The following is a 72089-nucleotide window of genomic DNA, read 5'->3' as shown; positions in this document are numbered from 1 at the left end:
CTGTATTTAGCATCGAAAATGAGGTTGCCCTCGTATATCCAGTGCGGTGTACATCTGTACACAAGTCGTCAGTCTGCTACAAAACTCTGCCAGCTTTTTTGGGCTTTCGGTAAAATCTGAGCCTTGTCAAATACGTTAGACTTATAGTGGAAACGCTAAAAGGCTCTCGCTGCGGGCAAAAAAAAGTTTGGCAGTGTCATAGATGGCACAATGTTTTAGTGGTACTATTCGAGTTGACGTAACTATCTGCGTTGCTATGCCTATAACTTTGCATACCTGATGTTTCATTTAGATAGCCGAGTACTAAGCTTTTTTTTGTTAAGGTCGACCGAGGGAAATGTTGTTTTCCGCTGCGTTTGTTTACATATAGCAAGCACAGAATGACACTGATTTGGGTGAGGTGATGACGAGCAATCTCAGTAGTGCACTTCCACTTAAAGCACGTCAGCGATAAAAAAAAATAAAAATATTACGAGGATACTACCACGTTATCCATATTCGACGTTAAATAACTAGGGCACCTTTCGAATGTGTTTGCCCCTGCCGGTCTCCATTTGTTCCACGTGAATAGTGAATATCGAGTGCGAACGAGAGGAATCGGCGTTCATCAGAGTCGCGCCTACCGTACGATTCTTCCAACCCTGTTCCATGACTGCCTCGCATTCGGTCACGCTGTTGACCGTATGAAGTGACAAGCCTACATTCGAATCCCATATCCCAAACGTGTACCATACGTTAATTAGATATGATACAATACTGTGTTAATTTAGAATTGTGTCGCCCCATGCTAAAAATTCTCTAGGTCAGTCGAATTTAATAAACAGCTATCTAGTATACCGCTGTTGTTGGAAAAGTCTTTTTGATAAAAAGAAGCCAGATTATGAAAACTAAGCCGGTACAAATTGTTCGAACACATGACTAAATAGTTCTAACTTACCTGGAATATAAACACCGGTCTCAGGATTCTCTTTTATGTCGTACTTCTTCTTTGAGTCAGAAGCTAACAGATCTCTTATTTCCTCGTTGTATATCTCGAGGTAGGACGCATTCACAAGGTACTTCGTATCGGTAGCAGCAGCAGTTGCCTAAAAGAGATAGTACAAAACAGGAGACGCCGCATGCAAAAACGTTGCGGTTCACATTATTACAATACGTACACTTGACGTTAATTTTTTTACTGTTTGATATCACCAGCTATAGGCATGCCTAGTGATACAACAGGTTTTTGAAAATAACAAATGGCATCATGTAATCGAACCGGTCGTACAGATCACTCGTTCTACAGTGTGCGAGTGTGTGTGTGTGTGTACGTTACTTCGAAGATATGTTCAAAAGAACGAGGAATGATGCCCCTCTGTGAAGTGGGGTTGGAGACGCCTTGCATCGAGAACGACTTGCCACAGCCGGTTTGTCCGTAAGCAAATACTGTCCCATTATAGCCTTCGGTGACGGACTGAAATGTAATTAGATTGACAGAGATTACACCAATGTTTTGTTCTAATATTGAAGTCGACACCTATCTGATTACTTGTGACAAGCTGAGTAGAAAGGTCTTGTTCTACTAAATAAACATGCGGTCATGATCGTAGTTTCGATGGAACAGCGATAACGTCTTGTCTGATAGCACACTATCGAAAGATAGTTATGATCCTACCTCAACAATAGAGAAGACAATGTCATTGTAAATCTGTTCCGTTGAGGAATTATCGCCGTAGGCCCCATCAAATGTGAAGCATTTCGGGGGAGCGTTAGGCTCTGCGGGATTGATCAGTGTGCAATGCGCGTTGGCACAGTCAATACAAACGATTTCCTAGAAAAATAGACGACGCAGCCAGCACACACACAGGAGGCCAATAGGAACAACACAAATTCAAATGTCCATTAACTTCTCCCACGCACACGACGCTAACATTAACAATAATATGAATTACATCATAGTAACAATATGCATGCCTACGTAACTATCGTCGTTCAAAAATAACTACGTAACAACAAAACATCTGACAAATTTAGAGGAAACAGATCACTCTTGCGTTCTCAGGTCACAACGTATCGCGGCGATACCTTACAACACACACACTCGTGACGAAATTAAATGTCATTTACTGAGTTATTGGGATCTAGAAATAATGATGAGATCTATAATATGATCTTATACATAGTGGTATAATATGATTTTATATATATGACAGTATATGACATGCTGGTTTGCTAAACCTAGACGCAGCTGGTGGTCTAGATTTGAGTCCGGGCGTAAACAGACTGCCTCATTTTGTAGCCAGCCGTCTGAAATTACTTACTTGATTACTACTTAATTAGGATCCATAAAATGCAAAAAAACGTCTATAATATTGTATGCAATGGACACATCTTAGCCATATCTGATTTTTTCGAATAACTTCTATTGCGGAGCGTGGAACTAAATCGCAGCAGTCAACTCTAGCAATTTAACGGTTTTTAACTGAGGTATCGGTGCTGAGATGTTTCAATAATGTTAAATAGACAAAATCTCCATTTGTCTTTTCATATCTATTGATGATGTTTTCACTCACACTTTTTATTATTTTCACTCGATAGGTTAACTTCAGGCCCTATGCTTGTTCACTTCGAAGAATTCATAATACCGGACAGCTCTTGTTGGTTACCGGATATCCGATGAACGCTGCCTCGTTGCTGAGACTGTTATATAGGACTTGTATTTACAAATGAGTAACGTTTGTGTCTCAACGTCTTACGCAATTCGGGCATTGAACCACTACATAGTTTAAGTTAAAACCACTTGTTTTCATCCGGCCTCGGCCCGATCGGGGCGGCGTCATGTTCACTATTCATTTGTATTTACATATGTTACATGACATTTGTGTGGAAGGGTCTGTGTCGGTCGAGCTCAGGAACGATTCACCTTTACGGGCAGGGGTTGCACACCTCCGATTCGATGTCAACGTATTCGTACGGGCCGCCGGTCCACGTAAATAGAATTTCGTAGTGTTCATGTTGAAGATGACTGGCCAATAGTTATTAGTGATAAAAGCGTGCTAGCAATAACAACGAAGCACAAAGTCAATAACCATTGTCATAATCATGATCATAGGTTTGGTATACCCCAGACTGCTGCCGCTTACGCCATCGACTTCGCGCTTGCATATTTTGCCAACGTTGTCTCTGCTGAAGGCATTCGTATTCATAAAGTTGGGCTTGTTGTCGTTGTTACTGAAGTTGTTGTTAGAAGGAGCTAGAGCTTTATTTGACAACATGGCGCAAGTTCTCAAGGTCACCGACACCTGTGAGGAGCTGACAAAATATACCACGATGTGTTGGCGGGCCGGGAGAAAACTATAATACTAAGTTTTATTCAACTGCTATAGTCTTGATCTACACAGCACATGCTGTACAACTATACAAACGCTGTCTAGACAAGGCGAACACACAGTTTGAAACGTCATCTTGAAGATGCGTAAAGATATACATTGTCCAATTATAGGGAAAGGGAACAATAACTTTCGCATGGTGAGGCGCGATTTTTGAAATTACTCAGGAGGAATATATTTGAAATGGGGCAGATATTAACATGAAATGCTTGGAGTACTGCCAAATATTGCATCCTGTCAGGCTTTATATGTAGTACTATAGCCGATGCAGGTCTCGTATAGTTGCATTCGCGTTATTTCTTAGCCAAAGACAATAGATAACGACTTGATTTTAGCCAAAGACCCATAAATATTGCATTAGTCTCAGCTCAGTCTATCATTATGTATGCACTTCAACGATAAGCACACAACATCTATTATAGAAACATGAAATAATATTATGTGTAATAAAACTATTGTGCAACATACATGTTTATAAGCATTAAATGCGTCTGTATACGGGCTTTCGCATTATACGGCTAGTCCTTATAGATTTGCCAGTGAGGTACCTAGAGGGTTTTGTATCCATATCTCTTATGCGTAATGAGGCAACGAACTCCTATGGTAACGGAGAGTTTACATAGCGCGTAGAAAAAAAAGTCTCGAGATTGGTGTGGAAGATCTGTACCGCTGCATCTTGTGTATTGGACAGTTGTGAAGCGCCTTTGTTTACTTGCTGCTGCAGCTACATATGGCTATATCGAGATCGTACTCAAAAAGAGAGATGGCCGATGAGTAAAGAAACTACATTTAAGGTACGCAATATATTTATAGAGGTCAAGCGATGTAGCTAACATTCATTACCAGACAATCCGTCTGGACGATATAGTAGTGCATAAGGGTTCTACATAAAAAATTAAAATTATACGAAAATATGCAATACAGGGTGAGTTTGATTATCTGGTCAAAAAAAAAGCAATTCAGTAGCAGGTTATCAGCGCGATAGCTTGAACAGCTAAATATCAAGCGATCTAGCACGTCGGCAAATTTAAATGAATCGTAAACTTTGTTCTGGACCATAACTTTACCGCGTTGGTATCGCGATTTGAATTTTGAGTCGTTTTCCTCGTCTTGTTTACAGTTTCCCTTGTGATACACACTGTGGTCGTATATTCTATTATACAGAGAGGCCTAACGCAAAAAGGACCTACCATCAAAGCGACTTTGAACGCTAGGTGCCATTCAAAGTTGTTTTGTACTGTGGAGTCTTCGACTCTGAATTGCGCCGTTTCAGTCCTTTATAAACAGCAATCAATTTTAATATTCTAAGAAAACCATACACGTCTCATATATCTTCCGATGGAAAACTTTGGACAGTTTACAAGCTTCTTTGAAAGATATTATCGACTCATAGAAGCATCATAGATTTAGGGTCGATACATCACTTTAGCCAAAATAATCTAATGAAGCTGCTTCATTTTTTTTTACATACCTCATTTAAGCAATTGGCAATTATATATGCAAGAAAAGTCGTTGGATTTCGATGGCCAAACGGAATCATTTAATTGCAAAAAATACTAGCAATATTCACCCTCGGCAAACGCATATCTGTTTCCTTTTTCCCCCACTTCCGCTATATGAAAAAAGATTCAAGTTTTTAGAAAAATTAGGCCCTTTTTACATTCATATGACCTTTAAGGCTAAATTGAAAAATCAGCATGAGAGGTACTCAGATATTGTAAAGGACGATACAGCATACAGAACTGATAAAAGCGGAATACGAAAAATGTGTATAATCCGATCGTTACTTACTCGGCATTTCAACGTCTTTTCGCGTTGGTTCATCGGACGGCACCTAACCATCACTTTTACACTCTCCATTGGAAACTTTCTGCAATTGAATTAAATTACACATGTTAAAATTTTTGTCCTGAAAGAAGAGCACCTGTTGTTCTTGGCACAATTGACACATTGAATGAAAGGGTGTTTGGCGTAAACAAGCGTTATGGAACATATAGAACGGTTTCTAATCAATGTGTTCACTGTCAAACAGCACGATATAAAAATAGACCGATGTCGCACACCAGTCGCGCTGATTTAAAGCTTCCGAGTTCTGTTCGTTTAAATTATTAAACGTTTCGTCACAGTTTGAGCACAAATCATTTGGTGAAGGCTTCTATCGGGGCATTGGTGCCGGAGTCGTTGCAATATACCCTTCTGCCAAGGTGCAGGTATTATGCGAATTAGATTTTAACGTTGAATGATTGATTAAATGATATAGTTTCTTTTTTTTTTTTTCATTTTACTATCACTACATTTAAACTCCCCTTTATATTTTTGCTCGGTTTGGAGTGGTTCATTCATTCACGGTGCGCTACTACGAGAGGTGTGAAGTGCCCGTTCGGCCTCGTGCTTCTCAACCAGACAGCTAACTAAGGTGGGCTGCGGGAAGTAAATCACGTCACAGCCAGCCAGAAGTTTTTGAAAACTTATATAATTCTATTGGACGCGATGTTAAATGTAAACACGAAGACGACAAACAACTATTTGTCAATTTGCATTTTCACAAGTATTACATTGGTAGAAAATTTCACTCGATTGGAACTTGATAAATATACCAGAGAACTTTCGTCGAATCGGGAAAATTGTCAGAGAAGATGCACGGCACACATTAGATTCAGAGTCAGCTGGCACCACCCAAGCCCAATATGGACATGCATCAAGGGTATCTTTCGTTTCCCTGGAAAAACTGACCTATTGTTCAGTAGTATTGCAATGACAACTTTACAGGTCGGAAGCCTCGAAACGATCATGGTGAAGGATGCAGAGAGATATTACTTCGAGCGGTCAATTTTTGTCGACACATTGTTCAGCAGTAAATTAGCAAATCGAAATTCCCTATAGGTCCCTATAGGGAAGGGGCTTCTACCCCTTCTCTAGTTCCTCCCTGGAGTACTTCTGTTTTTTCCATCGATCTCTCAGGTTCACTAATAAATCGCTATTAAAGTATAGCGGTCATAGTGTCACGTACGTCATACGCTGACTGACACTTTGATAGTCTCCATCATAGAGCAGTATTATAGGTTAGGGCGACAGCTGAAATTGAACCGTTTTTTGAAATTGAAAAACGATCGTCTCTCATGACAATTTATAGATAAGGGATACAGTTATATTAAATGAAAAACGCATTTCTCTACGGATATCGCAATTTTTTTCATTTTATGCACACACCGGCACACCATTTCGTTTTCTAAGCTTTTCTTAAACCATTAGCACCTCAGATGCTTGTAATCGATGCATCAGTTACAGAATACATACCAACTGGTCTGCGATCTCAATCGATTTCATTGTTTAACGAATCTTCAACAACAGTTATGACTGATCATTATATTATTACGGTTCTGCTAAATTTAAGTGCTCGTTGCGGTGTAGGTTCGAATCCCAATGTAGACATACTTCGTTTTATCCTAAGTAGTCACGATACAGGTTGTCTTCCTGCTAATACTGTGAGGTTCCCTAAATAAGGCTGTTCGATGACGTAGTCGCGATCATAGTTAAAAATCTTCTTTAGTGCATTGTGATTACATATAGATTCACGTGTATACGATTCACGCATCAACGTGAATACTCCTTGTCCAACTGAACACCTATCCACCTACCTTTTCGTGGTAGAGTCAACTTAGACTAACAAACTTCACTCCCTAAGTATTAGACCCCACAAGAACAAATGTGATACCTGTTATTGTTGTGATATTGTGTAAATGAATGAAAAGAGTCGTTAGGGCTATGTTGTGTCCGGCAATGCGTTTAAGCAAAGCGACATATATTCTGAAATTTTGTTAAAGAGAACTCATAAATTATTTCGAAGCGACAACTCTTTATTGTTCGGCTAATTAGGGAAACTGAACTATTCGCGGGCCAAATCATCTCCATCTCAGCCCCAGTTCTTGGCTTCATTAAGATCGATTGCAGGACAAGTTTACATAATTTGAAACCAAAAATTTCAAAAACCTTTTTCTCCCTTCAGCTGAAGAATGACAGTTCAATCTAGTTTACAATACTGACGCGTGTTCTGCACGTAGTAAAATCCCTTCGATTGCTGCTTACGCCAGATCTAGTTGTCTACAACAATAACCCCCCACTGAGAGAGACTACGTAAGACAGCCGTAGGCGTAGATGATTGAGTGTGCCCCACAACCTTGAAATTCGTGCCTTTTTGGGTCCGTTTGTGTTTAGGGACAGGCTTTGGCCACTGAACCCGATATATCCCGTGCTGGGCAGGCCAGTAGACTCAACGCCGTGGGCGTATTTGCAGACAGCAACAGCGACTTCCACAGTCATCGCCAGGCCTCTAGTTAGGTTTGATCCCCAAGTCGATCCATAACGCAGGCGTCGTCTGCGATAGCGGCGAGCTGCAGTTCGATAATAACTCTCTCAGGCCACAGTAACTTTTGTCCCAAAGACTGAGAACTAACTGGTAATTACTTGACGATGGCGTGAGACGAACAGAAAAGTAAAAATATGTGTGTCATATGAAAATGTGTGTCTATAAGGAACATTGCACTACAACCGCGTAGATTTGTGGTCGTGCCAAACTTCGTTGACAGCGGAAACGTTTCACTAGGCCAAGGCCATGGTTTTTTGCATTGATTTGAATGCCTAGCAAGCCACAGGGTTCTAGACGGCCGGCCACCTTGTATGCGGTTTCCAGTTACTTGCAGCCATGAACTTTGCGTTGTTGCTTAATTGAAGCTACCACGAACCTTGCACGGTCGCTCTTTATTAAGAACCATGGAAGACTTGATATTTAAGGCATAGGTAAAATACGTTAATCATAATTCGCTGTTGCTAATTAATCGCCACTAACCGAACAGTAGCGTATAGGTATTGCAAGGAATATGTTACTTGGCTTAGGACTATGGATTCTATCCGTAGCCACAAAGATTTAGGTACAGTTTATGCACAGCCAATGCATTTTGACCTGAACACGTCATTACATTGTCACGCTGCTCCTATATTCACGTATATCCCCTCTTCTCGTAACTTCTTAAAGTACGAAAGGCCGTCATCGTCATACATACGCCATCTTGAATGAGGGTGTTCCGTTGCAGACGATTGAGCCAATGGACGAGAAAGTCTGATGACCTCTAACAACAACATAAACCGTAACGACAGCAGTATGCAAGGAGAGGCAGCGATAAAACTTATCCAAGGGAATGGCATAGGGGTAGCTATGCATTAAGTCTTCCTCCACGAACAGCTCTGACTGGCAAGGAGGGCCGCGGGATGTCAGTTGGGTATGGGTTCAACGACGCAGGAGGCTAGTTTGCAGCAAACATGGAATCGGCGTGCGGCTAAATGACGGTAGGGCGAGCATAGAGATGGATGTAGGGGGCAGATCGATCTGTTTTCAAGGTCGCCACCGACTGCCATGTCCGTTGCTGTTATTTAGATCTCGCACCAAAGCTATACCTCACTGAAAGCATGCTGAACTTCGATGCTGCTGAGGTTTTCGGCGACGAAAAGTAAACCGATGGAGTAATTGAATTCATCACACAGAAAAAAAATAGCAGTTCTTTTATTTTGTATTGATCAAATGGGTGCGTCGATCGGTAGGGCACTATACGTTAACAAACTTCAACAAGATATCGAGGCGAACGAAAGGTCAATCTATACTTGTGAAATTCATAGCCGAAAACGTCATCAGATAAAATATAATTATTCTATAAATATTATTAATCAACAGGTATTGAGAATCGGGTTCGCGTTACACAAGTAAACACATAACAAAATTAATGTTTTTAATCACTAGAGGATTTTTTAAGCAAAATATAGTTTAAAAAAGGATGGATTCGCTATAAAGAAAATTTAGAAGAAGACAGCCCGTATATGCGATCGAGGCAAACTCATGTATATTTGTGTACAATAAATACATGTACAATAAATGTTTGAATTTTGTGAAATGGCTGCCGATCAAGAGAAGACATAGGTAGCTGTCTCATTTCCAAGATTGTTAATAACATAGCCGTTGGCCTTCGGAGTAAGTGTTTTCTATTATCCTATAAAGCTGGAATCTAAACCTATAAATCTGACGCTTGCATAATACACCGTATGCATAATACGTACTTAATTAACAGCCTCTCGGTTTAGGCGCTAATCAGGTCAGTCATACTTTGAATGCTTCTGTTTTTAGTCGCTGTCATTAAATCTATAAATGAGTGTCTACTATACATCACCTTGTAGTTCCTCACTATCGTTTCGCCACCATCAAACACAAAGGCTCACACAGATCGGAAGAAGCGAAGCCTCTGTTTAGAAAAACTTTAACTGTTTTACCACTTTGAGTCCAAATCGACCACTTAGACATGGGCCTTCTCTGAACTGACAAAAAATGAACTACGCTTCACATATGAGGAATTCAGTTGCCTAATTTTCTCCGAACTTTTTAACTTGACCTTTTTTTTTTTGAATAGCTGTGTAATATTGTGTACCTTTTAGTTGCTTGTACTCATTATAGACGATCACTATTTCTTAGCACCGAGGTCATGTGAGAATTTTATTCAGAATGACATCTATTTTTATAAAGAAAAAAAAATGCGACTAAATATCAAATGTTACTCTGACGGCCGTGCCTCTGACTCTATCGATTGGATAAAATATTAAGCGATCCTAATATTAGTGAAGCAACATTGAAATAATTAGCGATACGTGCGTTCGGGCAGGGATCTAATAAAACTGATATGTGCTCTAATATTGACCGTAAATTAAAATGTTTGCTATTGTTATCAGGCGTAGTAAAATTTTGGCCTCAAGTGCAGAAAGCATTCCGCTCACTTAAAAATTCTGCCCGACAAACAATGATAAACGAATTCGAGGCTGAACTTTAGGGATTTATGTCTTAGACATAATTTCTTCAAGGGCGTAATATCTTAGGCAACTGTCCGACACTGAAGGACGCACATAGTACGATCAACAGGAATCGATCACGGGGCTAGAGACACTGGTCGGCCTACCCGACTATCACCTCTCTCAGCCTCATACAAAGGCGCTATTGGAAATACTAAAAATTAAATCGATATTCAACCGTAGGAAAAGCTTGACTTTTCAATTTAGTCTTGGCACACATGAAATTTCATCTAGGGATTCAGTGTCGAATTGGAAGAGAATTTTCACTTTAATTTCCTTGAGTTTCTTTTCAGTCGCCGCAGTACGACGGCATAATGGACGCCTATTGTTTCCCCACTCAAAGTTGCGCTTATTATGGAAAATAACGCTTACAAACGTTCGAGTTATCCTCTTGTTCAATTCGGTGGAGTCCGGTGGCCTTTGTAGTCGTTTATGGAAATCGCATATTTTTAACTTCATCATAAACCTAACATGCAAATCATGCGTACGCCCATAATCCAAAACCTATTTGACTTGGCTCGTATAGAAATTGTTGAATAAAAGTATATAACGTCTAAGTCTCTGCACTTTCCTTAACATTTATCTGCTTATATACAAGGACTATATTTATTTTGTAAACTTTGATAATGACAGTCATTCCTCACTGTTCTGGAAACGGTTCCATCCTCTATACAAGTAGGATCTTATAGTTGATCAAATTCAAACAGACACGGCTGGTGATAACGTAATACGTTTTTCTCTACTGACCTTTTGAAACTCAGGAATTTGTTTGACGATAAATTAGTCAGTGTTTCAGATTAACATTTCCGTTTGAAGTATCCTAAAGACGACCTTTTTGTTAACAAACGGGAGCCACCATCAATAGTATTTCGAACATACCATTCCAGTTATCTAAGGCCAAGACCTGAGTGCTGCTTAGTATGCTCGACCTTTCATCGTCTGTTAAACGGTGGCGACCTCTAGCATCTTGACCCTATATCATCCTATATGTTCCTTGACCCTATATGTAAAATGAGTGACGATCGCCTACACACGCATATCAATGAAGTAAAATTATTATACTTTTTTTGGATAGGTTAAAACATATATTTAAATCCTTATTCTCAAAGGGACCTCTGAAGGTGAAAATCAGTATGGTTATACTTAAACTTTGCACCAAAAAGGCTTACCTCTGTTATGAGTTGTCAGATATTTGTATTTCAATGTAACATTGGCAAAGAACGTGTTAAAAAAAAAGCGAGCGCCAAGAAATAGCTAAGTGTTATTCGTATTCAGATAAAACATAAAAAAATGGGCTATGCCCTATGTATATCTGTCTCCTTAAGGGAATCTGAACTTCAGCCTGGAAGGGCATGTCCCATCTTCTCACGACACCTTGCTTCGGCGTTTTCTTGTAAATTCCCGTAGTTGAGATCTAAAAGCGTGGAACATCTTCCCTTCTAGTTCAGTGTTACTCACGCTCGTACTTTTTACAAGCGGTGAGTGGGCAAATAATTCATCGAAATGTCTCGCGCGACCACTCTCGCGCAGCTTAGCCCCCAAGTGTGTGAGGTCTTTTTGTACGTATTTCTCATATTTGTAGGCTGATTTACAATTTTCAGACGATCCGTACATTCGCAATCATAAATGTAATCTGAATAATCAACTACGTGATACGCCCTCATGCTTTCTAGTAGATAAATTTAGTTTAAACTATTTTACAAATGTAAACATTTATGTGAGAACAAACATCTGCAAAACACTTCAGGACCCAAATTGTTGTGCTTACTGTTCCTTTTGCAGACTCTAGCTAATATACTTCGAACATCAACATTAACAATCATAGATTTAGACAGAATAATAAGGTAAGAACATTACATAGACTAAAACATTATTAGCTGATAGTTGAGGGTCAATGGCTAACTTACGTTACTCCTTATGTGACAATTCTGCATTTCAAATGCTTTGCTTTTTTCACCTATATACCTAATTCTGCCTGACAAAGATGTAGCCAAAAGACCCGTATGTCTAAAGGTTTTTCAAGTTGAAAAGACTACACCTGCTTAGCTATGCAGAACTACCTTTGATTAATGTCAATTGGCTTTGAGAAATGCTACACACGTGACACCTAGGTTGCTCCTTTTAGGTGCAGAACAATTGAATCACATCGACAGGATCTGTGTCTTAAGTAAATGAAATTGGCATTAGAGAGAGAGAGAGAGAGAGAGAGAGAGAGAGAGAGAATTACTCTTACTCTATCGCTTTTTGTACACTGTACGTGTGCATATGTATTTAATACAGAAATACTCTTAACTCACCGCTTTTATGCACGTATATCCGCAAAATTCAAACTGTATTAAGAGATTTATATGGCGTTTATAAAACGCCAAGTAATCATTATCGCGTTAAAAATCCAATTAACAACGATTTGTTTGTATTTATTGTCGAAGCTGTGTCATACTTCACATCAACCTCACAACTGGATGAGTTCAACTAACTCCTGTTGCCACCCGGCATCTATGTTCCATAGAACTGTAGCGCCTCACCGCCTTCATATGCAAACTTCCCTCACCCGGCTTGAGTCTGCTCTTGCCCATTGAGGGGTAGAACTATGGAACCTGGAGGATCCTCTAGACGTACTTACATACGCCCGCTCTTACACACACACTTGTATAATACCTGATATATGGAGTCGGCGTAGTAATGAGAGGCAAAAACGTTTCCATAGTAACGCCAAAGCTATTTTTAAACAAAATAAGATGTCTGTTGAGCTTGCTTTAAAATTTCAAAAAATTTGAATTGCTACTCTCTGAATTTCTCGTTATACCAGAGTGTGAATTCTTTGTCAAAAAAGATTTTTTAAGGACTATAAGAGGATTTTATTTTTTTCATCAAAGTATGCATCAGCCTTAAGTTTGCCATAAAATAAAAATAAAATAGAGCCAGTTAGCAATTTATAACCTGAATTTTAGCGGGAAAAAAATAGTCTGCCTAGTTTTTTCCGCCGGGTTAGCGTATATACAGAGGACCTCTATTGCCTACTTTGTTTTTTGCCCTTCTTCTCTTGCAAACAAACGTTAGCCAGCTATTGGCTCCATTGGTTCCTGTATCAAAGGCAAGCCTTCGTTTGTTGTATGGTAGTTGTAAAGTAGTTGACTTTAAACCGTCTGTTTTTAGCCCGATATTTTTCTTACTGTTATTCATATATGTATCGATATTATTAACATCATTATTACTATGAACATCGCTTTCGTTTAGTTAATTGTGACTTATGTGACTTATGACCACTGCTTAAAGCTTCTGCAACACCCTAATGTAAATACTACTTGATTTTGGCAGACAGGAGGGAGAGGGCACAAAAGGAGAGAGAGAGTCATATATGCATCATCGGATAATGACCGATTATGTACTGAAAGGAACAATTCAATGACATCGGCTTCGTTTCAGTTGTTTGTAACAAAATGGGAGTTCGATGACAAAATAATAGCTTCGATGGCCTTTGGCCCCCTGATGACAGCGCACAATTAGTAGCTTAACGGGCAGCTCAACCGCGAGATCGAACAATACTAAGTGAATTTAGAATATGCTTTATTAGTAAGTTGAATTTTAGTTAGTTTAGCCGTTAAAGCGTGAAGCTTTGATTAGATAATTGTAAGGCTGTATATACATTTGTTCGTCGCGGGTTTTTCGAAAAAGGTTTCCTCGAAACGAACATCTCCCTTAGCAATTCTTGTTTAATGGGACTATGATATCATAGTGGATTTCAATAGTATGTTTTGATACATTCATGCACGTAATAGCAGCGTGCACAATGTAAGCAAATCTGTCTAGCAGAACACCTGATCTGACGCCATGGCACGCCATGTCAGTTGTCACCGATTGTTCTATCCGCTAGATTGGTGTGCAATTCCCCAGAATTCTCTGATGAGTGGAGGTATGTATTGATGGAGGCGTGCAATTATGGAGAATATCTATTGCGAATGTTACTGATACGAGATGTGCGTACCTCGATTGAGGCTATGACTTAAAAATCTATTGACGTACTCAATGATGATCAGTAGAGGACAATGGCAGCAGGACATGAAATTGCCTTTACAGCAAAACTTTACTTTTTTAAAAATTTCTATATTGGTATGGTGAGAAATTTTTGTCCCGAAAGGAGTAGTGCTATCGAGCGCCATTGTAGATCATAGATGAAATAACGGCGATTTATACAGCAATATATATATTTAAATAAATACGCCGCTCGCTATTTATTCACCCTGATTGTGTAAAAACACTATACCCTAAATGAGACAGACGGACTTTTGTATCTTGTTTTACAGTTGAGTGCATCTTACTTTATAGATGATTATCTATCATCTAATGGCACCAATAAATAGCAGTTAATTATCTTAGTGGACCAAAAATTTATAAGTAGTGAAAGGTTTGACGTTTTCAGTCAAGTGCGAACATCTTATCTATACGTTCCTGCGCTGTTGACAGAATCAAAGTAAAAATAGTAAAGTGCTTGGAAGGTCACGTACCTCTAACTCGTGAACGATACATAATACTAAGCGTTGAAAACTGAATACAATCGTTATTAAATACCTTTTTTTCCTTTAAAATTTTTTTCATCTCTAATTTTATACTTCTTATTATAAGAGTGTTATTAATTATAAGAGTGTTATTAAAGTTTTCAATCATACTGCATGAGAGTTTCAGATAGAAACTTTACAAAAATAAGAGTTTATTTGATAATATAAGATTGTGTAATGCTGGACTCGGTATGCGATTTAAGACCCATATTAAACATCTACATCTTTTAGCCTTTGCTCAGCTCTTGGTTTCATACGTTAGTAGCTATTTCAAAGGAAGCTGGTTCAGTGCCGTAGTCAGCAATCGTTAGACATAAAAATCGATTAGGCCATTTTAGAATTACCATTCTAAATCTGGACGGTCTTTCCGATCTATGGTAGTCGTATTGGAGTGGTATATAAATATAGGCGCAAACGTTTAGGTCCGTATCACACATTACGTAATTTCTATCACGCCTTTAATACATTCAATTTAACCCTACAGGTTTTACCGAAACGTCCTCATAATTCTTAAGTATGGCAACTATACTTCAATGTAATTAATATTGTAACAGCATTAATTTTGTAAATTCTTTCCAGATCAGACTTTTTAAAAGAGACATTCCATGACAGAATATTAAGTGAGATAGGATTCTCCTCAAATCTATATTAAAACGTTTTATGATAAAATGAGATACGTCTTTAAATAGTCCAAAGGTTCGAAATGTTTTGGCAGTCTTTTAGATCACTAGAAATATTAAGGATATATAGGGCAAATATATAAATCATTTTACTGGAGATCTCCAGAGAGCTTCAATGGTAGCCTAATCCTAGATGAGGCTCGATATTTGCCCTTGTCACCTGAGCTTTTTTCAGAAGACTAATCTAGTTTTAGCTTTCAACCACATTAGGTAATTATGTAGATTGATATAATCGAAGTGTGTCTTACAATTTAACGACTGAAGCGTATTTTTTGAAGTTTTTTTTTTAAAAAAACTAATAAGATCTTTGGTTAGATTGAATATATACTAGTAAGAGTGATTTTTACTTGGGTAACATGGCAATACAGATCCCCTAATTTTTTGGACGATGAATAAAGCACTAAGAAACGAAATTCGGAAAATTAAAATATATAGCGAGTTATTTCCTATTTCGAATGTATTATATATGACGTTCCTTCCGCCCTTTGGCGATATCAACATGATAGTACTTCGCTGTGCTCGATGTATTTATGCTTTGCGGAGCTGTCCGAAACTGTCTTAATTAATTAAGTAACGCTCTACGATTCCCAACAAAGATCTCAGCCATTTAAAACAGATTCTTAAACAGGGAAAAGGCTCACCTTTCTATTGTTGTTATTTTCCGACTAAAAATCGATGTGGTTCAATATTTACTCAGAAAAGTGGGCCATTCTGTAAAGGCCATATTAAGCACTTATTTCCTGTTGATTATCGTTGCATCGCTGCCGTCTGTATACCTCTCCCGCCATCGTTCGATTGCACTTTTGTCACGTCTCTAATCATAAGGCAACTGCAGAAATATTGTCTGCCCGAGGGGCAATGGCCTTTGATGACCCAGAAGCCGAAAATATATCATTCCCACATGGACCCGCATACTCCAACAGCCGTTCGCAGCGGCGGCTGCCAGAATACACGGGCAAAGCAACGATAAGGCTTTAGCTAATTTAAATCTAGATCAGTTTGTGGTCAGTATGAATTGTAAGTAGTTTGCAGTCCGATAATGACCAACCGAGTGCCGAGTACTAGCCAGTTGTGTCTTGGTACTTACGAGTTACCAGATAGGCAATGTTCACTCTAAAATGTTATATTTGGAGATCAAATAAAGCGATCACAAGACATTCTATATGATTGTTGTCAACGGCGATAACTCAGGTCAGTCAATAAGTTTCCAACAAAACTCAGAAGCTCCGAAGGATATGCACAGTAGATAGCCCAAATTTTATTCACTAAAACGTATTATCTCAGTAACTCGCCAGCCTGGATAGAACAATACATCTTTTACTGATGGTAGATATGCTGCAATTCGCCTAAGACCATTGGCAGTAAGCCGTATTAGTGTTTCAACTAGTGTGAAAAATACACCACTTTTTACCTCTCAATCAATTCTTTATTCGGGCAAACATGTTCAGCTATAAAAAACAACATAGTACTTTACAGGAAACTATGATGCAGTCTAGAAAATATAGCATTACTTAAATATCTTTGAAGACAAATGGTGTAAATAATTCCTACAAGACCTCAGCTTGCTTCTGAGGAATTTGAAGTAATCGGCATACCTTCACACACTATCCTTGCATTTGCTAATATATGTGGGGCATTTGTCCTATTAAGAGTTCCCCTGTAGCACTATAACGGAACCTTATAAATGAAAGCTCTCTTTCGAACCAAATCAACCGACAACATAGTCTTTCATATTTCCTTTAAATGTCTGACTAAAATCGTCTTTAAATGGTAATTTAAGGATGAACATTTTCAAAAGGTACACTATTTCGGCTAATTGTTACTTTTCTAAAAAATAAATAATAACATGTTTGTATATTTCGAAGCTCGTAGATAATGCGAATATGGGACATGAACTGGGAGAGGGTCAAGACTGACAATAGACCTGCTACAGAATGTAGTAATGATAACATAAGAATCATATATATCTAATGAATATTATGGATCATATTGATATGGTATTTTCACTTCAGAACTGAAGATCGACAAAGGTAGACTGAAAAACACCTGAACCGAAAGGAATAATCGTGCTAAAAAAATATCTGCACTTATGCCACTATCTAATTGTATGGACACTGAGTGTGCGTATATGACAAAAAGTAAATATCCGCTTTTAGTGAAAACACTTTCTTGCAGACACCGAATTACTATGGTAAAAACTAAAAATTATTAGAATAAAATCGACAAAACCAAAATGACATCTCTTTCTATTTACTTGCGGATAAATCGTCAGCATTTTGACACGTCTTCTTGACACATTTACACAAACCATTGACAGATAACCCAAATGTTTCAAATTGTACGTCGGGTACTATCAGGCATCCCATCAGATGGCTGGCTGGCTGGCTGGCTGCCAGCATTAAAAGCAGAATTCAGACTCAGACCACCAATGATAGATAACACAAGCCAATACAATCACTCTTTATTCCAGTAATGTACATGTAATTTTGTTTTAATCTGAAAACGTACTGAATGTCTTTTGCTGGATATTACCCCCAAAAACATCTTAGGAGGAAAAACGTCAAGCAAGAACGTGATATTTCATCAAGTATTGACATATTATATGTGTAGAAAGATGGACTGAAAAATGTTGTCCATTCCTTTATATCGCTTTTGTGGCCCAGGCTACTTCGTAATAGCTGGTCCCACTGGCCAAATACTATCTGGGCCTGACACTTGAGGAACACGTGGTGATCCGGGTTCGAGTCTGGGCGTGAACACGTCTCGTGCTAGAAGCCAGTCGTCTAATGGGCTCTTTAATGGGCGCAAGCCTCCACCTTTTCGCTCGGTGTCACATAGGGCTTTATTTACGATGCAAAACGATCACCCAGCACAAGTGGCGCCTTCTAGCGGAGCTTAAAACAAGAATTATTCTCCTAGTTTACTAGTGATCATCAGTGGTTTTTACACAGCCAAACGCAAGCATTTATCACGTAACACCATCAGATGATTAGAGATTAGTGTTATCCATTAGGCTGAACAAAAAATATGCGTTGCCTTTTAGCCACGCTCAATGTGTTGCAACGTTCGAACAAATGAACGGATCTTAGTCGAAGCAGCCTTAGCTCCTTGCAACACTCATGCAGCTTTCTGTTAACTGATGTATCCCGCAAAGTAAAAAGGCTTCGGCATTAGAAGCGGTCCTACTTTCGACCCATTCAAGAGCTTCGGCCTCTATTCTAAACAGCTTGCCTTTCTGGCTGCATGGGCGAAAGAAGTAATAATCGAGTAGAGTAATGTTTGGGCTGTATACCGGGTGGGGCGGACTTTTCCATTGCAGGTCCGTTATATGTCACTGGGTCACCTAAGCGGTAGCGTTTTCATACAGCACTAAGCACTATACTATCACTTTGCGTTACCCTTTGCCGATCCTTCTATCAATTCAGTGACTCAGACGGTTGAGCTGACTTGCGTATCGATCTCCTGTAGGTCTTCCCTAAGTAAGAGTAACTCATAGTATAACAGTCCCTCCTTATCCCACTTCATGCAGAGATACAGCTTTTAACCACGGACATCTAACCATTCTAGCCCGTGCTTGAGAATGTCGTAAGAGATAGATCCTTTAGCGTCGGTAACGGTCTTGTACAGAAATGGCTTTCTTTTTCGTTGTGCGAGTAACAAGAGGCATATTGGTCAAACGGTTTTCTTATATATTTCATTAAATTTATGGGGAATCAACTTTACTTACTTTTCAGTCTGTCCCGTCGTCATGCAAAGGATTCACAACAGTCGTCTGAGTCACTCGTAGTTATGTAACGGGCTCCCGGGTCAACTGTGCTGCAGCTTGCCCAACGAGTGTTTACAGTTCATGGTCAACCAGAGCGTGATTCGTGGTTCAAGTTGAAATTTCCGCTTCTGAAGCGACGAAGCCAAAACCGCGCGTTTGCCTTTCTCTTCACCGACAATTCTTTTTTGTATCGGTAGCATTTTTTCCCTGATCGAAAGCAGTGAGAAAGACAATGCTCGATCTCCATTATTGAACGCACGGAATCACGGCCTTTAACTGCGACAGCTCAATAGAAACAACCGAGCAAACGCCCGATGGTCAGAACAATTACCCTGAGAATTTTTAGCTAGATACAATCAGCCTACCCGACACTAGCATCATCTGTTTGTCACAATGGGGACTTTTTAACATTAGTGTAACACCAAATCACCTTTTGACTCTTAGGTCAAAGTTCGCACCGCTTTAGGTAGTGATTAGTGAAAAATTTCTTTTATTAATTACACATGTCGTGTAGTATACATAAATGTATGTGTGTATATATAAAATATATATATTTTACTGCGATTATGTTGCGGATAGCTGGGTGTAAATAATGGGTTGTGGAGGCAAAAGCAAAGAACTGTAGCAAGCTCTCTGAGGCATTCTCGACAATTAGTATTTTTATTCAGCTCATTTAGTCAAAGCAGGTCGTAATCACACTTCAAATCGAAGTATATATAAACGCTTGTTAATATTTCGTTTCATAGACGCAACACAAATAGGATCTATAGCAGATTTATGCATCTTCTGATATTTTCTACCTATGCGAAGTTTCCAACGTTATATTTTTCGGAGTAAAAAATTAAGTTTGCATATTTTTCGTAGATTGAACCGTTAGTTAGCTAACGGTACATCAAGTGTCTACGCAGAGCTGATAGTTCGCTTTTCGTAAGTTTTACCATTTATCTGTGGTAGGCCTACTGCTAAGCTGTGTATGCGTCTGTGCTAAAAAAGAAGAGCATTGCGTACGTAACGTAGGACCAGTAACGGCAGCTGACGCTCAAAGGCCGACCAAAGCGTTAGTTGCACTAATGCAAGTGATAGAAATCGAATGGATAAATACATGTTCAGTACCTATTGCCTTTGAGCGCTTATGGTTGCTTAGTGAGCGTTCATGTGGTGCATGACACATTCGAAATTCGTTCGGACCTATTTTTTTCTATCGTTGAATTCGTAGCGTGTCACGTGCGAACTAGGAACTAAGAAATTTTATTGCATTTCGCCATACAAAATCTTAACGAATGTTCTTGTTATGCACAACACTGCACGTTACACACGAAGGTACGTTGTTGATCCGTACTGAACGTGACGTTTTATTTCTTTCGGTGCAAAGGAACTCGACATTCGACAAATATGAAGGCTCTTCAGAAGATGATGCAATAAAATGGAAAAATCGTTATACAAGTTGAAGTTTAAGTTCGGCTACTAAGCGGTTAAGTTACGACAGAAGTGAGAATGTATTTTGCAGAAGTACATTTGATGGAAATTTGTCTTGATGAAGGTGTGGTCATGTTCCGTTACTTTGTCTGAGAACTGTTCTAAGCAGTCTGGTCGTTCTCTTTCGTGCTCTATAGAAATAACGGATTATATAAAACGCAAACGTAACAGACGATTTTATATACCTACCGCAATGAAATTCGCAAGATTTTGCATGAGTGCACGTAGACGGACTTATATGATAGTTAACATAAAATGCTTTTTCAGTGGGAACCTCATATTTTCACTAACAATCCATTATATCGACTATTTATTCCGTTTACTATACGCATCACACGAGGAAGGTCCGAATTCCATGGTCATATTCAGCAGAGGGCATCGATTAGTGGAAGCTTAACCAGTTTTTATGAAAGGACCACTTATGGCCAAATTCGATCACTGATTTTAGAAAAAGGCTACGACAATTCCTGTTTGTCTGGTGGAACACCGTTGCCTAATTAGGCCACAAATTACCACTCATAGGTTAGAAAATCACGCCATTGTTGATAACACTGCAATAATAAAGGATCCGTTCTTCCTTAAAATAGCTTCATTCAAATAGCAAGCCTAGTAGAGTTGTTACCTATACGTCATTTGCCTTTCTAAGTAAAACAAATCTTGGTTAATAAAAGGATTTTGATCAACTAATCCATAATCGGGGGAGTAATCCCTGTCATGCAGTTCTTGGTCTGATACATTGTACATGCATTAGAGTATTAAAGACCAGTGTTTCAATGCAGAAGGATTAAACATGTAATAATGAATGCTGTCCTCAGTGTGGCGAAGATCTTTGAGGAAATCAAAGCAATTACCAGCCAGTCAGGCTACTTTTGAAGAATCGGAGGGCTTGGGGCAGATAGTTTGCATAGAAAATTGAAGGATACCTCCGTGAAGTTCTAGCTAGGATCAGCAGGGTCCGACGCGCGATTATCGGAAGAGGGAGGGAGCGAAACGCCTCTGAGAGGACGGGAGAAAGAGGGAAGCGACCTCGCGTTTTGTTGCTGGCCACTGAGTCACTTGTTATCGTACTCGCTAAGATCAGTCACTCCAACATGAATGGTCCACAGCTTTCTGACCGATAAAAAGTTGAGCCACATTTTGTCTTGTGTAGAGACCACACTTCAGTTTATGAAGAGATACTGGAGCATATAACTATTATATGGGTTATAAGTAATTGGGGTAAAAAAGTTAGTGTTTTTTGTTTGCTATTAACCACAGCTGCAGTCGGAAAAGATAATTTCGTCATAACAAAATTTAGCTACAGTTGATTCCTAATTGCTGAATTATGTATGTTGATTTTGAACCTAAAGGGAAGGGACGTGACGTAACGTATCATTACGTGTCCAAATCACAAGGTTGCCAACGAATCACACTACATTCAAGATACCGCAAGAAGCTGAAGCACGGTTGCAGACATCTTTATTACACCTTCAATTATGCGCGCATGTGTACAATAGTATCCGGCTTATAGGTTTCATCCAAAAACGTATTTATGTATACACAGATATTTGATTGCGTGCGTTTGTGTATGGCAAATGCAGTTACTCTCTACTTTGTCTATCTTCTGGAAGAATTTAGCCCACGTTATTGATTATACTTGCTTTCACTAGCATATGAGTAAAGTATTCCAATTCTCCTTACCACTAGCAGCACCCTTGATGAAACTATATTAGTCCGCGACGACCGCCATAGGCCACAGGCTAATGCGGAAAAGACTGGCATGAGTTCAACGAACCTCAACGTATCAATGCAGTAATGGTAAACGCAATGTGAACAAAGAAAAAGTCATCAACGGCCAAACAGACTGACTAGGCAAAAATGGTATCTGTATATGTAATGCCCCCGTGTGGTCATGAATGAGGGGCTGCAGTCAGGCATGTTGAGTATGTAATGAATCATTTATTAAGCAGGTCACCAGCAATTAATCCTCGCATTAAAAAAAAATCTTTGGTTTACGAACGATCCGTGTGCGCTTCATGAACAGATGAAGTTCAATTGAACGAATGGATTGACAGAGTGCTGTACTCCTTCTAAACACAACAGCAACTTTTGTGCTAAAAGAAATAACAAAAACACTTAACCTACTATACATTCGGATTTTACGCATTGGGATTTTAACAAACGTTTGACTTCATATGTCTAATTCATCGCTTCTATTTTTCTTTTTCGTTTTAAACTTACATTCGACATCTATAGCCTTAATTTTCTACACAGCTTTATGAAGAGCATATGGTTAGTTGTAGCGTTAGTATAGTCAGTTAATAAAGATAAAACAAAATGAATTGAGAGGAGATCAAATCGGTCTTGTTTCGCTTTTCCGTCCAGCTACACGATTGCCACCCTCAGCTCTTGCACGGCGATGGCGGCTTAGCTATGTTTCGAGCATCAACGGAGGATACTAAGCTTAATAAAGTGCCAATTATACGGTTACATACCGAATCTGAAACAAATTTCACTGTTACTGAAAATTAAATTGGGTACTGCAGCAACAATGGCGAGATCGCTATTTCCTTTCAAATCTATCCGTCGTTGCCACTGGCCAACCTCGCGGTTTTGCAAAACGAACTACCGTTAGTTTATTAAAGACTATCACACTGCATTTTCGCCTAACACGATCCCACAGAAAATATACGAATTTGTAAGTTTAGGGTGACGCCGTCCCCGTAATCTAATTAACAAACGCAATTATCGAATAATACATTGAGTTGTTAATTGATATAATCAATACGTACGTACCGCATGTGCGTGTGTAACGGTAGATACATATACGGAAATATCTATTTCATATTTGCAATTGAATGAAAGCAGAAGAACTATGGTTCATTAAGGGTTTAGTTCCAAACGATCGCTTCAAGCAGCCTATCCACATTGATCTTGAGCCTTTGGGGGCCGCTGCGGCCGCCTTCTACTATAGGTTCCGAGCTGCCTATCCGGGCGCAGGATTCCGAAATTTGATCAATACAAACATCTGCTATTTTGCAAATTTTCGTTCCTTTATTCGTCAACAAGTAATTTAGCTACCCTTAAGGAAACAAACGCTACTGTTGATTCGAAACGTCCTGCCAAGAACGGATGCACTTAACAATTCCAAGTTCAGAAAAGTTGTTTACTATCAGTACTGAACGGTTTATAATGAGCATAATAGTTAACGTAATAGCTCCATATTAAAATGCTGTATATATATATATTGCACATAGAGATAATTTGGAATATTCAGCACCACCAGATCGGCTCTGATCGTATGAGCTGGCCACACATGTACGCACGCAAACCATATCTTGCAGCATTGGTCACAGTCGTCGTTCTTAGACCGCCATTGACTCGCTTAAAAGATTTTCGGCTAAACCTCTATATGTATTAGATAGCTATAGTACGTGTCTGCAATACCTACAAAAGGATACATTTACAACTGTGCTATGTGCGTATCGTTGTTATGCGAAGCCAGTAGTTAATGTTTTGGCAGCGCCAAAGATCGAAATGACTAATAAATAAATCAATCTGTCCAATTTCGGACACTGACGAGAGTTACGCTGCTATTAATAATGGCACTAAAAGAATGAGTCTCACTGTTATACAAACATCCAAACTAGGGGCGATATTGCTTGCTTGCTTGCAGTTGCCGTCATTGATTACACCGAACAGCTAGTTCTCCGAGGTCAGCGGGTGATTTTAATTTTCTACGTAACAGCTTTCATGCTAACGTAAATTGCGGGAAGCAGAAGCCCGTGAGTCTGCCACTCCACTTTAAACCAGTGGCGCGAAACCGCTAGCTCCTAACATGTATATAATGTACTAACAACAAAATGACAAGTTAATGTGGAGAAGGAGAAAGCTGAGAGAGTAACCGGAAGTCATAATATTGCCAATGAGATTAGCAGTGAGAACAAGTGCTTACATTTTTATTCCTCTTATCAAGCGCATGAAACGCAATAATCCTTCTGTGGACAAGTGCTGACGTAACTAGGTTGCTTTATAAGATCATATGCCGTTTATAATAAAAGAAGTCTGGATTTACTAAGTCGTGAGTTCACTCTTTGCTATTGTCGCTGTCTTGCCCGTACAAAGCAACGTTTCAAACAGACTTCAGAGTCTGAAGTAGATGTACTCTTTTCTATAGGGGAGCAATATAAAATTATTTATGTTTATACGTATAAATAATTTTAATATATAAATTAATAGTTTTTTATTTATATATAAGTATTTATAAAACATTTGAGAAAAAAAACTCCAACATAAGAGGATAGAAACGAGAGAGACGTCTAGGAAAGGACGGGAAATAGATTTTATTAAAATCAGCCAAATGCAAAAATAGAACAACAAAAGAACCTCAAAAGTAGCTAAACGATAAAGGGTATAAGCTAAGGTATTAAACAACTAATTATAAATATGAAATACCGTATTCACTGCTGTTTTGGTCCGTATTTTGCTCTTATTTGCGCTTTCTTTTTGAAACAGATTTTCAACACATTTCTCACTCTTTTTTTTTTCTGTCTTTTGTCCTGTTTCGAATCGCTCTTTCGTATTATCACGCTTTTTTTTCTATCTCAAACAAAGGTTTTTACTCTAGAAATTAGCGAAACTCTTATAAGCTATACATCGATTTCAAAACTCTTTTTTTGTGATATGGATAAAACGGTAGGCTTTAAAGAGCAATGATTTTCTGCCGGTATATAATTTCGAACTGTTAGTAGCGCTCTATTGTTCTGGGACGTTAAATAATTCGCTTGTGTTATTAAACATAATAGTACCGTAAGTTTACTACACGCGTGAACGTCAGCCTACGAGCAAGAAAGTGTTGATCGACTGTGCGACGTGCAATGAGCATGTATCGTACCTAAACGGGGAACGACGGACGTGAACGCGTTTCGTCCTACAATGCGCAGTTTCCCGTATACTGTCAATTGTTGTTGTTGTTATTGTTGTTGTTCATTAGAATTTCGTTCGTCAATCATTTCATTATTGTCACGGTCACAGCGCCGGTCGTCACAATCAGGAGATTTTTGCTCATTTCAACAGTACTACTTAATAATGGCAGACCTAGTGCCGTTGTTATTTACATTATCGCGAAAGGCTGTCGCCGCTGTCCGGTAGCACTGACGGTGAAAGAAAGCCTGTCGAGTCGTGTTCGAGTGTGACATATACTATACGATGTAGCCACGTTCGTCATGGAAATTTGACTCGTTCGTTTCACTTTGGCTCCTTCCCATCTGTTTCGGTAATTGGTAGTATCATACTTAGTAGTAGCATTAGCGTTCCACCTCTATAATGCTATAAGTTTACCGCAGTCGTAGTAAAATGGCCATCTTCCACGACCATTCTCCCAATGATGTGTAATGTTGTGCCTCTGCAATCGCACTACGGTTATTTCGCCCATTTAATTTTTGTCCCCTGATGCAGGCCTGACGTGATACGTGTACAAAATCCACCACTTAAGATGGAGTCTTCGTGAAGAGAAGGTCGAAGCTGATAATGCATCACTTGCAGCCGACAGATGTGTGCGCCGGCGATTAACGATGTCTCATAAGACCTACTTTATTCATTATGTACACATCATAGACCTTTATATATATATTCACTGGCTATGAGCGTATGATTGAAATAACATCGATGGACAAGCGGAGGATAACATATCCGAAAAGCCATTAGGAAACGATGCGTAAAAATAATTTGGCGGAGAATAAACAGCTTGTCGCTGCTGTTGGCTTTTTTCGTAATATAATAGTATATGACATTATGTACAGGGACATATAATCGTACAAGGAAGCAAAGTCGATAGCCTAAGTCCAACCACGTGGTTGAGGTTCTTGTTAATTACATTTATGACTCTTCTATCGACTTGCTGATATTATAATGCGATAATAACTTAACTTCAAATGTATCTACCGAGATGTATCATCGTGGACGAGCGTTCACATGATCTGAGAACTTCCTCTAACTTGCTAACAGGACCATCTGAATATAATAAATGTATATGTACTAATACATATTCGTGTTTTTTTGAAAAGGTTACGTCGAGGTTTTATAAAATGAAACCTATGAATAACATTGATTTATCGTAAAGCAAAAAGAGATCGTTCACGTACGGTCACAAGTTTTGCTAAAACACCCCTTTTAGTTTTGCATTTGGTCACAGTAGCATTAACTTTCTCAGTAGCTTGAGGCGATCAACTGTAGGTGCAAGTTTAACTAGACTTCTATCACATTGGCGCCCTGCTTTGTATATGGACTCTTTCTTATTCGTTAATTATATGTACGAAGCAACTTAACGTATAAATTAAAATCTCATACGTTTCTCTCATAAGTTTGTAGAGTCCGGTTTCGTTAAATAGTATCTGTCCATAAAAGTGAAAATTACCACTTAAGCGTACTTCGTCTACAGAGTTATTCATCCATATATAAGAATATCTCATCAAAATGGAGATTTTTCAATTTTTGGAATTGAGAAATGAGTGGCATAATCTGAAACTGCTATGCTTAAATAGCAGCTGGGCTCCTACCTATGGAGTATGACTACATGGCGTTTGCTTTCACAATATGAATCTTAAAAGCTTCGAAATGACCATTTTGTCCTCACGACCCAAGACAAAATGAACACGAGCTTCGAATAAAGTGGGCAGATGAAAAATCGAGGTTTCCTTGCGTTAAAGTATCATTTATTTGAAAAGATATGAAAACAATATTACAAAACTAGATGTTACCGTAACTTAGATTGTGTCAGCTTTCCGGCTTCCTGCTGCCTACTTAGCATGATATCCACTGTCGAAATCTATGGCTTATATCCAATCCGTCAGCGTTCGTAATATAGTCTTGGTCGGTAGTGGATACGTTCCTCCTTTAGCAGACAGAAATATTCTGACTTAATAGTCTGTATATGTTTTATTAGAAATATTTATTCAAAAATGAGTATTTCGAATAAGGCGGCCTTTGCTAACAAAACATTTATGCAAAATTAAGGTATACTTAAGGTGGTAAAACCGGGTATATGATTAATAATTGTTTAAAAATGCGCCTTAAATGCTTGAGTAGGTAGAAACCAACGGTGAATTCGCACTGCGATTTAAGCATTTATGTTAGTTGCTCCGCGGACAACAGCATAAGCCCCAGCTATGGAAGCAATTTACCTACGACTGCGTGGCTTATTTGTTTGTTTCCTAGGCTTTATAACAAATGTTAATATATATTTGGAACTATCGACAAGAAAATGTAAAAAAACTGTATCCTCTCAGGCTTTCTCCAATATTCAATGCATTTATGTCAATGAGTCGTGTGGGCAACTGATCTTTTCGGAGACAACCAGGCGGCCGTCAGCTCGGTGTTAGCCTGCATCAAATGCGGTCTTTGTGTCTGTACGTCCACGTGCGATATGTGTATAAACGACGTCATCTCAGACGCGTGTTTTCTTCCGTCAGTATTTCTTTCCGTTACCGGACAGCGCTCGACGTCTTTGGTGACGGTGGATTCAGGCCCAATTCAGATTGTCTAAAAGGCCCCCATCGATCCAATTACGGATTCTTTTAGATTCCAAAAACCGTGTCGTGACAGACACCATCAAACCCTGGAGGTGGGAAGATACAGCGCGACGACTGCGATGAAGCTACTGCAGGTTAAGAGAACTGCCGACCAACCGTCGATCACTGAGACGGAAAATGGGGCGGGGCGGGGGGGAGAAGTTGGTTGAGTTGGTGAAACCATTCTATTATTTTTGTCGCTACAAAATGCTTTGTCAAAATCAATTTTCTATTTCGAACATTAAATAAATAGGTTATAAATTCCCTTAAAGCTTCATCATAATTATTAGTCTATCTCCGTGATTATAGTTTTGCTCTTTCTCAGTTACCTTTGTCGTCTTAGTTCGAACTCATGTTCATTTCCTTTGTCTGTTCCTTCGTTCTCTGGAGCTGCGAACACTGCTGCTGCCATGGCCGCTATTGCTCCTACAGTACCCTCGTTTCCTTTGCCTTTGTACATATATATATATATATATATAGGGACAATTTAAAGAAATTATTTGCGTGAGTTGCCCGCCGGGCGATAGATCGAAGGACATATTATGATGTTTTGTCGCAAACGCCGGTGCCCGTCTTCGATGGACGAACCAAGGAACGATCGAACCAATGAAAGTCCTTGTTTCTGGGTCATAGAATGCTGATGACGGCGGCGTCACCCCAGTGCTGGTAGCGATGCCGTTCCTTCTACGCAGTCGCAATTTGTGTTCTGCGTCTACGTTTACGTCTGCCTCTGTCGGGGCTAGAAGCTCCCTCAGCTATGTGCTGTTATACCTCCTCTCTGCAACACGCCGACGTTCTTCGATTCAGACCCCGCAGTTCGGCACCACGTTGATAGTTGTTGCCACAAACTGTGTCTGGTTTGCGGATGCATGTACGCAAAGACGTCAGGCAAACCTATTTATTTAGCTGCCTACATTCGGCTGACTAACTTAATTGTTGGCTCTGTGAGAAGACGCGACTGAGTCCGGATTTTCGGGCTACGACAGTAACGACTGAGATAATCTGGAACAAGGAAAGACACGAGAAGAACTTTTCCGACGACGATAGCCATTTCACTAGAGATTGTCCACCATCGTATCAAAACGAAGTCCGTTGTCGAGCCATAAAATAGCAGAAAAAAGAAAGCAGAAAAAAACACACAGATCAACGTGTTATAGGGTCCTAAAATAGGGCGTGTGTAAACTTACGCTCAAAGGGTGGACAAAAAGTGCATCTACACATAACTGACCAAAAAGGACTACATCTGTAACGTGAACAAGGACAATTTTTCTTTGGTCTGAAAGGCACGAGTAGTGAGGCAGCTTTTGGATTCTTCTTTATTCGAGAGGTGAAGGTCTAATAAAAAGACTCGGAACGCTGTAGAGGTAAGTTCATGGAAGTTACTTGTTAAATCATAGCGTTCTAACTTATACTCTGTTGTTGACTTCTCTAGTGAATCGGAGCCTAAAATGGCACAAGACAATGGAAGCACTAACAGACTCCTATGTTTAACTGATTCAAAGCTATATGCCATAAAATGAGCTACGTTCCTATTTAATACAAATATCGAAGCTATAAGACGCTGAGGTTAGTGTTTCTTAAGCTATTCGATAGTTTATACAGTACGAAAGAGCCCTTTACGTTGGGAATTTAAAAAAATCTAAGGGATCAAGTTAAGGGAAGGCTAAGGAATTAAGTTCCCGAGCCAATACGATCTGTAGGAAAAATAGACGCGATACTTTGGACAAACGTAAAACAGTTATAATACTATATTTTCGATAATTAGTTGCTGCTAGTTCACCTTAACTGTCATATCTAAAATATACCACGATGAAAGTGTAATAATATACATATTCTAAAAAAATGTTTGCACTGACGTATCAAAGGTTCGTGTTTGTGACGGAAGGGTCTCTAAACGAGAAAAAAGCGGCTCCACCAATGCGTTTCATTAATAGGGCATGTCATAATATCATTATCGGCCGGCAACAAGTATTATAGTATCGAGAGGAGGCCTTGAGACGTACCGTTCTCTTTGTTTCGTGGACGCTCTCTTTGTTTTGTAACGTGTGTCGTCCGTCAATCCCTAAAACAGTTCATACTGTTAACGAACTTGGACCTTGTCACATGTGTGAAGTTACAACAGCCAATCATTAATGCAAGATGTTGGCCTAGGAATCTCCTTAAGGGACGAAACTTTATTGTAGTTGAAAATAAGTAGCAGGTTCCTTGCCGTGCAAATACTGGCGCCGCAAAAGCTTCACTATTATAGCACATTCCATAATATAACTACTACTTTCCGTTTTTCAATGTTTTCACACACGATCGTTAAGTTGTCCCAGCAAATAATACCTAACAGAAAAACCTCAGAAAAAACAGAAATAATGTGTGTGACAATCTTTCAGCATTAGTTTTTGAACTATTGTGTGTACTAGGAGTACATAAAAATATCTCTAATCGAACTACTAATTGTATTGTTACTGGGCAGGATACATTTTCCTGCGGCGTATCTAGCTGCTAATTAATTCGAATAGAGGTGAAACGCTAGAAATTTTAAGACGCCACCTGATTATACACTTTTGATGACACAGTTTGCTCACCTTTTACCAATTGCGACACTTGTGGTCAAAAATAGAAGTTATTCTTTGTTGCTGACTTGTCAAACTGCAACAAAATACTCATTTATTGTTATTTCTAAGTACGCAGCCAGGGTTATGTCAAACTTCGGAAAACTAAGCAGAAAACGTTCAAATAACCCATTCACCCGGCGGCCCATTTATGATCAGTGGTTCGCCGCAGGCCGATCTACTTGAGGCAAAGGTTGGACATCTCAAGATAAACTATCACTCTCACTTTTTTTTTACATCATCGCGTTTTTACTGTACGAGGTCACAGAAGGTCATGCCTCGAATTCATAGGTGCAGCACGAGCCCTATTTATTATGTCATTGAACCAAGTATATTCACCGCTGCTTCTGCTGCTGTCGTAACTGCAGCTACAGATGATGCAATAGCAATGTCAGCTGAGACAGCAACTCTATGTACGGTGCCACATTATAGGGTCATCGGGGAACTTAATACACAATAACAGTAACGAAAATTGCTCAAAGGCTTCTACCGCTTATGTCGTTTAAGTAAATATATCTAGCAGTACGACAGATATTTGGAGTAAAGTTAACAGTACATAAATACAATTCCCAAATGCGACATGAAGAGGGCTCGTTGTCTGGCGGTTCGAGTAGATAAAATATGTTCAGCGCAGGTGGTTTTTATTAGCTAGCAAATTTAACGGTTCAGTATATAATAGCCTTATAATTCTTAAAGGTAACCCCGTAGCACTGAACACGAATAGTAACAGTTCGGAGCACAATTAAAAAACTAAGTTTTAATTCCGGCTACATGTCTGGCTGCGTACTTTTATCGTACGCTTGAGACGTACTGCATCGTATGCTTGGACTGACGCTTTATAAGGTACCTTCGAGTGCATAATCTTCGCTTCGTAGATAGAGCAACCTTCTTTGAAAAATCTTTCGATGAAATATGGCCCATTCAAGTTGAGTTGAGAAGTTATCAAACTCCTCCTTTATTGCGGTACGTTACACATTCTATACGACCAGGCGGAGAAACTTGTTGTTTTTCCTATTCTTTATATTTTTGTTGGCAGGTTTCGATGTTCTACAAATTTGTACCCAGGCACCTCTGTACCCGTTCGGTTGCTAAGTACACGCATTCATCACTGTGTCATCATCGCGGAGGCGTAGCCGAAAAAAGCAGTATGCACCATTTTATCATCTAAGACCCGAAACCTCATCCAAAGATATCAGTAATAAGAATCATTACCTTGCCATACTTGCTTAACTTCTTCACCCGTTGCGTTGAACATTTTTTCCTTTAATGCAACAAAGGCGATCCTAAACTTAAATTCGGCACAAAAAGATATGAAGCAACTCACGGCGCGCGAATTGTGTAAAACGTTCTTAAGAAATGTTGTACACAAACACGAAGTGACGATAGGCGTCGGTAGATCTAAAATTTTCTGTCTTTCGTTCATGAGTTTAGATTCCTGATCCCTTCCATATTATATTTATTTTGTTGAGCTATCTCGTATATTGATTCGCTAAAGATTCTCAGCATTGATACGGCAAGGAGAAAGTAATGTGAATGTGCTTATTTTTCCACATTTCGATATACCGTCGTTTTTATTGTCACTAAACTCATTATTGTACCTATCATTAGTCATTTTGAAATTCGTCAGTCCAGCTATCCTACAATATGTCCACACATATATATGAAACCTTTATGATCCGCAGAACGGAACATCCTGCCGGGTCTGTTTGCAGCTTAACACCATCTTGTCTATACAATTTAAACAGAACCGCCAATTGCAAAGGAAAACGCATACAGAGTTTCCTGTTAATGCCAACGGCAAACGGCTACTAGCAGACGACGTACCGGAGGCGAAACAAAGGGAGTAGGGCTCGTTTCTCTGCTCTCCCCGCCAACGTCGTTCGCCCAGTAGCAACAAAAACACGACCAGCAGTAGTAGCATTACAAGCAACAGCGGAAGCAGTAACATTTCTCAGTGATTCTGAATGCGTCATCTGAATGCCACGCCATCTGGCGTCACTATATAAACTCATGTGATGCTTGTGACCACTTTCACACGGTGCATACAGCTGCCACCGTCATCATCAACACTGCCGGTTCTCTGACGTCGAAGCAGCGGTAGCAAAGCGCGAGTCTCCCTGCTGGGCCTCTACTTTGCGGTACTGGTACTGGCATATAATAACCGGGTTTTTCGTTTTGCTAGCGACGTACTTCGTCGAAGACGGTGATGGTTAAAAGCAAATAAGTTCCCGCTTCGACGACGAGATACATTCTACTTCGATGATTAAAAGTACTCGTAGCGGCAGTATTCTTTCTGCGTTTTTTTCGATGAACGGCCGAGATCGCAAGAAACGTGGTATGACACCACCGGTGCAGCGTCAATACTGCGGCATAGTAACCGGTTTATAGCCAATGCTGCAATGTAATTGTTCAGTTTTCAAGCTGTTGCTGACGTCGACACAATGACACAGGACAAGACTACGCCTCACACAAAGTCAATATAGTCCAATTGCACACGAATAACTGAAGCACTCTGTTTTTGCTGAAAATTCCGTAATTTCATACGCAGCACACGTTCTAAGCAGATCGCAGAAGAACCAATAAGCAGTATTATCGATCAAAGCTATATACAGAATAGTAAGCTATGTACAGCAAGGATCTGAGAAGGAAAAAACGATAAAGGATGGATGAGCAAGGGGAAAGAGAAAAGCTGATTTAGGCTTTCTCAAGTGTGTACATCATGGATGTATTTAACATGTGCGCTTAATAGACCTTTAAAGAGCGCTGTTTCAAATTAGCACATACTTGTTACACTACGTTTTATACCGAAAACATTATATATATATATATAGTCTATACGGCGTGCGTATATGAGTGGCGCGTCTTTTATTGGCTAGCTTAAGTTGCATACTACAACGGTAGACGCCAAATGACAAATGAATGCCGAGAGGTTGCATTCCCGGGGGACCGTAAAGATACTTTTTAGTTCTAATGGCTACTAGCATTCTACTCTCTATCCATATCTATGATAGAAATATGGCTTTGGACAATATAGTGGTGTTAAAAAAAATTGCCATATTTCTAAAAAACAATTATTACGTACAAAATTGATGCGAAGTTACACTTTCTTTTGGCATGTCATCTTATAATTGTGGTGACTATGCCAAAAAATTTGTCTACGTGTTAGTGCAATAGGTAACGTCTTGGCGTGATAAAGTTAGAAATGTATGATGGTCTAAGTTGAAATCCGGGCGTAGACACATTTCGGTGCTGCAAGCGGCCAGCTGTCTTAAGTGATGTCTAACGGCATGTGAATACAGGATGTAAAACACGGAAAAAAATAGAAGGAAAGATCTAATGGCTTACCCATCAGTCTCTGGTCGACTTATACGAAATGACACACAAGCTCAGATATTTCAAAGAGAAGTATTTGGTCTAAGATGCTAAACGACGTTCGAGAACTTATCACTACGTCTACTAGCCGGCCTTCATAATCCGCCCATCGCCAAAATCTGAAGATAATCTCAAACGATTGAGCCTATCGTCTGCCATGGCACCAGAACATTCGTCAAGACCCTTTTGCGACAGGCGTTATCTATGGACTATAATGATAAGCATATAATAATGCTAATAACGATAAGAACCAGTCGAAATGTAGATATGTTCAAAGAAGGTTGAATCTAATGCCACAGGGCAAAACATTGAGGCATATATCTTGGCTTGACAAACCAAACCCACAGATCTCGCCCTAACGGTATTTAAATAGTTTCATTCAAAGTTGTGCGTCTTGACTAATAGTTATATTCCTATTCCTGGCGCAAATGATGTTTGAGGGCCTAATTGCTCAACCTTCGTATAGTAAAAATGTTAGACAAAAACATTAGGAATTTTGCTGAAACTGATAACTTTTTCGTTGGTTAGCTCTGTTTCGACAAATTTAAACTTTGATGTTTTTGGAAAGTATCTTGATTGTCGTTGTATGACGCTTTATATTATGGCAGCGCGGAAAGTTTTTGTTGCCACAGAAAAGCGGAAAAGCGGAGTGATCTTTGTTCACATATGAACTCAAGTGGCTCGTTTTGAATGCATTTTTTTTTATCAAGACCTTTTGTTTGTGTCATTGTTCAGTCTGGTGAACGAAATCTTATATCTAAAGAATATCTTACCACCGTTTAAAAATAACGTAAGGGCTGTAAAACAAAATTTATAGATATTCTTTGTGGACACACTTTTTTTTAAGTTATAGCTCTATATGATAGATAATTTATATAGGTTATAAAGCTAAATTACAGATCTAATTTCCATAAACGTAGCAGATTGCCTATATTTTTGTCGTGATATAGATCGGTAGTGTTCTTTACAAAAAAGCTATGACAAGCATACACGCACAGACAACACAAAGTGTTGTCGATAAAAGAGGTGACAAATGCAACAAATTACATGCCCGATCATAAGGGGTACTCCTATTGGTATGTGTAAGTTTCAACGTATCTGCCTACAATGGCTTGTTTCGATAGGCAGACAATGACTACTTTAAAATATTCTCTCATACATAACTGATACTGCTGTTGTGTGATGGACGCCTATAACAGATGGAGCAACGTCAGAAGCACAAAAAACCAGCGGTAGAATCGTCAGCAAACCCTGGTCGAACAGATAATGATGTGTGAAGATATCTCGCAAAATTCATTATTGCAACGTGGACTACTACAGACTAGTCGCACCCTCGTGGAAGCCGCTGGCTAAACAGTCACGAATTTCATTTGCTTTTATAACGTTCCCCATTTACAGATATTGCATAATACTAATAATAATAACAACTTTTAAACGAGGAACACAAACGTAAACAATTGGCACATGTTGGACACTGCAAATGGGGAAGACCAAAAAATTTCAAAAATTGCCGCCTTATTCATAGCCTTTCGAATGGGCCCGTTGCAACACAAATATTCACACAAATGCTCTAGCAGAAGACAAAAGTAGAGAAATTTACACAATACTTTCGAAGATAATAAAACCAATTTGAAATCAATGTTTTTGTTGAACATAAGCTACGTGAGAATGTCTCCATCTGGCATGCGTTTTGTGTAGAAAGACTATGGTCTGAGCTGGCGAGTGTCGCAGCCATGAATGAATCGAATTGAATCCAGTCGAGAGAGAAGTTAGAACGAAAATTCAGCGATGAGCAAATGTATCTTGTGTTATGTAAAGAAATTTACTAAGAGTCGTAGCAATACGCCAGTTGACTTGACCGTTGTATGGCCATCGTGCATAAATGAATAATATATTGAAGAAAAACAGTGGCCGTTTAATTATACCAGAATTATTGTATAATTTCCAAAAATCCTAAAACTGCCATAATAAATAGGATTAACATTGCTATCTCGATCTACATGTGCAAACCGAATCGTCCGGCCAACAACTTTTCATTTATCTGAGACGACAAACTGTATATATTATCTATGGATACCAAAACCTTTTTTCTACCTTCGAAATAGATTTTTGAGCTCTACGGCTGGCACCGCCGTTAGCCAGTTACTTCAGAGACTGCTGCCTTCCAACATGGACCGAAATGTACCTATGCCAATATTGAACCTAGGCCACTACGTGCCCCTAAGGCAAGCACGTTACCCATTAAGCTGTCAGCCTTATCCTCTGCCTACTTACTACTTGCTCCAACTGCTCACAGCTAACAAACGAACGCAGCGACCTCACGTATAATCGCAGTATATCACACGCGACAACGTAGATCCGATTCTTATTTTAAGCACTTAGACAGTAATAATAATGATGTACATAATATTTTTCACAATGACAGGACAGGGATATTTTTGTTTGCCGTCTTCAATGAATAATTGCTCAAGATAATGAATAGTTTTGAGAATGTGAGAGCGCTTAGGCCATTGAAAAATTCCGACAACTATCCCCCTTCGAAAGAAGCGTAGGAGCGCATTGATCGTCAGCTGCGTATAGCTCATAGTAGTACAAATCTAAACAGCACAGGGCTTCAGAAGAGATAATATTAATGAATTACAAAAAAACACAGTATATGTAGAAAAAATGGTAGTCTGGTTGTGGCGATGAAAAGGAATGGCATTACAGTCGCAAGCGTATTGCAGGTTAACGAGGAAGCGTTTGTTTTTGGTCGTTTATTAATTACCAGACCGACGTCACAGCTTGCTAGAGACCAAAAAGGACCGTTATTTTAATAGAGCTATCGGCTAAAAAGCGATATTCCATTGTTTTCTATTCTATGCTATAAGTGAGTCGTTATATTTCGATCACGACACGCTGCCCGAGGAACGTCTTGTACACTTTTCTTTGCCTAACCTCCCAAGTTACACAATAATTAGTTACACACGTAATATAGTCTTATATTGAAGCTTCTATATCTGTATCAGTCGTATAAAATTCCCTGATTCAGAGAAGCAGCGATACCATAGGACGACTAAATCATGTCATTTAGATTTCTGTCACAAAGGAACTGCTTCGTATTGAAAATTTCGACAAAGCATATTCTAAAGCTGCAACTACCGTTGGCGCGCAGACTAGCGTGTCTTTTTAGTAAGAAACAAACAACTTCTAAATAATGTTAAAAACCAGCCGAAGCGAAAGGCGAAGTTCCGTCATTGACGGAACACTGTCCCCTACAACCGATCGGCCCAGTCACGCCGTCGCTGTTTCACATCGCAATTCGCCGTAATCACCGATCGAAATTTGTCCTAAGCAGGCAACATATTCCGTCTAAGATCGGAGACACATTTCGCATGAGTCCCACACTTCGCTTGGCGTTTTTGGCACGCATCCGCCCCGCGTTAACATCGCCATCATCGACTCCGTGTACCACTCAGTCCCACTCGGCTCAACTTCGAAACACCCTATCCATCCACTCGCCATTCCAAAAATTCTCAGCGATGCCGCCCCGCTCTCCGTGTTCCTTTTGCATAGCTTCACGACGGCACCTCAGTTCCAAAATTATCGTTACTATCGCTACGGCGACTGACGGTCGAGTAAGTCTCCGTTTGGGCCCAAACGTTCTTCTATATGTTAATCTATATACAAATCTTGTTGACGCTTTCTTGCGAGAACATAGTCGGAGGTAAAGCGTTCCCGTTGTCTTATAATGGTTATTACACCAGCGGTAGCAACAATATATACATACTATATATGATATATATATGTATATATATACATATAGTGATGTGATCATGCGATACGCTACCACCGCTGACGCGGTAGCAAGCCGATGTTATCCTCGTTATCAGCGGTCGTTCTTTGGCAATGCCTTTGGGTCGTTAGTTGTGCCGGTTTTACTCAATGAAATCGCCAAAGACCGTGAACGTCCAAAGACAGTAATAACAACAGTTGGCTTCGTGCTTTCGTAGAACATAGCAGAGGCAGCAATAAAAGACAAGCAGGAAAACTGCAACCTACATTTCCACTTCTCTTTCGGCGGGGAGATCATCGCTTTTATGCCAAAAAAAGAAACGTCACCAAATCCATCATGGCTGGCGCGAAAACGGACGCTGGTGTTGTTACCAGAATGATCGCGACTCCTGCGGTATCGGCAGCAGCAGGGACGAATGTATCGAAAGCGAATATAATATCTTACTGTGCAGTAACCGCGGCTATGATGCATCCGGCTAAACTAACTTATAGGTCTTCAATGGTCTGTTGTCGTACACTGTGATCTGAATGACCCGTTTAGGCCGGTTCACAACATGCTCCAGTGTCGAAACAGAAACCAAATACACAAGCGTACGAATGATGCCTGCATCTTCTATCGAATTTTTTCTTGCGGGGATCATCTTCAAGTGGACTTTAGGATCATTAGAACATTCGGGCACCCGTAGCACCAGCAGACGAGTAATCGTTTTTCGAACCGAGCAATGCCACTATTACATGCTTTATTATTGTTTTAGGTTACACGCGAATGAACATCGTTATAATGTCGTTATTCGGCTGGGTCGCTAGTGAAAAGGACCCTAGCGAAAATGTAAAAGGAAGAATTGTACTGGCGAACGATTCGCCCGCGCTATTGGAAACGGGCTACCTGCCCAATAGTTTATTCTGTAAATGCTTCCCTTATTGTCATTTTCATTGCAATAAGGGTTGCAGATAGTTCCTATATTGATTTAGGAAAATCGTAAAACCTAGAAAAGATCGAGATTGCTACGTCCTCTTTGCTGCTGGTAAAGTTGTCGTACCTGGTGTTATTGATCTGAATAGGGTCAATATAACAGGCTGACCTCTATAAATATTATAAAAAAAATAATAGCGTGAACTTTATCTGCGAATGCGATGGGAGCATGTTGAGGAATCCGATCACCTAAATGTTTCACCGATTGGTTTCATCCTGACGTAAGCTACATGAAAATCTAGCTGTTTGATTTTGTGAGCTTCACCTAGTCTCAGGTCTCAAGCCTGTAGACGATGCGAAGTGTCGCACGCTTGTTGCACGGGTCGATCAGTCTATGCAATATAGTTGCGATTTTGCAATGAGAATTTGTTACTTGTGCCGTGGTCTAATTGGACGAGCAAGCGAATGAAAGTATCACTATTTGGGCACGGCAGATTCCTAATGTTACTGACGGGCAACCACCCTATGGACCTAAAGGAACCGTATCGCGCATGCATGGGTTTGTTGCCGTCTTCGTCTGACATAGTGCCCTTCGATTTTTTCTTATAGAGTTTTCCTTCCAAAAACATGAGTAACAATAGAACTGCAATTCTGAGTAAGAACATATATAAGGCATAATGGGCGTAAGTTCTACCGTTCGTACTATGGCAAAATGATATTGACATAACGTATACTCGATAGACTACGTAGGGGACAAATAAGCCAGAAAAATGGCAGATTTGCCCTTGTCGAGCGTACATTTTGTTTACCTTGCTCACTAGTGAACTGCCAACGTGCCCAACACACGATATTAGTTTGGACAGAGTAGCCTAATTCACTTATATTTATAATACTGCACATATATCAAACTCGAGAGCTTGTAGAACTTAGGTTGCCCCATTATATATCTCTGCCAAAGCTAACTTAGCAAAAATAGTAGTGTTCGCTTTTACGTAGGGCGGAGCTTTCGACATATATGATGCAAAGTCATTCGGTGCCGCCTCGACCAGTTCACAATAATAATGATGACGCTAGTTGACGTACGTTTTTATCCGCTAGTGTTTTTGGTTATCCCAATTACTAAACCATAAAAAAACTCGTTTCGTGTTTGGGTTTGTTCAATGGTGTGTTAACAGATGATGAAGGCGAGGGCGACCAGCGCCATGTTGGTGACAGCCATAGCCGTCGATGCGTTGGTGACAATTGCTTTGTTTGTCAGTGCTGTCGGCGTCAACGGAGCGTTAGATACATCGATGACGGGGCCTCGGCGAATTGAGCGAGAAAATCGGCTCAAAAGTGACAGCCGACAAGGACGTACCTTGAATTCAGGTGAACTCAGTGGCATTATGGACTGGGAATATGGCGGTTGGCGGCCTCTTCAAACACCAAAGGGATTCTATCGACGGATTGCAAGAAATCTCTTCCGCGATGACGAAGGCAAAGGACCAAATGAGGTAAAAAGGAAAGAACCGAAACTGAAAGCGGAAAAGTTTTATTTTGATAGACGTTTAACCCAAGATGCATACATAAAGTTAGAAGAAAAACAAATAAAGCGAGACTTACAATGAAATATTAAAATTATAATTATGTATATAATAAAACCTAATACTACTAAACAAACGTTGATCCCTATTCTACTTTATGCTTCTAGCTGTGAATTATGTCCAGATTTTTCTGGCTCATATAAAAGCGGTCGGTATACACATAGCTTACAGTCTACATGTAAGAACATAAAGCTCTTATATAAAGCTTTATATATGTGTATATATATAAATTGGCAGAATTTCCAGTTGTTCCCAAAGGGGTTTTTGCGCATCCTCCGTGACGCCGCAGATCACTGAAAATATATGTGTCTTGTTCCCTTCGTCAACGCCGTATAGCTTGTCGGTAATTCGGGATATGAAGGAATCATAAAGAATGATCGGTATCATTCAAGAGATCCTGTCCCGCTCATACTTCGATCATGTGTTACTATTATCTGTTCAATCGGTTTTGATCATTGGCCTGTGGCAACAACGACATCCGATGTATGTATATATTGAGCTATCTGAGTTCGTATCTGTGTGTCTCGTGATGCTCTGTTGATATATAAGTGCGTCTGTGTGTCGTTCTTGCACTTGGCAACGCAGCCATTACCCGCGACCACTTCGATGACCACCGTCGCTGCTGATAGTGTAAAAACTAGATTCGTTCGACTGCATCTTGGGTTCCTTCTTCCAGTTTGCTATAGCCGACAAGTTGAGCAACAGTAATCACCAGTCAGCAACTCCATTCATATACATTCACTAGCAATTGAAATCAGCCGTAGGTAGCAGGCAAGAAGCGCTACTACGTTGAGCGCCGTTCTATCGAAACGAAGCGTTGTTGAGGTGAAGACTTATGGTGATGCCCGTAGGCTTCGTATGCGTCCGTCTGCGTGCGCACGTGCTTGCGTTCATTTACCCGGACTCGGCAAAACAGGAAATCAATATGACGTTCTCATCAACGACTGCCACGAAGGGGTTCGCCCGTCGCTTCCACGCAGACAGTAGTACGTGTGTCATGGCTAGAATACTAATAGTAACACAAAGACAACTGTCGGAAACACAATGCAGATGTCACCGCCACCGCCATTTCATTCTCAGCATTTTCGGGCACTTCCGTTCAAGATACAAGTATCGAATGTGTTTACGCAAATTTTTTGTTGTTACTTTTTCTTCCTTACCGTTGGTATAATGTTCTCGCATCTGCAATAATCGCTCGGTGTATGCGTGTATGTGTGCCACCATATCTGCCGCAGTGATGCATTTTGGTACCGGTATAATTAAAGGGTGTTGTGGAAACTGAACATTAAATACTGGACAAAAAGGACGCCGCGTAGGGCACATGCACGGTAGCATCATCATTATACGCTTTGACCGCCATCATCGCTATTATAACAACAGCAACTACTACGATTGCTATTGCTTTCGCTGTAGGAGAGCTCGTATTCGTTTCTCGTCGATCCTTTAGTTCTACTTGGATATGACCGCGACTCTACACATATAGATATACATGTGTGTACGTATGGCTTGTTCGGTTAATATACTTGCCGCTATAGCCCCCGGCGTCGATGAGCAATCAGACAAGTATAAAGAACGATATGCATTATGTATAAAACGTCCCAGTACAGACCGTGCGAGCCGGCTTCGCAGCTGGCCTTTTTCTAGAAGCTATATCGGGGTCTAGCATCAGGCCTCGATACTGTAACACAGTTTGTCGCAGGGCATATAGGTCAGAAGTATTGTTCGTCGCAGTTGAATCGAACGGGTGATGGCAGTGCAACGATTCAGGATTTAGCCACAGACGCATCATGGCAGTTGATACAACAGTCGCCGAGCTATCAGCTGAACGCCACTCGAGAGATGGGCCCAGAATTTACTTTAATGGCAAATGCGTTCCTTGTCATAATATATATGTAGGCATGGGACAGGCTTCGGTTCTTTATTCTTCGTTTTATGTTTTATTTTTTACTAGCTTCAAGTCGATCTTCAGACCTTTGTCCAATGGCGCTGTTGTTTACTACTCAACGACAACGCCTACTGAAGATTGGCGAACGTGCGATAATCGTTCGTATTTAGTATGTAAATATAGTTTCGACGTATTTACCCTACGGCAGATAACAATACACAATCAACAATATGCCATGCGAATCGTTTGAACCGGGATTCTGTCAAACAGATGGATATTCTATGCAAACTGACGCAAGCCAATGATTTTTTTTTTAATCATTTTTTAACGTCTTCATTCATGAATGCGTGATTCTTTGTACGTTTGAGGTTAATATAAACAGATATATACACGCCGCACAAACTCCGGTGCTGTTTTACCGACACAAAGTTATCGTAATTAAATATTACTGCCGCTTGAGCTTTACTTGTGCCATAGGCTTTTAAGGAAACTTAGCATTGGCTCTTCCGAATTCGAGCAGCTAGTCTTTGGAGCAGTAAATAAATATAATTATACGCAACGGTACAGCTATAGAGAATCCTATAGGTTTATTAGCCTTATGAATGTTTTTCATTACCCTTCTCAAAGAGCTCAGTGGCGCTGTGATGTCCTGAATACTTACGACTGTTTCTTGATAACCATAAAAACCTTTCAAATACCTATTACTTTTTTTTTTTTAGTTGGACAACGCGGGAGACTTAGAAGTGGCTTCTTCGAATAAAGTGTCATCATTCCATTTTCTCGGACTCGAGGATTTCCTTAGGAGTGAACCCGGATGCTGGGACTGTGGATTTCAGCCGTTAATATTCCTCCATGGGAGAGGTGAGTATCTCAATCGTTTGACACATTCGGACATCTCAATCGTTTCTTTTAAATTATTTGCTGTTAATTTTTTTTGGTCGATTTTCGGCCTTTAATAGCTCGTAGGCTCCAGTTTATTTTTAGTTTCTATACAATAATAACGGATAATTTGGTGTTCCGATCTGGTGTCTTTGTAATGACGCAGCGGCACCAGTAATTGGTTTGCGCCTAAGTAAACTGAAGGACCCCAACTCGAATGGAGTGGATTCAAAGTGGGTCTCGGGATGATGCATGTTAGCCTGTTAAACTGGATTCGAAATCGGACATAGACACGCTTCGGTATTGAAGACCAGTTTTCTAAAGCAAAGCTCAACACTTACTGTACTAGACGTAAAATTCAAAACGTTTGTTTAAATGTGTCACCCTATGTAACTATTTAGCTGTTGAAGCAAACATAGAATCGGCTCAAAAGATTTAATTTGAATTTTTATTAGTTTGCGTTAATGAAGGGGCAAAAGTCATAAGAATAAATCGAGGATCTCTCGTACTTTACTTGCTGTTGATATTGTTAGACGATACGTGATTACGAGTATTTTAGGTAGATGGAGAGCATATATTCCAGAATTTTGTATATTTGCAGAAATATGTCTTGCTTAGATTGAAATTTCAGGTTTGTATCTCCTCGATTTTAATATGAGGTCCATTGATATATTTAGGGCCTCGAAAAATCCGGTCAACATCATTGCACGCTGGGTTCGAAAATCCCCAAACATTGGATACTCATCGCGAAGTGAATATTGATATCCGTGATTCTGTCAAAAAAAAACTTCGTAAAAAAAAGATTGGTGCCTCCTTAAGACGGTCAAAGCGCAGTTTGAGCAGCACTGGTAATGCGATTCCAACAGAAACTGCTGTCAGTAATTATATGACTGGCAAGCTTATTGAAAGTGAGCCTTCCAAAGAACAGGAGTATATTAAAAGCGAAGCTCTTGATGAAGCAAAAGGTGACAGGATTACGCCAAGTGACGAGGAGCCTCACTACCTCAGTGCCAAAAGCATTTTCTCATTAGCAAAGGGCATTGCGGAAGCACTGACCATCAGAGAACGGCAGGAACAAACTAAGGCGCTGCGTACCACGACCGAGGCATCAAGTGCCACAGAAGTGACAAGCGGTGCGAAACTCGAAAACCAAAAGGCTCACTTCTTTAGCCCCAAAACTATCTTTGATAGTGGAAAGGATTTAACGGAAGCACTTGCTAAGGAACTGCTAGGTCCAAACAAACCCGAAAATGCTTCAACTATAGGAAGGAAAAAAACAAAGAGCGATAAAGAGGATAATTTTTTAAATTCGAAAATCGCTATTAAAGAAGCCAAAGATATCCATCAAGCCCTTGCTACTGAAAGGTCTCAGGGTCAAGCCAGCAATAATACTGAAATAGATCCTGACGAGCCGCACTTTCTCAGCCCTAAATCGATACTCTCCCTCAAAGAACAAATAACTAAAATTTTAGTAACGAATTTCCCAGGTAAAGATACACTTGCGGAAAAAGTGGGGTCACAAGCAAACAGCCAAATTCCATCGGCTACCGATGGTTCTTCATCTGCCAAGGTTGAAGCCACAATCGAACAGCCTGTAGAGATAAAAGCAATGATACCCCATGACGCACATTTTCCTAGCCCTCGGTTATCATATGGAATTCTTAAGGGATTTGGGGAGCTGGCTGTTAAAGCAGCACGATGGGAAGCGAAATCTAGCTCATCCAATGAGCCGAAGTCTCGAGTACGCCGACAGATTTGGAATCCCTTTCGCAGGCGACCTAGTCCTGCAAAGCCGAGCATCGGAGGGCCATTTGGGTTTGTGAACCAAAATGTTCCCTACGAGGCCCAAGGCTCCATAAACAGCTTTTCATTCGCACAAAATCTCCCGCAGTCATCAACGTTTCAGAACAACGACTTCCAGGGCATTCAGTCGTTCGTTCCAACTCCTCCCATTACGAATTTTGAAAAAGTCAGCGGTCCTCTTGATAGCCAATATCCAGGCACACCCTCAATTGGGCAGCATGTTATCCCTGGCGGCGCTGAATTTAGTTCCGGTAATAATCAGTTTGCGCAAGAGCCGGTTGTGAGTGGCCCGCCACCAACGAGACCTGTTAAGCGACCCGAGCAGGTACAACCCGTTGCTCCGAGCTCATCAATAGGTTCAGGATTACCACCACCGCATGTCATTGACAGTCTTCTAACCGAACTCAAGACAACCGGTCGGATACCGCCCAACCTGTCACCAGAGACTGCTCTTCTTCTAGCCGATATCCTGTCAGGCCGTAAGCAACATATTAGCGACGACAATAACCGTGTCCCTCACTTCAATTCGTCACCAATGGCACCCGCGATCGATGTTCCCCATGGTCCATTTGTTCCAGAAGTTCCGCCACCGCAGACCCAAGTAAAGCCTCCAACGTACCACCGTGACCCAATGCCCGCGCCCAACTTTCACCAAAGTGCACAAGCATCACCACCAGTCACTTTTGGAGCTCTTCCCTCGCCTCCAAAGAGGCATCAAGGCACCGTCAGAGATAAGGTATGTACTGCCAAAGAGTTTGCTGAGCTACTAACGCAACTTTTACGTACCTTGGAATCTAAAAAACACAATAATAATTTTCTTTGTTTACACAAAAACTACAATCCACTAAGATGTGTTATATAACTGACTGAATAACCTTGACATAGTAATAAACATATTTAACAATATCCCCTTAACCCTGTACGAAAAGAACAACAGACTGCTAACAAGATGCTAGCATTAGTATATGCTTTTGCATTGCCTTAAATATAGATTTCTTTCCGTCACGTAACCTTGTTCCTCGTAAACTTTATTACTTACTTTGAATTCTTGGTGAGTGAGAATGACGGTGATCTTTTCAAATAACACGGTATGTTCTATCATTGTCGTATTTATTACGATTGAAAGTGTGATTGCGTCTGCCATCTTATAACCATCTTGCATGCTTAGGTGGTTCCTTCAACAACAAGTGGTGAGGTGTTATACCACCAGGACCGTGCACCAGTAACCGAACACGTGACCCCAATAGCTAGTGCCTCCCATGGACATGGGGGAGTCCATTTGAACGCCGAAGGGTTCCAGAGGCCACACAGTGTCACGAGGCTGCGGACACGCAAAAGGAATAAGGTAGGATAGTTTGATCTGTAGAAAGGTCAATTGTCCAATGGTTACGCCCATTTCTGTAAATCAAAAACAACAGCTTGACTCAGATTCGCTTGTGAGCATTCAGCGGTAGGGTAATTTTGCTCGACTAACTATTAAATAGGGAACTGCTAATAAGCAAACACTCGCGTTTCGTATTTGTATCATTATATTTTTTGAGAGTCAATCAGTTCCTTCAAAGTCTCTTTGTTTTATCTGGCGTTTACTGCACTAATCGATACCGTATAGAAAGCTTTGAAAAGGTAGGTTTTATCCTTAGGAAGAAAAAAGAAAAAAAAAGTAGAATTACGATTGCTGTAGAGATGGCAGACTTACTAGATTAATAACTATTCGTGGCAAAAATAAAATGCAAACGATTACTCAAATTCTATCTGCAATGAGAAAATGACGATACGGGCACGTAAATGTCTTACAACCCTCAAATAATGCAGTTATCTTATATAATTCACTTATTGCCAACATATATTTTATATTCTGTACCCTACACACAGACATATATACACTTACGAACATTTTTAGTGTGGGCATCAAGGTCACCTCGGAACCGATGAAGGTGATAGCTGAACTATGTACATGAGATGTGTACATGAGCAGGATTTCTAATAACACATTAAATTATCTGTGCCAGACTGAGTCAATTCATGTCCACAAATGCCATGTATTTATCGATTCGTTTTGCTCGTTCCATATAACACGTATATTTGTCCTGTCAAGGGTTTCGTCTCCAACCAATAGGTACTCTGCGAACAAAGTGTATTGCTTCGTGAAAGTCACGGCTGTACCGTATATGTGGTATGCCTTAGGAAGCAGATACCCTATGTTAAAAGTTAATAAGTTTAATTACGCTAGATAAGCCGCGATTCTCTGAAATATTGATCACCATTGTCACCTATCGGAATCAGCTCTGTTTCACCCGCATAAACGAACAATGTCAGTGTGTCAAAGTCTAAACTAATAAAGATCCAGTTGGTATTGTTCATGCGATACATATCAAAGTGCCATTGGCCGAATATTGAACAGACTCTAGGAGTCGCTATGTATGATTTTTTGAGAGCTACATGGCAACTATAATCCGATCCTTTCCGACGCTTAGTTTAGCGTCCCGTTTATGCGATAAAAAACTTGCTAAATTTACTCTCTAAGGGGTATCTTATATGGTAAAATAAAAACGAATTATACTGTTATCGTGTGCTATTTTTAGCCCTTGCCGACTTCGGTAACCTCCACGGCCTCAAAGCTTAGCTTGGCCGAACAAGCTGCTGAGCAAGCCGTGGAAAAGGACCACTCATCGATCTTTCCACAAGAGCATGTACATATACACCATCATCATAAACGCAAGAGGAAGCGTCCCACAGTAGCGCCCGCAGCCAAGATCCCGATTCCTGCTCCAGAGATCCATCTGTCTGAAAAGACGAAGGTTCTATCGACTCAGGAAATGGTTACACCATCGGAGACCTCCGTTCACAACCATCCTCCTCACTCGTCGGTGCATGACGGATCGCATTTTGCCGCACAGCATTCGAAGCCCGACGCTAAGGTCCACTTATCAGATACAAAGTCTCATGACCATTCCCCATCTGGTGAGTTAGCATGGAACGCTTCGTGGGAGGATGACAACCGTTATATCACCAGTTTTTGGACAGAGCCTTTATTCTTGTCGTAGAAGCGCTAAATGTGCTCCTCCAAGCTACCCGATCTCATCGATATTCCCATTGCAGTTTGCAGATACGGACCATTAATATGTTTTAGATTAGACGTCGCACAGAGATCATTGAAGTAGTGCTGCATATAGACAGAGATAAAGACTGTATCCGTTGGTGCAAAGTATCATTGATTTGAACGCTGCCATATCTGTGCGTCACCATACCTTAAGCGATTCGTACACGCTAGAGACATTGAATAAACAGTATTTATCTGCATACTGTATGCTTAATGCTCCACAGTTCTATTTTGGTTACGAAATTAAATGAAGTATAGAGGCATTCCACATGGACTAATTGGTATATATGTACGACAAAAAAATTTCCATATGACCCTAATAATAATAATGAGAGAGTCAATTACGAAAAATTCATGGTCAACTCACCATGAAAAATTTGATGGCCCATTATATGCGCCAAATAGAAATAGTCAACGCCATCGTTCACTCTGCTTATTTTAGGCCATCAGGGTGTAAACATCCATAGTTCCCAATAATAGTATCTGTGGCGTCATTTATAGGCTGATCGTAAATACTATGGATCAACCATGAATGGTCGATGTGTCGAAGCGGTATATTATAATTATCTACACTTCTTTTTCCGTATATTTTATTCGGTATAAAGCAGATTAATAACAAAATGCTACACGAAACGATTAGATAACATGCAGCAATAGCATCAACATGCTCTATTTGGGATGTGGTTACATAGACGAGGTTAGGTATTATAATCAGGAAGCATCGGATCAACGTCTTTGCGGTGCCTGTACATATATGCTCTTTGTGCTCTCTGTTCTTTCTCTGTATAGGTGTCTTTTATGCTGTACAAGTAAGATTATTCAGACAATTTTTAGCTTATGTTTCATCTTCTCTTATTCAAATCGTTCCGTCCATTTCTGTTTTGTAACTCTGCTTATCGGCTGTCCTATGTAATGCTTGTGTGTCTACCGGTAATGTATATACGTGTTTCGTCGAGCCAATCGCTCGCGTTAACGCCACAGTCTGTTTTATGCAATTAACAGTATCGTACAAATAAATCATGACACGCCACGTTACTAATAATGTTGTACGTTATCGGGGTGTTGTTTTTTGTCTTCACTAACTCACTGTGCTCGTTTATGTAGCATAAATCGTTGTGTACGGCGTTACGGGATGTCTATTGTTTGTAATATGCTTGCTTTATTTTCTCATTATATTTTGTCGGAGTGACATGTGTCATTTTCATTAGACCGCTAACAGATCATAGAGAAAAATTACCTTTTGTGATTATTCGACGGTCTTTACAAAGCAGTATCACATATCTGTAGTACTCGATTAATTAGAATAGGTGGTATAAAAGGGGCCTGTACAATTTTTCGTTACATGCTAAAAATAGAGAATTCGATATTCTTCCAGTTTATCCATGCATTATATTTATGTGTGAGGTAAATAATTCGTTTCAAATTCCGTACTTAGCTCGAACGATTCTGATAGTCGATATTAAATTTAACGTATTCCAAAATACTTTTCTAACTTTCTTTAGTTATTTATTGTAATTACAGCAGCTCTTTGACCGCCGTGGATTATTCCATCAGTCCAAATACAGTACACCCCAATAGCAACAAATTGACCCGGGTTAAAAATGAATATACAATAAAGAGTCGAACACTTCGTCTGAATAGAGGAATAATTGATTAGGTATTATGTGCTGGTAAATACATGATATGCGGCATCATTTCCAATCTGTTTTAGTCCTAAAAATAAAGAATGTATGTTCAGTGCACAAAACAGCACTTTCAGAAGCTACTCAACTATATCAGAGCTCCCTGAATGCATGCCAAAGATATTTCTAGGATAAGTAAGTTTCAAAAGAATTCCACTTCATTGCTGATATTGTCAACTACCTGAATTTGTCAACATTTTTTCTATATTGGCTTTCATGATCTCGACAAACCTCACCTATAACAGTCTGTATAATCTGTTGCAGCGCCCTCACTCGAAGCCGAGCTAAGTTCTGCGAGTAAGAATCATCCGATTACTGTAGATCCTCTTCAAAACATCGCTAATGATGGGGGCGGTTTGATTACCGACAAACACGGTCTGGCAAACGTTGCCGGCTCTGAATACTACGACGATCTCTCCCATAAAACTACAACAACGACAACATTCACACCCACAGTAGTTGACAGCCACATCAACGCCAACGAGGGTTCCGCATGGCCTGTCGATGATCCTTATTTATCACCACCCAGCTCAACGGAGCCGCCCGCTCATACCGTTGGGCCAGCTGACATTCTGATCCAGGATGCAAAACCAGGAATACCACTGTTAGCGTCTGACCTTAACTCTCTCAGACTGAAAACAAATCACAATAACCAACAGAGTGACAGAGGCAATGTTGCAGGTTCTGTCGGTAGCAGTAGCAATAAGGTCGATTCAATGCCCGCTCCAGTGTTCCGACCGGAGGCGCATGTTCCGACACATAACGCTGAGGACGAAGCTAAAAAGCAGGCCACCCAGGACGAGGACGAGATTTCTGCCGGAGCAGGCGCTATTCATTTTCAGCCGATTCAGACAAAGGAGGGCGACAGCAAGACCACGGGTAATGCCCAACTCTACCATGCTTACTATGCACCAGCCCACCATGACCCGCCACCGGGCTACATTCGAATGACCGTGGATGAGTTTAACAAATTGTTCAAAAATGCGGAAATTCAATTCATTGGCAGTGAGCAGGAATTACAGAAGAAGCTCGGCACAAAGCCGACAAATAAACTAAATTTCGACATCAACAATACGAGTACCAGTGACCTCAAGAAGAAGGAGAAAAAAGACAGCGGGAAAGACGAGAAGGAAAAGTCGCAGGACGAGTAAAACACTTCGAGTGTCGCTAAATTTTATCTCTAGTTCATAGAAGCCGCAAATACATATCATAGAAATATCAAAAACCGTTTAATCGAAGACGGCGATAAAGAGTACATCGACCAGTATATCTTCATTTACTATCTGTCATATATAAATTAAATAATTAAGTGACGAGAATGATTATGTACCATCGTCATAGAACGTGACACAATGATCTTTCCGTGTGCATATTTTCTGCACTGTGCTTGTGGATGTAACAAAGGATGCTAGTTTAGCGCAGTAGATACAAGGCGCACGATCGAACGATTCGTAGCTTACAAGGAAGTTAGCATGCCTTCAAAAAATGAATAGCACAGTTTTAGTAAATGGTGCCAAAACCTGAATTGCACGGTAAGAGTTATAGTAAAAATCGAAACAAATAATGGAGGCAGAAGGATATTGTAAATCTGTACAAGCTGTTGATTATGGTATTTTATGAATCTGCTCCTGCACATATAACTCGACTACTATGCACAATAAAGTGATTTGGCGTGAGCTCCATACGAAAGAGGCTCTCGATTTCCGCCTTCAGTAGCAATTTCGCTGTTAGGTTGCCCTAAAAGGGTTAATCAAATCTTTCGAATTGTTCACACCTTAGCTATCTCATCATGGACTAGTGGGGGCCGCAAATCCCCGCTTTTTTAACACCACCATGGTGTCAATTGATACAGCTATATTGTCCAGAATCATGCACCACAATTCTGGCTCGATCGATAAGCAACAATAGCTTGATCGGGGCCGAGTTCTACAAGAGATGAAGACAGTGATTGAGGTTTGAAACCAGACAGAATGAACTATAGAAATGAAAAGAGCTTTTTATTATGTTAAGGGCAATGCAATGTATTTATTAAAATGGTAGCGTTAGCTATAGATCATCGGTTAACGCGAAATACCCGTTTCGGAAGCAATGGGGATATTCGTAATAGTAAATAAAATTAACGGTACGGTACGTATTTCCATAAAATACATAAAGTCGCAACTTTGCTCGTAAAATATTTATTTTTGACTTAAAGAAAATGTCTATTTATAACAATGATCATGACAATGATGATAGAAGAGCAAGCTTATTTCACTATTCCAGAAGGAAAGGACAAACTGTTTCGGCGATCCTTAAATAAATATAAGCCGATCACAAAAATAATGGGATCATGCATTACGTATAATAACGATACGAAAATAATTTTTTAAAAAATTTCCCTGTGATACCACAGTCTTTGATTGTTATCTTTATAGGACGAATATTTTGAACAAGAATGCGCGGACTTAACTATATGGATACCCTTTTCATTTGGAAAAAGTTGTGTTAGAAGATGAGTATTTGAACGTACGGCATAAAAGTGTGACTATCAGCAATCACAGCTTTATTGGAGATGAAGGCTCGATCAATCCATCGTCAAAAATGCCTTTGTCCTGCTATGGCTTCGTCGACATTTTACGTGCCGAAACAATGAAAATCCCCGCATCGGATTTTCGTTCCTTGAGTCGTTGCCAGTCAAACCTCTAAATCTAAAAGTCCATTGAAGTTGTTCATCAGTTTGGAAAATATAGTTCTGTCGATCATTTCAATTTCTATTTGAGTAATAGGATACAGTCATTTTTCTAGTTTTGGCGATATTTTAAATATTTCTGAATTCTGAATGTGACAAAAATATATGCGCATCCTATTATCATAACGATATATATACATGAATGGTTAAGGCTAATGCGATTCGCTAATGGTATCACACCTAAAAGGCATGCCTGTATGCTCATGTGTTAGTTCTGTACAAAATGTCAATGTCAAAGCATAATTGTTTAACCCAATTCCCGCAGTGCGATAATAGTGCGTATCGAAAAATGACTGTTAGAAATGTTTAGATCGTAGATCACTTCCCATTCGGTCGCTTGCTACCCCATAGGTAAGACGTATGTAATTTTAAGGTTAATTTTCTCCATATGAACTTCCGTAACATCTCATTCAGTAGAGACATATGTGGAGTTTGGCAAGCCTCTTGACAATCGGTAGGTCCACATTTTACGCATCTGAAAGTAGCAGGAGATATGCCAATTATTGCAATAGAGAGTGGGTTTATTCTTAGAACGCATTTGTAATAATAGCGCTAATGCCATCTCTGTATTTCTATAATATTAAGTAACAAGCCTACTATAAAGTGTCCTGATATTAATTAAGAATGGCAAATGTAGTTAACCAAAAAAAGGAATGTTGCAGTAAAAAAAATACTTGGGTGAGCACAATAAATAGTATAACTATTAGATTTTAAGCATGTAATTGCATTAAGACGTCTCTGTTAGTTACGCCGTTGAATCGGCTTTTTATTGCAATAATTTCCTTATTTCCCACTTTTTTAACGAATGCAAATTTAAGAGCTCATAGTCCCCGAAGGACTTTTTTGAGCTCTCGAGGAACTTTTGCCTTACCTTCTATTTACAATAAAATGATCGCAAGAAATACAGATTACTTAAATAAATATTTTTCCGCTTCTGGCCGGTCGTGGGTATAACACCCTTCAGCCGACCGGTTAATCGCTAGTCGGCAGCGTCGTAACTCGTCATTGCTGCGGTATATACTATTTTTTTCCTACAAATATCTTTTTCTCTTACATTATGCGGAGATTTTCGAATCACCAAAATATCTTATGTACGCGGCTAATTTGTAGGCTGTGCCAACCGGACACTACCTTAGTAGCTAAGAGAGTGGTACGGCGTCGAAATACGATCTTGTTAAGACCTCCTCATTACTCAGACATCAGCTTGTTTTTCTGTGTGTCCTGTGTTTGGTAGTTTTGGCGGGAAAGTGTAACACATGTGCCGGTGAGCATTAGTGCTCCATATATCGTTTATCGGTCTCTATGCTATAAGGAATTCGACGTATTTCTGATAAACTGATGTCCGAAATCATCGAGCGTTGTACAGATTTTTGCCAAGTGTTCAATCAATGTGCTACCAATACTGAGGCTCTAGCTCGTCACGTTAGAATGTACTTAAACCTTGAGTGTGTAATTGCGTTAATAACTGTTTTGTGAAAAACGTCAAATATATGAAAAGAATAAAATACTGTTGACTTCTCGTCATAAATCAAAAACCAAGCGTATGGAATGGAGCTGGACAGTGATGCTGAAATTAATCTCAAACGGACACTGGAGCTGGATCAAGAGTCTGGTAAGGACGCTTGTAGGACCATGGTCACCTGGCGAAAACATCGATTCTAATACAAAATCAGTTTCAGTCGGGGACTTTCATATCACAGCCTGTTTGCTCCACTGAGACTTCCTTTAAGCATTTTTGGTCCTTGTAAGATGTTTACAGTATGGGCGATTTACAGGCTCGAACTTTCCTATCATATACAAAATTTATTTATTACAGATTTTAATGTCAATAAATCTGTCAAGAATAAGTGTCTTGGATTTCGGGTCTAAATTTCGGAATTCGTTTAAATTCTAGCAAAAAAAAGCTCGAGTAATAATAATAAATACTCTGAACTTGAAGTAAAGAATACAATTCGTTTATGAAATTGATTATAGATGAAAAAGAGACGCCAAGTCTGTGTGTTTCACCAAAAAAAAACTTGCTTGGATATTTTATATAGCAGGTATACACGTTCTACATTCGCGTAATTGTTTATATTACGCTATTACCACAGCTTTGTATTACATAAAAACTTCAAGTGTCGTTGAGCAGGGTTGAAATAGAAGTGCTATAGGAATTCCTTTTTGTTTCAGAAGTTTCGGTGGCAAAACGAACTCGAACCTTTAGCCCGCTTGGAGAGCTGAAAATTGATTTAGGTGAAGACGTAGAAGTAGAGGGGTCCCTTTCCGTCCGGCCGCGTACTAGTGGTAACGGTGGCTCGGGAAGGGAAGCACTAAAGACAGACGTTCTGCGGACCGATGACGATGAGCTGCCGTCAACCTCGTCAGGAATTCGTGATATGGTGAATAAGTTCCCTGTACGTGGGAGTAGCGGGCGACTCCAGTTTGTCAGGTGAGGAGTGTAAATGTTTGCAAAATTCGGCCGGCAAAAACGGATACGCGTCCGTTCGAATATTGCGCAAATATGTATCCTTGATGTTAATTTTTATGTATGATATATGTACACTAATAAACTTCTATATACCACGACGTCTTATTTTCACGTCCTTTAGTGCATTGCTTTTGCGGCGAGTTTCATCTAATTCAACTATTACTCGAATGATGCATAAATTTCTATTCATCGGTGTTTTATTGTCATATTAGTTTACACCTGAGGTATTTGGACATAGTCGTTCCTAGCAGATGGATTTCGGGCAGACAAATTATTCCGTCAACTCATTCGTTTGGAGTCTCTGTTTTTCATATTTTATAGAAAAACATGTTTTGTTCTAGCTCGCTTTGTCCTCTCCAAGAGCTTTCTATGAAGAGGCAGTTCTTTCTTCTAAATGCTCTGAATCTTGTGTACGGAATAATCTATTTTCAGACAATACAGTCGACGTGTGTTAGATAATTTAGAAAACCCTTCCAATGAAAATACACGGCCATCTCTCTTAAGCAAACCTTTTTGGGATCTGTTTCAAGAAGCCGAAGAAGAGGTCAGGATTCTATTACGCTTCCTTTTGATAGACTTTTTGTATTAGAAGGGGAAAACACAGTATTAATCCTGTGTTAACAGTAATTCACTGATGTCTTTAACAACACTTGTGACTTATTATTAGAAACAACTCTATGTAACTCTACTACAACACAATAGATTAATTAAAAAATTTCATGGATTAGGACTAATTTGAGTATTTGTTTTATGCTAAATCTTCTATGTTTCTAATTATATTACCATTTGCTATCGATCGAGCTAATTTGGTATTTTTAGTTCTAATCTTTCATGTCCATTTTTATAGCTTATTAGGCTCTCGCATCTTGACACGTTGACAAATGATATAACTATGCCTGAAGGATGTCAGGATACTGGCCAAACAAGATCTGGAGCTCAAAGAAAAGGTGGTAACAACATTATTACAACAGTGTGAAAATAGATACCAAAATAGGGAAATTGTACATCACAATGAAAATAACTATTAATCTAAGTAGATAGCATAGTAATAGTAAAATGTATATAATAAAATAATGTTACTTCTTGACACTAGGTAAACGGCAGTTTTTCAAGAACGCGCTTCAGGAGTCTGCTTAAAGGCGCGTTTTTTGAATATTGATATTAGAAAAGTAGGTATCTTATTTACTTGTTTTGTTGTCCTTCAATAGCTTCCCATAGCATCGAACGTTATTGATATAGATCGATAGTATAGTTACTTAATGGACCGAGGATTCATGTTGTTGCCTCTTTATCAATTTTGTTAGATCCACATATTTTTTAAACTGAGTCTATAGGGATACACGAGTCGCATACTCCCTTCATGTGTCAAATAGCGGGTACGGAGTTAGCATAGTTAAAAAAATGTACGTAAAAAATATAGATATACTCCAGTTTGACCTTAATATGCATATTGACAAAAATAAAAATGCTACATTACTCATTATCAACGGGAACAATATTGAGCTAGAGTTGTGCAGAGGGTCTTTTTGAGATGCATATATTTTTTTGTTCGATACAAAAGTATCTTAGCTTATCTTTGTCGAAAGTTGCGCCATGCTAACAGTAGAGAAGTATCTTTTTTAGAAAGCCACAACGATGACGCCCGCGCCGAAGGAGATCTTTCGGTTGGAATAAGTGGTGATAATGATACTGAAAAGTGTCCGTCCTTACTTTGGGCTGACAAGTATCGACCTCGAGGCTTCATGGACCTGCTCAGCGATACAGTATGCATACTTCTGCCATATACTTTAATAAAGAGAAAAAAACGTTTCCAACATAGAAAGCTGTGTAGTACTAACTTAAATTAGTAAATATACACATGTTTTTGGTCTGTCGGCTACGTGTTTTTCTCTTTCATAGGCAATAAACCGTCTCCTTCTTCAATGGATAAAGCTATGGGACGAATGCGTATTCAACCGTCCTATTAAGGTATATTTTATCATACTGTATAACATTTACGTATTATAACATTTTTTATCATACTATATAACATTTACCTGTCATAACATTGCATCCATTTTAATACTAGCATCGTCCAAACTAGTTAAATAGATCTTGGTTGCTGCCTTATTTACATTTATCTCCTCAAATCTTTTAAAACAGACATAAAAATTGCTAAAATCGTGGATTGGGTACGCGGATAAGTGTTCATATCTATGTGTAGAAATATTACTCATCATTCAAAAAAGTGGCAAATGCAGGTAGCTTAATTTTATTTTTAATCTTCACGGTAACATTGTAATTACAGGCAACCCGCGAGAAGGCTGAGACGAGACAGGACACGGAAAATAGATTTAAAAACAAGGATTTCGCAGCTAGGTTTATCACTTTTGTTACCCAGAAGCAAAGAAATAGACAAGGCTTTAAAATGTAGTGCTAGAGCTTCAAAGTTATTAGATGCGTGTTCTTTCGATATGGGTAGGCCTTCGATGGCTTCACCCTTAACATACATGCGAACGAGAAATCTGTGGGTTTAACAAAGATAAAAATCTACATCTCATACATCTGTTGGTCTTTGAACTAAACCCCAAGGAACCCCAGCTAAAACTTCTAGGAGGGGGCAGGTTTTTGATACTACACCGAAGATATGACTCCGATAAAACCACAGATACGATAAAAAAGTGTTAAACATGAAATCTCATACATCTACGATCTAGTATTTCCCATGGTTTGCCATAGTAAACTTGCATGACTGGCCCGTTTTCTTAATTTCGGTATTTTTTAATTAATTAAATTAATTAAGTTGATTAAAATAACTATGACCTGTAACAGGAACCCATTCGTATCAGAAATAAGCACCGAGTTGGACAAGTGGAGAAGACCGATGCAGCCTGTAGTTCTACTCGCTGGACCGCCGGGTCTAGGTAGGCTTCTAGTTTTTATACTGCCGACCAGCTCGCTGCACGCTTCTTCACATGCAAAGGAGCACATCACAAGGCCCAGCATTAGCCAAACTTTGTTAGCGTTATATTAAAGAAGATGCGTTAGTGACTAGTAGATTTGTTGAGAAGAACTGAATGGAAAATGATGCGAAAAGGATATTACGATTACCCACTTTAATTTTACCGTACTGCACGGTCGTAATTAGCAATCAGTATGGATCAGTATTTTTCTCAAAACAGCTATTCCGAGGTTAAAAAAATTTATTACGATTTTCATCGATTTATATGGTGACACGTAAACGATGCGTCGATTTTAGGTAAAACCACCCTTGCTCATGTTCTCGCACGTCATTCGGGTTACAACATCGTCGAGCTGAATGCCTCTGATGATCGGAGTCCAGATGCGTTTCGTTCAGCGCTGGAAGGCGCTACTCAAATGAAACCCGTTCTCGACCGGGAATGTAGACCTAACTGTCTAGTCATTGACGAAATCGGTACGACAAATTAGTAAGTCCTTTATACAAACAGGTGGGCAAAAATATCGAGCTATGATGTCTATTTAGAAACTCGCAACCACACATTATTTTAGTGCTGACAATGTTCACATTATCTTAGAACTATACCAACTTTGTGGCCCAATACATGTGATACTGTCACATGGACTGCACTTTCGAATCCAACCTGGAGAAGTAAATCTAAAATAAATTTGCAGATGGCGCCCCGGCCCAGTCGATCAATGTTCTTCTACAGATGCTGAGGTCCACGAACGGTGATGGGTCAGAATCAGGTGGCGAAAAAAAGAAGAAAAAGAAGCCAAAGGTGAAAGATCTGTACAGGAGTTTGCTTGACAATTAGATGCGTCTTCAAGGGCTTTCTTGGCTTTCGTTATTAGAGACACGATTACATACGAAATATTGCTTGTTATGGAAACATCACGCGTTACATCATCATTACAATTTTACTGAGTGAGCTGTTCAACTCAGTTCTTTTTTTAATCCACATTGCACTTACTAAATTATTGATGTGATTCATTATTTCAGGTGTTACTTCGTCCTGTGATCTGTATCTGCAATGAAGCCTGGGGTCCAGCACTGCGCCAGCTACGGCAAACTGCCCTTATGCTACAGCTCCCACAAACGCAGTCTCATAGGTAAGTCCTTCAGTTCTCTAGTTTCCCAAATTATTAGATATTTGAAATTTTCGAAAGTAACTCAATTTAAAGCACATTTCATTTAAACTGTGGATGGCAAAAGTGTATGTAGATTGTAAATAGATCCAAGTTATGGAATTATAATTTAGATTTAGCTGTGAGGACTTAGAAATTTTTTGATATGATTATTTCATAATTGTCACTACAAAATAAATCTGCTTAGTCATTCTGTCCTGTTTAAAGGCTGAATAAATCGGCTGGCAGTTCGTTTATTATACCTTGCAGCCTGCAGTCGTTACTTTTTTTGATTATGTTTGTTTGTTTTAATTACGACTTGATAATTTTTTATTTCCGTCATTATAATTTATACTGTATTATATATAACTTGAATGCCATGCTTCAGACTGGTGTTCCGTTTGCAGGAAGTACTTCGCAAAGAACGTATGAAATACGATAGAGCCGCTCTACAGGCTCTCTCCGAGAAGACAGGTAAACAAGCAACTGTAGGAGCAGCCATGCATGAAAGCATTGTCAGCGCTTCCAATTTTTTTTATTACAACTTCCCAAGACTACGAAAACGCATATTGTTCTACATGCGACAATTCTAAGCTTGCATTTTTACTGTTTTTAGTTGTCTTTTTTATATAAAAGAAACGTCACACCCATGTTTATTTTAGGCAACGACATTCGAAGTTGCCTTTGCACTCTTCAGTTTCTGCAGGCACGTAAGGGACAAACGGGAATGATTAGCATGACCGACGTCGCTGGAGTCGCCGTCGGAGACAAAGACATGGAGCAATCGTTGAGCAATGTTGTTCGGAGTGTATTTAGTAAGCCGACAGGAAACCCAAACTATTCGACCGCAAGTCCTGCGTAAGTTGGAAGGGAGGTTTTCCCCTTAGGGGTTAATTGTTCTGCTAGCGTAGTAATAGCACCCAGAATTTCATAATAATGCTCAACTCGAATTTCAGAAATCGTCAACGTAGATCGCTGTCTGTACTAATGCTGGCACAGTCGTTTGGTGACTACGAACGTCTTAATCAAGCACTTTTCGACACGTTAACGGCGAAACCTTGCAGTGATTCCGATATTACCGAACAGCTGGTGATTGGTTCGTACTCAATAACTCATTGACCTTACAATATTTTCGCCTTAATATCATATATTAGGCACAAACAATTACCATCTTCTGTTTTATCCTACAAATAGGTCTTAATTGGCTGTGTTTTGCCGATCAACTGAATGAAACAACACACCGAATGCAACATTATGCTCTTATGGCGTACGGACCATTTATGGCACAGAAATGGCAAGGCTTGTTCGCTTCAATCAAACCAGTAAAACCGATCATAAATAACTCATTTGCCGAGGTAAATAAATACGATTGCATTTGATTGCTTGATTCATACAATACATTATAGTGCTATATTGGAAAATCTTTTCCCACGCAACTTCCATGGACTTGTTAGTGTTTTGGTAAAATTTGCGCACAAGTCACAGCATTTTTTTATTGATTCATTTTATTACAGAGTATAAAATTAACACATTTTATTTGCAGTTTCGACAACGACAGATTCGTCTCTCGAGTCACTGGGCGTCTCTAATGTCTTTTATTTCGCCTGCTTTTCTCGCTTACCATTCCGGGATCTCTCTTCTGGTTGATGTTATGCCCTTAATCATTGGGATCATCCAGCCACAGGTAGTATAAGCGCACAAACCAAACGGATTCACAAACATTTTACTGCATCTTCTCTCGATATAAATGGGCAGTTCGATACACAAAGCCATGCTGTTTCGCGCAAAAGTTCGACTTACCTCTTGCTTAAATGTTAAGTTGTCGAAATTGAAATACGCATAATTTTATTAAATGAGATAAAAGAATGTTCTAGTATTGTCGAGCATAAGGTATTAAGCTTATTAAGTAATGAAAAGTTTGACAAAGTTTTCGATGTCGATAAAAATCGTTTGGCAATTGGACATACAACCCGCACAGCGGGTTTTATACAAGCAAATTACCAAGGAACTCTCTAGGTTAAGGGCGCAGAAGATTATTGCTCTACATTTCAGTTCAAATAATCACTATATACAATCCAGTCGGTTTGCGGTTACAGATGAGATCTTCAAATGTGCAGTTACTAAATGACGCTGACCGCCTTGCGTTTCGATCAGCTGTCAACGTAATGGCTTTATTCGGACTCGTATACCAACAACGCATGATCGACGGAGAATACGTGTTTCAACTTGAACCGTAAATAAGTCTGAAATTTCCTGAAATATTACTAATAATCAAGTGAATTCGATTTTTAACTAGCTGATCATGTCTGATTAGTTTGTAGCACTCATATATGATGGGATGGACTAGGCCATGAAAGCTGACTGTTGAGTTGAGCGTTTGTTCCTTGATTACGACCAAGCCAGTTGTTATTTATTATGTATTCTGGGTCGTTATACTTGGCTAGCGCTACCAGTGGCTGTGTCCGCACAACAATCGCACGTCCGCCGTTCGGTTACGGCCGTCGTAACCTAGCGTTCTACCGGTATAAGGTTTCTGCTGTGACGCCTTTCAAGCGGCTACCACAGTCATCTTTAGACAGCGCCCTTCCCGCAGTCTTTCAAGAGTTCTGGCGCTCATATAATTCCATCTATTGTCATTTGCTGACGAAGCGCCTCTGGACTGAGGTCTTTACGATGACGGAAAAGTCCGTCCTGTGTTATTTCGAGCAAAATTTGGACATAAGTTACAGCCCGACGCTGGCGCAATTGCTGAGGTACTGTTCCAAATCTGAGAAGGGCGCGAGCGGACAAGATACGGCATAAGTATCGATTTACACGTTAGGTTACACGCAGCAGTATCAAAGTTAAAAAAAGGAACCCGTGACCCAACGTATGGGGTTTCGAGATACCTTCAAGTGTACGGTCAAGCGGAAAGGAATTCTGCTATACGTTCTCCCGTCTCACACAGAAGAAGCTACCATTTCTTTTCGGTGGGGGATTGTAGAAAATGACACGGTGCGTGGACGTCCAGTAAATGTTTTAAAGTTCAAAAGAGCGCTGCCGTATGAGGGCATCTGGGAAGAATTAACTCGGTGAGAGTTTTGCTAATAGTAGAAACGGAATCTAAGGAGAAGCGATAGATTGCATCCAGTACCTTCGAGAACCTTATCTTCCAGAAGATAAGCCTGGACTTCATGGGCCTTCTAAAAGCCTCTAAGAGAAAAGTCTTTTGTTTTATTAATAGTCAGCTATTGTACTTACTTCGCCCAGCTCGTGCTAGTTTAAAAGCCGACATCTACTGGTGTAGTTCGGAATTTAGAAACATCGCGATGCTTCTTCGCAGTCTTCAGCTTGATAACGACGAACAATTACGTTTTACATCAGGAGATGTGACGGGCTACCTCAGCGAAGCAACACCCGGTAGATTCTGATAGCTATCGAGCGTCCAGGTTGCAGCGGTCTGGTCGAACGCATGGTGTAAATGGTTGCAAGCGAGAACAAGGGCAAACGCCTCTTAAGCTACTTTTCGGCTACCAAGCCATATTGCTCGGGAAGTGAAGACGCCTGGATCGGCTGCGGGAGATGAAAAAAGGTCTGAGCAGAAACCGTTTATTTGCCCGGAGTTCAAACACGGCTCTAGAGAATACTTGGTCCGAGAAGTTGCATCTGTGCTATCATGGCCCATCTGTTATAGTGAGCAGGATGATACTGCACAAATGCATAGGGTCGTCATGAAAACGTTAAGGACTGGCGGTACTTAAGATAGTAGAAAGTCATGCATCATTTTTACAATCGTTCTTTTCTGCCCATCATAGAAATTTTCATATATTAATAAAAAAAAATAGCGACAGTTCTGACCCTTCCAACAATTATATATAATATTACTTTGATGAACTTCAGGAACTTAGAAGACCTTGTGCGTTTCCCCGGAATCGCATCACGCTTCACACCGCTCTCGTACGCTACCAAAATGATGTTTTCACGTGAAATCGAACTGAATAAGGTAAAAGAAGAATATAAGAAACTATCTTGCGAGGTATCATGAAAAGTTTTGTTTTTGCGCTCATTTATGAATATTATTATAAGGGCATTAGTAAAATGACATTTCCTCATATTGGCACTGGTTGTTGATCACAAATAAATTTAGTATACACCCATCACAATCCAAAATTAGCTGTTTAAGACTATTTTAACATAATTTATTATCTTCTAGAGATCTGTCTCTTGCTACCTTCAAAATCCAAACCCTGACGAAGCACCTCGCACAATTCGAATCAGTATAATATGAAGTTAGCGTTTTTTATCATGATCATGCTATACCATACGGTTATTCTCCTTCGTTGCTATATTTTTAAAAAAATGATTAATTTGGTTCTTGGTTAATACTTTTTATTTGGTGTCTATAGATTCGTCAAACAAACGAAGTTGTGTCAAGGGGAACACGCAGAAAGAGTCCTGAAGTGTCAGCTGTTAAGAAAAGCAAACCACAACTGGATATGATGAAAGACTCCGAAAAACCTAGAAAAGATTTCTTTGGCAGGCTGATTCAGCCAAAGGTTAGTGTTACTAATAGCCATAACAAATGACTTCGTGTGAAATTGTCTAACACGTTGTATTGCAACCATGCCATCCATAATTAATACGTCGATGATAAGATGCGCTCCTATGCGATACATATAGATCTGTGTAATCTATTAAATTTAACCCTAATCATTTGAAAAGAAACAAGAGCCATAAAGCTACAAACGTCATTGTTGGCATTCACAATTAGGATCTGAACTAATGTCTGTCATGTTACGCCGGCATAAAGTCCCATTTCGCCCCAGATGAGATAAATGGGTACACTGAGCGTCAAGAAGATCTCAAAAGAAGTAGCATTGAATCCACTTTATCACCGCCATACAGAGTAGCAAGAAAAGTGTGATGGTGCTGGAATTTGGTTTCTAGAAGTGCAAGTTAATGATACATAAACAGTCACACGTCACTAATGGAAAATGTTTGTCATCCTTATACATTTGCGACAGCTCAAACAAGAGAGCAGTGATGAAATGACGGCGCATGCCTCCCACAATGGCCAGAGGCTCAAAGAAGTAGTGGGAAAAGAAGCTGAAGGCAACACAGAAGCCTCTGGAATCTACTACAAGTTCAAAGAAGGATTTAGTAACGCAGTTCGGAGAACACGGAAGATCAAGCAGGTCTTATAGTAGTATAAGCAGATGTACGTATAATTGAAATCGCTTTTAGGTGTTTTATTCTTCTAAAATAAGCTATGTAGCCACAGGGTTAGTAAATTTTGGACGCAATGAAATATTATGAGATGCATCTGATATCGCACTGATCTTGTGTGTCTTTTTATTTATCTCATTAATGTTCCCGTTGAACATTTTGAACAACGTAGTACTATGTTAAGCTGTTATTATCTGTAACACACTTCATGTATCTTGAATACTTGACTTGCATATACATTGAAATGAAAAGACGAATCATGTGCTGTGTTAATCATTGAAACATCATTAATATATACTCAAATTACGAAAATTATATATTCTCTAATATTCAGTAAACGTTGTTATGTTACTACATTTCAATGTACATGTGCACATTAAATTTGCCATCGGCTCCTACTCTCACGAATCTGACTTCCGAATCATTACTTCCTTATCCCGTATTATTTGTAACTCTTTCATTTTTTCTCTAGGTAGATTAAGGGGATATTCATGAAAGTTTGCCAGATGGATGGTTAGTGGAGCATCGATGTGAGACGACGACCAGATCTTGTTTTATCATATTTTTTTTCCTGAAGTGTCTCATGGACATAAAAGGTTAATTTACTTTACTAACTAAATGGAAAATTATTGATAAATCTTACAAAGAATGTAGGTGAGCAAAAAAACTCATTCACATGATGCCAAGACGCTGTGTTAGAGTTTTGGCACCACTGCAATTGCGTGCTAGTGTCGTTTTGTGTTCAAATGTTAGACAGTTTATCATTCGGTAGCTATGATACGTGTGATATGGTCAGTGATTTGCTTGATCAAACATTTCTCCGTAGTTTTGTCGACTGCTGACAGAAATATTGAGTTAGGACTAAAATTTCGCAGAACGACTACTTCCCTTTTTTAGATCTTTCTACCGTCCATTTTTGTGAGAGCATCGGGCTGACTAAAAGCTATCTATAAGCATGACTCGATACTCCCTTATAATTTCTCACGCTAACGCAAGTGTGGGATATATATTCAAGATAATTGATTCCATAGAGTTTTTTCGTATTCTGATATCATATTTTCCTCACAGAGCAAAAAAGACAAACTTTTCTTATTTATATAATAGCTTACAAATACTGTTTGCATAAATTAATGAAATAAGAAACGTATTAAACAGCTTCTCAAAGTATTTGGCCAGAAGTATAAGGTCCAAAAATGTCATATCGCCAAATTTTATAATTTTTTTCAAAAAGAAAACAACTATATTGGTATAAGATATTAAGATAGGTTCAGTTTCTATATTACAAACGATATGTGATTGCATTGTACCGCCGTTTAGTACGTGTCAAGCATGATAGATGGTATGTATTTTAAATACATGTCATTCAAGCAGGACAATGACACTTTCCACACTTTGCGTGAAACAACAGCATTATTGCAGGATACCTTCTGGTCGTATAATCTCTTGTTTTGACGGTTAGAATCAACGTTGTAGATCGGGCGACTTTTTGCCGCGGAGTTCTCTTGAAGTCATCTCGATAATCGATCTAAGTCGATTGTACTTACGATTATCCAAGTCTCTAAAGGAGGGATTAGACGCTGTATCACCGAGATCCAGCCACAATCACTCCAAAAAAGGTTTGTCACGAAATCCACAAGAGTGCTGGCAAAGTGGAAAAGAGCATTTTTTTAAAATTTGTTTCTTTGTACATAATTCCCACATCACAGGTATATCATGAAGATTTTAGTTTAACGACAAAGAACAACATTATTTTGAATGTTTAACTTTTTTTTGGACAATAATAGAACATAACAGCGCTTACAGATTCAAATCGAATAGCGTTTCTTCCTGTCGAAATATGCAGTGTTTTCCTACCACCCGAAATGACCTGTGCTTCGTTGCCTCGCTGTTACCATTTACCTGTTCTGATCAACATGCACTTGTAGTCGGCCTAGTTCTTTACAAGCTAAGACATAAAACTGTGGTTTTAATAGACTTTTCTACAGTTGCTATTTTGATCGCCCGATTTTATAGTAAATATCGTTAAACTTATGGTTGTCGCCGCTGGTTGTACAAAAACATTGTTGTTGTTCTTGTTGTTATAATTTGCAGATCATACGTTAGGTCATTCTTCTACATTGTCTTGCGCTGTTTCGCGCTTTGCGTTTCAGTAGCTACTTCTTCTACTAGACGCCGCCCCTGCCAGTGGGCTTGCTGATGATGTCTTCATGTCCACGACGACATTTTCTGAAGTTTTGCTCTACTTCTTTTTCCCTTGCGCACCCCAGCCCTTTTGCCTGTTGTTCACCAGCATTTATACACGTATCAGCGGATTTGTTATTTTTCGCGCTTGGAATATTTATGAAGTAATCTATCGGTCAAAACAAATTCATAAATCGTCTCGAGAAACAAGGACAAAATCGACGACATCCGAAACAAAATACGAATCAAATTGACAGATCCGAGGGGCATTGATTCTTGTTCCGTCACTTCTCATCTCTCCTATTCACAACCTATAAAAGGTGTAACTGATGGGGTCACTCTTAAAGCAGCCATCTTAACCGCAATTTGGATACAAGTAACAATGATCATAGCAACAATCCAACATTGTGCAATAGCAATCCATCGTACGCAATTGCTAGTGAGGATATGTTCTGCCGTTGAGGTGCATGATATCTATGTGACAACAAAAAAACACAAGAGAAAATGAGACAAATCTTTTCCTTAGCCCTTTAATGTGCACACATGCATATTCACCCATATAATTGAATTAGGAAGCAGCGTCGTGCTATGTGATTTGGCATCAGTAGATAAACACGTTAATTTCTAATGGTAGTACATAACCCAATGGTATGATCAGAAGTGGGAAAAATATAGTAGTTCAAAGGATATCGGTGCATCAAAGTTTAATTATGTTGGTCAAAAGGTTTCTATTTAGATGAAAACGCTTGTAACTAAAAAGAACTTTGAAAATGATTGAGCTTATAAAATCACGAAATTGCGGTGTTTCGATCTTCAAGTTTTGAAACTTTGATTCCAGGTTACGTTGCTTCAATCAAAATTTGAAGCTGGAAACAAGAAGCTGACTATGAGCACTCAGAAAGAAACACATAATATAAAAAAACAACAACATAAGAAAGTATTAACATAATACAGCAGTTGATAGACATGTGAAAATATCCGGAATACATCCCTTTGACGATAAACATTAGGCTTTAGGCAAAAAAATCTGTCGCGATTTTTTAGTTTTTTTGTCCCTTTCCCATGTCTTGACAAGTGTTACATAAATGCAATGTATTTGCCAAAGTACGCTGAACTTTGCAATGTTCTCTATCAGATAGCACATGTTCTATCTGTCACTATCTGTCGGTGCTAGGCTTGCTTTCAGCCGCATTATATTAACTCCTAGCTATGGTTTCCTTGTAGTCTTGTCGCTCTTGCAGTATTTTGTAGAAAAATTGATGAAGTTTGTCACAAAGGTAATACGTTTTACGTCTGACTATACAGGGCCAGGCGTTTTAGTTATTCTAATAGTCACAAGTTATCCCAAAAGATTAAACGCATATATATATGCGTGTGTAGAATCATCACTTTTGGCTGTGACACATGTGACAGTTTTATATATGACACAGGTATTGAATAGGAATGCTCGTTGTTGTAACTGTTTCCAACCCTTTGCATTGTGCAATAAAATATGAAGTCTTGTAAAACATGGTGGTTTTTTCAGCCGTTAGGTTCGGCGGCAGAAACAGAGCACAAGTCAGAAAATAGAAAAAGGACAATGCATCCTTTGTTGCCGACGCCCATACTTGAAGCTCAAATTCACGCCGCCGTCATCTGAGCGATATCGGTGGCAACCCTTTTTAAAGGCGATAACAGCCGTTCAAAGCGATTGTCGCGATGTACCGTTGTGCTTTAGGCTGTCGTTATTGTCCTGTCACTATCGTTGTATTCGCTGCCAGACTAAACAATAACAACAACAACAACAACGACCTTTTACAATAACCCTACCCCACAAACTAGAAAAATTGAGACTTGCCATGAGCAGAAACGTCGAGCCATTAGGTATGTTTTTAATGCTGGTCAGGTAGAACCACGACAATATGTTCGCACTGTTAGTATCTCTTTTTGAAATGCGACAAGCTGCGGTCCGTACTGCGTGAGCTCGTATAAGCATAGAGCGTAAATTCGTCACAGACAGTATTCTTATCTAGTGATGAACTATGTTGAAGACAAGCGTCGATTGATAGCCGGCGTCACCGCATCTACACAGAGCAATTCAGTATATTTAATATCTATCTAAACTCTAACCGCAGAAAAGATGTATCGTGATTAGTTGTCAGAAATGATCCTGATTTGTAGTTTCTGCGTCAATAGGCATATGGCTATCATACCAACTAAATAGATTTGCGATTCCTCCGCACGTATTGTAAGTAAGCACAATATGAACATAGTAATGTTCTAAATTATTGGTTCATGTATTTTTCATGCTGAAGGCACAAAATATGACGCAACTCAATCTGGCCTAAGTTCAAAAGCGATGATACACCTTCTTGCGCTATTAGTATTCTGCTTTTTAGTTTATATTGACCCCTAAAATACCTTCGCTCCGTTCCTGCAAATAATTCTCTACATGCTGCACTGAATGGGAGTACGTCCAACGGACTACGAACGTGATGAGGATTTTTAAAATATGCCCCACATTGGGCTCCCAAGACAGATTGTCTAGACTAAGCTTTAGGAACATAAAGTAAGATCTTAAAAGTTTGTTAGAGTTCTCATTTAACAAGGCATAACAAATCATATATTTTTGTTACTTTAACCATACACTCATTTTAGGCAAATAGGTCACAATTAGCCTGCTCATACGTATAAAAATACGACTGAACAAAACACTTGTAGATTATTGCAAGCTATCGCAGGGCATATTCTATGGAGAGTGTGTGCGAATCGAAACAAAGGTGTAAAGTGTACAGTATTTCTAACAACAATATAAACGAATTAATATTTTCGTACGGGTCCTTTTCTGTGTAGCTCACATCGCGCATCAGCAATTTGTTAATTCAAGGAGTGCACGACCTTCATTTCCTACCTATGACAGTAATTAATCGTAGTGACCAAAACATCTAATGCTATCTACCTATTAAATATTAGATATACGGCCATGTGTAATAATAATATAGAGAAAACAAAGTTTACTAGTATCGAAAGAAAAAAAGTGTTAATTCAGAAAACGAAGTTGTTCATTATGAGTCGAAACTGAAGGGAGCAGCACACTCGCTCTTAGAAAAATGTCGTTGTTATATCCTTTCTGTGGTGCCCCTACCGCCGGCTTCAGATCATGTCACAGCTGTAAAATCTGAAAGCCTGTCTCGGCAATTGCTTTAGTCTAACGTGTATAGCTCTTCGTAGCTCGTTGCTCTAGAGACAATACAACGACGAAACGCTTTTCAATGCGTGAAACGACCCCGAGCGGTCGAAAGTCAAGTTTAGTATGAAGGCACTAAAAGCCGGTCAGGCTCTGCCGGCCTCGGCGGCAACTTCTGCTTTTTTACTGACAGCCATCTTGCTTCACCGGCGGCGTGAATAATCTAGCTGACCACGTAGTCATGACCAATATTGCATTATATTTACAGATATATGGATATACAATTTTTTTGATTCGTGCTGTTCGCCTATTCTCAATTCAATCATTCAGCAATTGAACTGAGCTAATGGGAGCAAAGCACGTTGACAACCAAAAAAGAACAAGGGGGAGAGATTGTGTATCGCGAAAGCACGTTTCTACCGATAGAATACGTACAGGCAGATACACACTGCCAGCCAAACTACGTAAGGCGTGACTGGGTCCGGCACACGGCGTTTCTGGCTGTCAGAGGCATCACGTTATCTCTTTCTTCCACTTAATGCTGTGGTCGACTTCAGCGGTCGTTTGGCCACTGAACACCTAGTTCTCAAATGCTGCTACCCTTCTAGCGAACAATGTAGCTCTGACTTCACTGTTAAATAGATATAACTGCGTCAGCTGCCTGTGCTTAGCTTATAAGACTACTCTTCGATATCGAGGCACGGTATGCTCGTGCTAAATCCTAACGTTGATGGCGGCTGTAATACATAGACAGCAGATATCACACCTGCCGCAGCATTATGCCCATCCTTGATGATAATAAATTTATAATTACGTGTACCTTAAAGACTTATATATATATATATATATATATATATATATACACATATATGTGTTATTAAGTTTATTACTGTTATTTTTATCATGACTATGGAGTGTATATGTCATGGTGAATGCTATCATGTGATTATAATAATACCACTTCAAATCTGGCGGGATCGTGATAGCTCCAGCTCCGCTTTTACGGTTGCCCGCTGCGATGACAGATGGCTATGTTTTATACTTGCGTAACCCTTCTCCTGTTGTATGGCTTACAGACTGATTATGGGTACACCCGAGTTTATTTTCCAATGGCATTTTATCATCGTTATGGCGTGTATTCACGTCTATAAAATTTACCTTTCCAAGGAAAGCGGTTGGCAGTTACCAGTAGGATACACAAGCTACAGTGCTTTATAGCTGCCTCCGTTTGGGACAGTGTAATTTTTTATTGGATTGGAATTGATACAAATTATCGTCAAGGTTGCTACATGTATTAATAATTCTGGTTCGTAGTGGAACGGATGTTTAATGAAAGTAGAGAGCTTTTCGACGTCGGCTACTCTCGAACTTATCGCCATTCTCATTTAGTTAATATGAAAAGGATATATACGAGCACATCCAAATAGCAGTTCTTAAATTTAAGGTGTTCGCTACGACATAAAGGTCATGAAAGCAGCATTTGGTTAGTGCGACGAGTAGTACGCGACAATCGCGTTTGAGCTCAATCGAATTCGTCTTAGCGAATGGGCCTTAATAATAATTAAACGAAATGTACTCCGTGTTCGCTTCCTCTCCAATATAGTTAAGGTACGTAATACGTGGGCTTCTTATATTTTATTATTGTATTATATTATTTATTTTTCTATTGTGATAAGAACTCGACAAGCCAAAGCCATTTGTCTAACTTTGATCGAAATTGAAATAAATGTCTGTACACAACAGCAGCTGCCCCCGCGATGCACAGACATTATCTCTGTTTCTATTTATAATAAACTATTTTTTCTTAGAAGCACATTTTACCTTCAAATGCCCACAATATACCTCCAGCATAGGCAGGGGAATCGTTCGCGGGAATTTACTTTTTCCAGTTCTTTGCGCAGCTGATACTAGCGTAAGTATTTAACTTTCCTCGATCAATAGCATGTACAACTAACTAGGTCTCTCTAGGTTAACAAGATAAGTAGACAGGCTTTTTGCGGACTTGCCCAGAGCTTTATCGACCTTACCAATGAAAGGGTTTATATACGCTTTGTGGGAAGAGCTTAATTATGTTATCGCTTCGAGCATGGGCATTTTGCTTTTCAAAAAAAGTCTCCAGTAAGCAATGTTGGTCAGGCCGTGCTGACCAATTGGCCTTCTGCGGTGTTATATGCATGTCGTACAATGCGCGTATTTTGTCTTTCGTATTACGGAACGGAGGAAAGTAAAATTGATTTAATGTGGGCGTATATGTAACTTGGGACTTGTCGATGTGAGCATATATATATTGAAACGCTATATATTGAATATTGAAACGCTAAACTACGATATTTAGCAAACAAAACAAAGTATAGTAACAGTTGCCAATTTTTGGTGTTGCA

At 39.5% G+C, this 72089-nt stretch overlaps 3 protein-coding genes and 2 long non-coding RNA genes across 14 annotated transcripts in view; 3 read left to right on the top strand and 2 right to left on the bottom strand.

Annotated features, from left to right (window-relative positions):
* Nucleotides 1-5230, bottom strand: part of LOC111259526 (osmotic avoidance abnormal protein 3) — a 13342-nt gene extending 8112 nt beyond the window's left edge. For all 5 annotated transcript variants that reach the window (XM_022831605.2, XM_086967934.1, XM_022831608.2 and 2 more), the window contains exons 1-5: nt 5160-5230; nt 1655-1810; nt 1316-1453; nt 938-1085; nt 522-697 (exon numbers count right to left, since the gene is read on the bottom strand). In XM_022831605.2, the coding sequence (XP_022687340.1) occupies nt 522-697; nt 938-1085; nt 1316-1453; nt 1655-1810; nt 5160-5228 (687 nt within the window). In that variant the 5' untranslated portion in view covers nt 5229-5230. The remainder of the gene's footprint in view (nt 1-521; nt 698-937; nt 1086-1315; nt 1454-1654; nt 1811-5159) is intronic.
* An 8921-nt stretch (nt 5231-14151) lies between these two features.
* On the top strand, nt 14152-26752 carry LOC111259534 (uncharacterized). 2 transcript variants are annotated; one of them, XR_015310633.1, is made up of 3 exons: nt 14152-14166; nt 24387-25985; nt 26168-26752. It is a non-coding gene; the product is annotated as an uncharacterized LOC111259534 (long non-coding RNA). The 2 variants fall into 2 exon arrangements; XR_002679688.2 differs by lacking the exon at nt 14152-14166 and having other exon boundaries at nt 22090-25985.
* A 638-nt stretch (nt 26753-27390) lies between these two features.
* LOC111259535 (uncharacterized) lies at nt 27391-33575 on the bottom strand. Of its 3 annotated transcripts, XR_002679690.2 has the most exons (4): nt 30855-33570; nt 30282-30340; nt 28608-29333; nt 27391-27602 (listed from the first exon to the last, which is right to left on the bottom strand). It is a non-coding gene; the product is annotated as an uncharacterized LOC111259535 (long non-coding RNA). The 3 variants fall into 3 exon arrangements; XR_015310632.1 differs by having other exon boundaries at nt 27391-28404; nt 30282-33575; XR_015310631.1 differs by having other exon boundaries at nt 30282-33574.
* On the top strand, nt 29329-53315 carry LOC111259532 (uncharacterized). The gene is made up of 7 exons (XM_022831622.2): nt 29329-29642; nt 40116-40433; nt 43128-43269; nt 43965-45826; nt 46259-46435; nt 47673-48051; nt 50137-53315. The coding sequence occupies exons 2-7, from the start codon at nt 40116-40118 to the stop codon at nt 51021-51023; spliced, it is 3765 nt and encodes a 1254-aa protein (XP_022687357.1). The 5' UTR covers nt 29329-29642; the 3' UTR covers nt 51024-53315.
* Nucleotides 53316-53407: 92 nt separating this feature from the next.
* On the top strand, nt 53408-64774 carry cutlet (chromosome transmission fidelity protein 18 homolog). 3 transcript variants are annotated; one of them, XM_022831624.2, is made up of 20 exons: nt 53408-54212; nt 54776-55031; nt 55503-55614; nt 55918-56017; nt 56694-56833; nt 56970-57038; nt 57358-57479; nt 57882-57973; nt 58309-58485; nt 58704-58810; nt 59032-59141; nt 59545-59630; nt 59819-60014; nt 60113-60252; nt 60351-60511; nt 60700-60840; nt 61253-61389; nt 63036-63138; nt 63542-63691; nt 64160-64774. In XM_022831624.2, exons 1-20 carry the CDS (start codon nt 54149-54151, stop codon nt 64337-64339), a joined length of 2643 nt encoding a protein of 880 aa, XP_022687359.1. In that variant the 5' UTR covers nt 53408-54148; the 3' UTR covers nt 64340-64774. The 3 variants fall into 3 exon arrangements, with proteins under 3 accessions (XP_022687359.1, XP_022687360.1, XP_022687358.1); XM_022831625.2 differs by having other exon boundaries at nt 54773-55031; nt 57358-57428; XM_022831623.2 differs by having other exon boundaries at nt 54773-55031.
* Nucleotides 64775-72089: the final 7315 nt, after the last annotated feature.

Source organism: Varroa jacobsoni, unplaced genomic scaffold, assembly GCF_002532875.2.
Source record: "Varroa jacobsoni isolate VJ856 unplaced genomic scaffold, vjacob_1.0 scaffold_341, whole genome shotgun sequence".
Taxonomy (NCBI): Eukaryota; Metazoa; Arthropoda; class Arachnida; order Mesostigmata; family Varroidae; genus Varroa; species Varroa jacobsoni.
This window is presented reverse-complemented; position numbering and strand designations above follow the sequence as displayed.

Excerpts from the sequence above, each read along its gene's own strand:
- LOC111259532 (XM_022831622.2), top strand. The coding sequence starts at position 40,116 with ATGATGAAGGCGAGGGCGACCAGCGCCATGTTGGTGACAGCCATAGCC. Across the intron at positions 43,270-43,964 it reads AATATTCCTCCATGGGAGAG|GGCCTCGAAAAATCCGGTCA; the intron begins GTGAGTATCTCA and ends TGATATATTTAG. Across the intron at positions 48,052-50,136 it reads TCATGACCATTCCCCATCTG|CGCCCTCACTCGAAGCCGAG; the intron begins GTGAGTTAGCAT and ends AATCTGTTGCAG.
- cutlet (XM_022831623.2), top strand. The coding sequence starts at position 54,149 with ATGGAGCTGGACAGTGATGCTGAAATTAATCTCAAACGGACACTGGAG. Across the intron at positions 60,512-60,699 it reads TAAATAACTCATTTGCCGAG|TTTCGACAACGACAGATTCG; the intron begins GTAAATAAATAC and ends TTTTATTTGCAG. Across the intron at positions 61,390-63,035 it reads TACGTGTTTCAACTTGAACC|GAACTTAGAAGACCTTGTGC; the intron begins GTAAATAAGTCT and ends GATGAACTTCAG.